The 72089-nt window shown below is 43.6% G+C and overlaps 2 protein-coding genes and 1 pseudogene across 4 annotated transcripts; 2 read left to right on the forward strand and 1 right to left on the reverse strand.

The window, feature by feature from the left end:
* The first annotated feature begins 13996 nt into the window (after window positions 1-13996).
* On the forward strand, window positions 13997-17612 carry LOC136490119 (receptor kinase-like protein Xa21). The gene is made up of 2 exons (XM_066486601.1): window positions 13997-16776; window positions 16966-17612. The coding sequence occupies exons 1-2, from the start codon at window positions 14013-14015 to the stop codon at window positions 17358-17360; spliced, it is 3159 nt and encodes a 1052-aa protein (XP_066342698.1). The 5' UTR covers window positions 13997-14012; the 3' UTR covers window positions 17361-17612.
* On the forward strand, window positions 17376-24846 carry LOC136488511 (receptor kinase-like protein Xa21; annotated as a pseudogene).
* Window positions 24847-26015: 1169 nt separating this feature from the next.
* LOC136490120 (uncharacterized) lies at window positions 26016-32876 on the reverse strand. Of its 3 annotated transcripts, none has more exons than XM_066486602.1 (3): window positions 32813-32876; window positions 26562-29752; window positions 26016-26436 (listed from the first exon to the last, which is right to left on the reverse strand). In XM_066486602.1, exons 1-3 carry the CDS (start codon window positions 32822-32824, stop codon window positions 26433-26435), a joined length of 3207 nt encoding a protein of 1068 aa, XP_066342699.1. In that variant the 5' UTR covers window positions 32825-32876; the 3' UTR covers window positions 26016-26432. The 3 variants fall into 3 exon arrangements, 2 of the variants coding, with proteins under 2 accessions (XP_066342699.1, XP_066342700.1); XM_066486603.1 differs by lacking the exon at window positions 32813-32876 and adding an exon at window positions 30195-30586; XR_010767525.1 differs by lacking the exons at window positions 26016-26436; window positions 32813-32876 and adding an exon at window positions 30214-30586 and having other exon boundaries at window positions 29614-29752.
* Between the last annotated feature and the right edge of the window lie 39213 nt (window positions 32877-72089).

Consider the following 72089-nt stretch of genomic DNA (forward strand, 5'->3'; position numbering starts at 1 on the left):
TTTTTGCGGAAAAGCATAAGTAATAAAGATCAACTCTTGACCTGAACTAGCAGTGACTTTTATCCATTAACCTGTCATCTATATTAGCACCTGTACTAAGCAATCATTTGATTAAGATGCAAACATTAATAACCATATCAGGTATAAATCTTGGCAATATTATCATCATCATCCATTTAACCATATCGTTAAATTAATTGAATCTACGTTGCCGCTGCTCAGTCAAGTTCTCACTATCCAGGAGAGACGGCGATTCGAATCGATTCCTATCTAGCTGGAGGGGTATTCCTAACACAAACCTTGCTTCCTCCGTCAGGGTCGCAAACAAGTCACCTTTGGTACAACTCAGGAGAAAAATAAAAGAGAAGACGCGGGTCCGGGCCGCCCCGCATTCTCAGAGAACCACTATGCCAGGAAGTGCAGGATTTTAAGCACCTGACTCCCCTTGGGCTTACGCCAATGACTCTCCACACATCCTTACTACCTCCAGAATGCATCCAACCCCCACGGTTTCCGGCCTGAGTTGAGCTACTCGGCTTCGCGGTTGGAACGACTTATCCGGCCAGCTAAGTGTTAGGCTACGTTCAACATGACATGAGGACGTACAACGTATCGGTCCTTAAACGACACAGATGAAGTCACTTTATCCAAACCTACACAAGACTCCGCCCGGTCTTAATTCATTATTAACATGGTTCTTTTCCACGATAGCAAATATAGCCAACCATGATCCACCTCATCCTAAAGCTCGCAGGTGATAGGAAATCACCTGACTTCTACCGCACTAAGCATGGCTAAGCATTTAACCCGTTCCTGAACTTAAATAGGATTTAAGTACGATATCTGGACAAGGATGAATATATAATGCAACAATTTATTCCAACCAATTCCTATACTTAATGCATCATCAACAATAAGAGATACTCAAGATGTTTGTAAAAACATGGGAGACTTAATATGCTCTGGAGCTTGCCTTTTAGGAAAGAGGAAGGACGGTGGTCAGGGCACTCGGGCAACTCCTCCTCGGCGGCTGCTTCGTCGATTTCCTGCACCTCGGGCTCCTCCTCCTGGTTGGCTCCCTCGAACTCCAGCAGCGTCACTCCCTCCGGCACACCTATTGCATGAATGCGCAAGATAAATATCATGGATGCACATGAACGAAGCTAAGGATGCTCGGGGAATGCACATGCTTACTGCAGTCCGCATTTTCCGACTTAGGCTCTATTCAAATCACTTTACTTACCAAGTTTATACAATCTAATGTACAATTGCTCGTCTTCAGTTAAGGACCTAGCACCTGCACCTAAGCATGTTCTCAAGTTAGGCTAACACCTAAACAATCAACAAGGACATTGCAACAAGGCATGCACACAAACATTTGTATTTCAGCAAAATAGAAACTATATAGCGGTACAGTAAACTGGCCATAACTGGAGATTTAGAAATCCAAATGACATGCAACAAGACAATTTGGAAAGCTTATGAAATTGTCTACAATTCATTTTCAGACCTCAAGGCATGATTCTAACCTTTACCAGGTCAAATTCTTTAATCAACAGAAATCTGTCTTCACAAGATAGAGAGCAGGAAAAACTGTGATCCAACTTTAAACGACTGTAACTCCTAAACTACTAGGCCAAATGCCACCAAATTTTAACAGGAGCTAGATACATAAGTTCTCTACAACTTTTGTATTCACTAATTTCCCAGAAAACTAAATTATCATAGGAAACTTTGCAAAGTCCCCAGAACTATCTAGAAGGACGTAATGCAAGCAAAATAATTATTAACTTATGTTGCAAACACATAAATGGACAAAACTAGCTTTACTTACTCATCACACATGTCACAAGAACACCAGAAAGTAAGGTGTTCACCATCAACTCATTTCTTTTAATGCCTTTCTTAATTTATTTGATTAATTAAGAGAAATAACAAACATATATGAGAACTACACCATTTAATCTATAAAAATTACAGTAAGTACTACATGCTCCAAGTAGACTACTATAAAAATTTCACAAAATTTGAGCAATCATAACATTCTACACAAAAATGATAAGACATAATGGCTTAAAACGACATAATTAGGAAACCCTAGTGAAAAATGTCAAGCAACAGATTTTATATTTTTCCTAGCATCCTTATGGTACTAGGATAGACCCCACAAAATTTCATGGTCATTGGATTCCTAGATAATTTACAAAAATTCACACAAGGATCATTCAATGATAAAAGGAAAATCTATAATTCAAAAACCATACATGCAATGACTCTCAAATTTTTACCAGAGCTTCTACTAAGCAAGAATAGCTTACCAACAAAATTTCATAATTTTTGAAGCACATGAACTCAAGATATAATTTAAACAAGTTTGCATGCATTTAAAAACACATTTCAAGTTCCTATTTAATTCATCCAAAAATTCCACTACAAGTGTTCATGTCATATTTTTCCTAAATACTAGACTTCACTATGATCCTAAAAAAATTAGAACCACCCAATTTGGATCTATAAATCTGGAGATACAAATTTCACAAAACAGCATTCAAAACTGAAATTATTTGAACTAGCTTTTGAATACACAGTCACTGTCAGCAGGGACCCGCATGTCAGCCGGGCCCGCTTGTCATCGACACCAGAATAGGGGAGACGCTTGCGATGGCGTGGCAGCAGCGTAGCTCACCGATGGTGAGGACTCCGGTGAGATGGTCGGCACCTACATGATCTACGTGACGAGCTGCGTCGAGTGATGCTACCAGAAGGACCTAGAGTTAACCAGAGATAGCTCGTCGCTGGCCAAGGCGGCACGGCGGAGCTCTGGTGGCGGTGTGCTAGCGACGGCGAGCCCCCATTGCCTCTTTCGAGCTCGGTACGAGCTTCATGAGGTCACCATGGAGCTAGCTAGGTAGGAAAAGGAGGATGAGAGGGACCCTAGCTATCCCGACCACGGCGGCCTCAAACTCCGGTGAGGTCACGCTCATGGCGGTGGCAGCGGAAGTGGCAAATGTGCCCTCACCTCGACTTAATAGGCTCAGCTAAGAGGTGGAGGAGGTAGAGAAGGACACAGCAGAGCTTTGGGCTAGCTGGAGGCAGCGTTTTCACAGAGGCGAGGGAGCTAGGCGACGACGCGTGCTTGGCGGCAATGGCGACGGTGCTGCGCTGCTGCTTCGGCGCTGCGGTGAGCGAGTGGAGGCGAAGGAGAGTGAATGCGAGCGCTGGGAACCACGGGCGGATGCTGGGGCCTGTGTTGGCACGCGGCAGCCTGACGTGGCCAGCGTAGTCAGACGGTCGGCGACGCACGGCGTACACGTGGCGTTTGAACTCTGTTGCCGGTCGGTACTGTAGCTTCGTTTCAGTGAAACCGATCGAGCCTGACAGCGTGACTTGGTTAGCTTCCAACTCCCAAATGGTGGCTAGTTAGCAAAATCGGCTTGAAGAAAAAATGTAGAGCTATGATAGGGCTACAACAATGTTTTAGAAACCATCAGCTAATTCTAAAAAAATCATGAGTTACATCAAGCCAAAGTTAGCTCCTTCAAACTGTAATTGCAATCCATACTTAGAAATTTTTCTAAGTGTTGAATCAGCCCTCAACACTGACTTGTGGGACCTTTTTGAGCATGTTCTGCACATTTTCATGAGTTGGTCATAAAATAACTTTTGTTCCTTAGATAATTTGCTACAACTTTGCTTTAGGTTGCTCAGACATGCAAATACTCTAAGTTGTACTTTTTAAACAGTCAAACAAAAGAGTTCAGGGTCAATACAAGTCAAACCATCCCTTGAAAGCATAATTAGGCAATATGGTCAACATAAACAATGTTCCTAATGACATTCTAAGTGTAGCTAAGTTGTTTAAAAGGATAATTAGCCACACCACACATTGATCACCCCAAATCAAGCATCACAAGCATTGAAACAAGGAAGAACAAGTGAAATGTTGCCTTTGTTTCAAAGCCATGTTTCATATGTTTCATGATTTTGTTGCATGGTACTAACTAACCATGTTTCACTAGAGTGAGTTGCACATGTTGCACTTGAGTGTTGCACACTATTCATTTCATAAAATTAACACACATGAAATATAACAGTATGCTGCAATGTTTCGAACACATGTTTCATGCCATATAAGCTCATGAATGGATGAATGATGCTCATGTTCATGAAATGCAAGTGCAAATGTGGAAGCCAAACACCTGGGGTGTTATAGCCCTCCCCCCTTATAAAAATCTTGTCCCGAGATTTGACAAGCGTACCATTGTTGATAGAATTCCTTATAACCGTCCCTCAAATAATCTTCTCTTTCCCACGTTGCATCGCGTTCACTACCCTGATTACTCCACATGACTTTGTAAAACTTGACCACCCGACTCCGAGTCACTCACTCACGAGTGTCAATCACTCGGACCGGCTTTTCTTCAAAGGTCAAATCAGATTTTAACTCAATATCCCCCAGTGGAACTCTCTCTTCAGGGACGCGAAAACATTTCTTCAGTTGGGATACATGAAAGACAACTTCAGGGACGCGAAAACATTTCTTCAGTTGGGATACATGAAAGACATTGAAGATAGCACTCATCTCAGGAGGTAATTGGATCTTGTACACTACCATACCACTTTGTCCAATGATTTCAAATGGACCAACATATCTCGACGCAAGCTTTCGCTTCACACCAAAGCATTGGACACTTTCGGCCATACAAAGCTTCAAACGGTGCCATCTTGATACTCTCTTGATAACTATTATTGTACGAGAATTCAGCTAGGGGCAACCACTTTTCCCATGAACCCTTAGCCGAGATGACACATGCTCTCAACATATCTTCTAAGATTTGATTCACTCATTCAGTTTGCCCATTGGTTTGCGGATGATAGGCAGAGCTTCTTACTAACTTAGTTCCTAATAATCCGTGTAAGTGCTCCCAAAAGCGAGCAGTGAACTGTGGTCCTCTGTCAGAAACAATAGTATGAGGTATCCTATGAAGTCGGACTATCTGATTGAAGTACAACTCAGCATAATCAGTGGGACGGAAATCTATGCGGACATGAATGAAGTGTGCAGACTTGGCCAGACGGTCTACAATCACCCAAATGGAGTTAAAATTCCTCTGAGTAGTAGGGAGTCCAACAATAAAATCCATACTTATCTCCTCCCATTTCCAACCTGGAATAGAGAGTGGCTGGAGCAATCCAGCTTTCATGTGCATGGCTTTAACTCTACAACAAGTGTCACACCTAGCCACATAAGCAGCTATCTCTTTCTTCATCTTTGTCCACCAAAAGTGAGGCTTCAAATCATGATACATTTTGTTACTACTAGGATGAATAGATAATTTTGAGGAATGCGCTTCGGATATGATTTGATTTCTAAGCTCTCTATCCTTTGGAACCACCAACCTATCCTTGAACCATAACACGTCATTCTCATCTACCCAAAAATATTTGGTTTCTTGCTCTTTCATCTTGCACTTGATGTGGAACACACCTGGATCTGCCTTCTGTAGCTTGATAATTCGACTCTGTAGAGTACAACTGACAGTGATGTTGTAAAGGACTATAGGATGTAGGAGTTTTGACAAAGGGAAGTCACTTTCAATCAAAGAGTGGCAATGAGATTTCCTGCTTAAGGCATCCGCGACGATGTTTGCCTTGCCAGGGTGATAGTGCACTTGGAGGTTATAATCCTTGATCAACTCGAGCCATCTTCTCTGATGCATATTCAACTCAGGTTGAGTGAAGATGTACTTAAGACTTTTATGATCAGCATAGATGTTGCACACATTGCCGAGCAAATAATGTCTCCAGGCCTTCAAAGCATGAACAACTGCAGCGAGTTCTAAGTCATGCATTGGATAGTTCACCTCATGCTTCCGAAGTTGGCGAGAGGTATAAGCAATGACTCTACCCTCTTGCATAAGAACACCTCCTAAACCTGTACCTGATGCATCGCAGAACACATCAAAAGGTTTCTCGATATCCGGTTGTGCCAAAACCGGAGCCGAAGTTAGAAGGGTTCGTAGGGTGTGAAAAGCCGCATCACACGCGGAAGTCCAAACAAACTTCATGTCTTTTTGCAGCAACCGAGTCATAGGCTTGGCTATTTTAGAGAAATCCAGGATGAAGCGACGATAATAGCCAGCCAACCCCAGAAAACTCCAAACCTCGTGCACCGAGATTGGAGCCTTCCAGTCCAACACTTCTTGCACCTTGGTGGGATCCACCATAATTCCACCATTGGACAACACATGCCTGAGAAAAGGTACCTCACGAAGCCAGAATTCACATTTGCTGAACTTTGCATAAAGCTTGTGTTCCCGCAGTCTAGTGAGAACCACTCGCAAATGTTCAACGTGATCTTCTTCATTCTCAGAATAGACCAAGATATCATCTATAAATACCACCACAAATTTGTCCAACTCGGGCATAAACACCGAATTCATCAGATACATAAAATGTGTGGGGGCATTGGTCAATCCAAAAGACATAACAAGATACTCATAAAGACCATATCTTGTAGAGACTATAGTTTTTGGAACATCCTCAGGCCAAATTTTGATTTGATGATAACCATATCTCAAATCAATCTTGGAAAAGACTTTTGCTTTAGACAACTGATCGAATAAGATATCTATCCATGGCAGAGGGTACTTATTCTTGATTGTGACTGCATTCAAAGGCCTATAATCTACACACATGCGTAGTGATTGATCCTTCTTCACAAAGATAGCCGGACACCCCCACGGAGATGAACTAGGACGGATAAGGCCTTTCTTTAGAAGTTCATTCAACTGGGTCTTAAGTTCGGCTAGTTCATTGGAAGGCATTCTATAAGGTCTTCTAGATATGGGTGCTGTACCAGGAAGCAACTCTATCTTGAACTCTATGTCCCAATCCGGGGTAATCCGGGCAAATCATCGGGAAAAACATCCAGAAAGTCACACACTACAGGGATATCTGCCATAGCCTTTGCTTGCACCGCATTTGCCGCACAAGAAAGATTGATGTCCCTGGGTAGTTGCACCAGAAAACCTTCCTGATTACAAGGATCTCTGAGCATGACTACTCTAGTAGATGTATCAATAAGCACCCCGTGACTGCTCATCCAATTCATTCCCAATATCACATCAATTCCTAGACCCGGTAAAACTACCAGATCAACTTGATAACTTCGTCCCTCTATCTCAAGCTGTATGTCCCTGACTACGAGCTTAGTTAGGATAGTACCACTGGCAGCCCTAATACAATAACCCTCACCCTCAATAGTGTATGTTTTCTGCATAAACTTGGATGCAAATGCGGGACTAATAAAAGAATGTGAAGCACCCGAATCAAATAGTACAACTGTAGGGTGTTGATCAATCAGAAACTTACCAGTAGTTACTACCTCTCCTGAAGGAACATCAGCAATATTGGTGTAGTTCACCTGCCCCTGACGGCCACCTTGGTTATTCTTCTTAGGGTAAGGACACTTCCTTGCCCAGTGACCTATCTTGTTGCAGTTCCAGCATGGCATGTTGCTTGGAGGAACATTGGAGCTGCCTTGACTGGTAGTCCCCTTTGGAAGAGCAACTGTAAAAGCCTTGCGAAACCCAGTCTTGCCTGGATTCTTCTTCAGCAGTGGGCGGAACTTAGCAGCTGATGCTGGAGGGTGGAATGGAGCCTTATGTGTGACTGGAGCCTTAGACTATGAGGCACTCGCCTCATAGGCTCTCTTGCGGTTCTTTGAAGCAGCATATATAGCATTGTTGTTCTCTTGGGATAGAGCATCACTAACAAACTCATTAAAATGAGCACACTTACCATTTCCCATAGTCTTCATCAATTTGGGGCTAAGTCCCCGCTTGAAACTTATGATCTTTTTGGCATCAGTGTCAACAAACTCAGTAGCATACCTTGCAAGGTTATTGAAAGCCTGCAGGTATTCATTCAAGCTCTTGTTCCCCTGGGTCAGCTTCATAAACTCCGTATGCTTGATTGCCATGAGACCAGGAGGAATATAATTTCCCCTGAAAGTAGACTTGAACTGATCCCAAGTGATTTGGGCATTAGCGGGCATAGTGGACCGATGATGACTCCACCAAATACTAGCTGGCCCATGTAGTTGGTGAGACACATACTCAGTCTTCAGCACCTCAGTCAAGCGAAGCAGATAGAACTTATGCTCAAGAGTGTTCAACCACTCATCAGCTTGTAGGGGCTCCTCAGCCTCCTTGAAGATCAGGGGTTTCGTGTCAAGGAAATCTTTGAAGTCACTGTATTGATTTGGTTCCGGTCCTTGGCGTGCACCACGACCATCACGATTTGCAATCGTGCGGAGAGCCTCAGCCATAGTGCGCTGTCCTTCCACAAGAATTGCCATCAATTCCGCTGGTGTGGGTGGTGGTGGCGGTGGAAGGTCATCATCATCACCAGCCGCACTAGTGGAACGAGTGCGAGGCATCTGCAATTATGCGCAACCAGCAATTATTGGTGATGTTAGTACATTGGAGAGGAACAATGTAATTACGCCAAACTAAATTTACTGGAGAGAATGTAAAATTCATACAATAACAGAGGCAATACTTCATTCTCTAATCACCACATCATCAATTAGATTACTAGCGCCATACGCAGTGCATTCCAACATGATAGGTTTTAAACTTAACCAACAAGATATGCATCCCGAAGGGAGTGGATTAAAGTACATTGCATGCCAAGTTTGAATTAAAAAGGTACATCCAACATCAGTCATCGTACTTAAGTCCATTACATCAATGACTGCAAAAGCTTAAACTAGTGAGACTTGCTAACTAACTACTCATCGAAGTGATCGCTGTCCACATCGGAGACACCTTGGACTTCTTCTGGATCTTCCTCTTCTTCTTCATTTGCCGGTTCAGCTGCATTGTCATCCATCTGCACGTCCTCTTCTTCTTCATTGGCCTCAATCACTTGAGGTCCACCCACATTAGGATACCTTGGTATGGGGTGAGGAATAGGAAACAGACGGTTGTTCAGTTGATGGTGCTCAACCTGAAGCTCTTCAAGCTACTCTTGGAGTTCTTGCTCCCTTTGGAAAGCATTGTGGTTAGCCATGATCTAGCCCTGACGTCTTTCTTCTGCTAACTCTAAGGCTGCATCTCTATGACGGGTCACACGATCCAACTCCTGTGCTGCCTCATCTCTCTCTCTATGGTGAGGTTCATCAGCTGGTTATGAAGCTCGTCTCTCTCGCGTGCTGTTTGACCCCACTATTGCAGGAGATAATTTGCAATACCCCGGATCGCATCTACTTCTTGCTGAGCTCGCCCACATGCATCCGCCCTACGGCGATACTTGCGGGCACGCAACCTGAACTTGTGCTAGGCTGCCATTGCCTTGCCAGCTTCTTCTAGCACACTAGAAAGGGTGTCCTGCCTGACTCGACAAAGCTTCAAGACGGCCATCATAGCACTCATTCCAGCATTGTCGCTCTGAACACGTTCACCACGGCCTCGAACCAAGGCCTGGCCAACCTCTTGAGTCCACTCAGCCTCAGTAGGAGCCACTTGGGGAATGGATGAAGCTAGTCCACCCACTAACTCATCCCCGAAGCTCTGTGCTATATCCATAAGCACATCAAGGGCAGCAACTTGAGCGGCTTCCCATGGGCTTTGCCCATCAGTCTCAATGCTCCACCCATGCCACAACGACCTCGTGGGGTTCTACGGCACTATAAAGGTCACAACGTACTAAGGTACATCTCCCAATGGTACCACCTGCCTCCACGTGTAGCGGGGTGCCTCCGGGTACCCAACTAAACTGAGCACCCTCCAGAGCAAGGTGGGCGTACCAAACTGGCCCAAAAAGGTGCTGCTACCAGTAGGAAATACGGGCGCGGCCATCTGTATCAAAAAGGGATTCAACTCACGTGAGAGGATTATTTTGCTGAGAGATTGAACTTAATACTTGGGATAAGCAATTATAAGGGAGGGAGTAATGCAATATGAATGACATGAGTGAATATGATGCATGCTCGTTCCGTACGTCCTCACAAACCTAAGAAAATTTAAGTTTTAGCGGAATATACGGTGGCATACATACGTTCTCTCAATTAGCGGTAACTAGTCGATCTACACGGTGCATGGTTAGCGTACCTGCAGCAAACTTCATTGCAGCCCAACCCAACAAGATATAATGCTAATAACAAAAGTAGTAACTAAGATACTCTCCATATATACATCCCTAGATATATATACTTTGGTACCCAAACTACCCTTTAGATGTACCCACAATTAAGTACCTTCATATATACATGTATGCAACATGTAAATACTCCAGTAACCACAACTAACTCTCTCCTAGACCGACGGTTGGACGGTCATGCTCTCACAACTCACACTTACCTTAGCGTAGAGGCAATTGATCCATACATTACCATTCAAACGAATGGCACCCATGCAATATCACGCCACATGGACGACGAAATAGAAACAATCAATTTCCCCCAAGTTAGTAATTATATATAAGCCACCTAGAAGTCCTTAAGTGGGCTACAAGGGATGTGATCACCAGTACACTATAAATTTTTTGATTTTTGAACACTTATATATAACTATAAGTTGAAAACCGTTTTCACAACAAAAGCTTTTGTTTTAAATACCCGTTGACATGTTTAGTGTTGAATCTAGCTCTGATACCATTCTGTAACGTCCCGCCTCTACAAGACCGGGCCCGCTTACATCTAGCAGCTTTTCTAGGATATAGACTGCCATCACAGACCCACACAAATCTTTTCTGCGCACTTTGTCCTCACTCATGCGCGCCCGAGAAGGACTTTCCGGTCAGTCACCCATCCTAAAATTGCTCTAGACCAAGCACGCTTAACCTCAGAGTTCTTTAGAGATGGGCTTTCGAAAAAAAAGTTGCAACTTATTGGTATGAGTATCCTATTAATCCTGTTAAGCCCTGGGCCGGGATGTTACATCCTCACCCCCTTAAGAGACCGACGTCCTCGTCGGTCAATCCGAAGACAGGAACGCCCCCTCTTGGCCACATCCGTGTGTCCAGTGCCAGCGCATGTGCCATGCCGTGTGACCACTCTAGGACCACTCCAGCCATGCGCACCATGCCTACGCAACTACGACACACACGCCTGTGAAACCGCGAGAGTCGGCTCTGATACCATTCTGTAACGTCTCGCCTCTACAAGACCGGGCCCGCTTATATCTGGAAGCTTTTCTAGGATATAGACTGCCCTCACAGACCGACATAAGTCTTTTCTACGCACTTTGTCCTCACTCATGCGCACCCGGGAAGGACTTCCCGGTCGGTCACCCATCCTAAAATTGCTCTAGACCAAGCACGCTTAACCTCAGAGTTCTTTAGAGATGGGCTTCCAAAAAAGAAGTTGCAACTTGTTGGTATGAGTATCCTATTAATCCTGTTAAGCCGTGAGCCGGGATGTTACATCCTCACCCCCTTAAGAGACCGACGTCCTCGTCGGTCAATCCCAAGACATGAACGTCCCCTCTTGGCCACATCTCCCAGTCGCTCCCTTGGCTCCGGTGGTGCAGCCCCGTTCTCTCCGGCCTGCCGTCCCTCGCGGCCACCAGCCCAAGCACGCCGTGGCGGTCACGAGATCCAGAAAGCCATCTCGTACCTCCTGCAGTTATGAGCAGCAGATTGGTTGCTTCAGTACTTTCCTTTTTCTTTGAGAAAGCTTCGATTCAATCCTTCCTAATTTTGATCCGTGCTCATGGTCTTCGGCCCCATCCGTCCGATTGTCCGTCCATCTGCAGCTGTGCCATCTCCGTCGATCTGCAGAGTGAGCACAAGCTGTGCTGCAGCCGCGCCGTTAGTGGCGGATCCATATTCATGGCTATGGGTGCGGCTGCCCCCACAAGAAATTAGAAAAACAGGGATCATATTTAATTTTTCATCTAATATGCAGCCATACGATAAAAAACTATGCATCCACAAAGCAAGCGCACCTCTCTTAAATTTACTTAGCTCTACCACTGTGCGTCATCCCTCTCTGGCCGGTGTCAGTGTAGCATGTGCAGCAAGCCGGAGTGGCCGCCTCTCCCTCGAGCTAGCGCGCAGCATGGTGGCCGCCGGCCGCCTCATCCTGGACGAACGGGAGCATGCTGGGAAGAGAGAAGTGAATGACATATGGGCCATGTATGACATGTAGGTCCGCTGACAATAGCTTTTGCAAAAGCCATAGTTGTTCAACCAAATGGTCTTCTGTCTTTTCCACGGCTACTTTTTCAAAGCCCATAGCTCACAGCAGCTTTTCTAAAAGTCACAACTCAACCAAATAGGGCTTAATGTTTTGGTAAAGGCTCAAAGTATGTTGTATGCGGACTCAAAACCTACTTGTAATAGGAGTGCATGACTTAAGAAAGACGTGCTATTAGGACTTTTATTTCTTTTAGGGTTTAAGTGTACAATCCTACTAAGAGCAGAACTCTACTTGCATGCATGAGGGCTTTGAAGAAGACTACGACCTAGATGGATCCACTAGCTGCTAATAGTTCGTAACTAATATTAGCTAGTTTGGCCTAGCTCTATGGATCCAAACAAGATCTATATATATAAACAAAAGGTAGAGACCATATGTATCAACCAAGTGAACACAAAGAGTCTCATCTAAAACTTGCAAGTACCTGTTTGAGGAACAACCAAAGCTGATGGCTCGTCAAATGCTAATGGCACTCCCTTGAGAGCCTATCGCTATGTCGTTGTGTCATCTAGTGCCTGTTTGGATGGACTAGGACTAACAACTAGTCATATTAGCTCCTATAAGTGGACTAGTGAACTAACAACTAGTTCATGACTAGTGGACTAACAATTAGTCCGTCTATTTAGATGCTTAGGGACTAAAAATTAGTCAACTAGTTGTTAGTTCTATGGATCCAAACAGACCCTTACAAGTGCAGTCATCTCTACTTAACCCTCAACTGCTAATTATTACAACATATGTCTAATATAATTCCTTTAGTATAAATTAAGTATTCAATGCATACACAATAATGCCTACCTTGGTGAATATTTCGCCACATTGAAGAATGTTATCCGCAGAACTCTGGACTTGAGTTCTCGTCTTTGCCTTCATAAAGACCAGCCCAATGAGTTTGACTTGGCCTCAATCAGATCACCTTGAGAGACCTCTGTCCTCGCAACTCCAATCCATCCCAGTGGCTCCAACTTGAATAATATGCATCATTGCAACTTGTACATATGCAATGCCATCTCTCTACTATCTAGAAGAGATTAGTGTCATTGTCTGACTCACTGATGCTGCAATATTAGCACTTGCCTTCTTCCTCCTTAGATATGCATAATGGAACATGCCCACTCAAGGTTCACTTTATCGATAGAAAAATATACAGGAGGCCACTGATAAATGGATTTCAGAAAAATTATTGGTCAAAACAAACACAAAGGGCTAAATTTCTCAAGAAGTCAAAGCATTTTACACCAAGAACGAACTAGCCCAATTACATGTTTTATCGGAATTTTATTGCCAACAAACTTTTCCCTGGCCCCGACTGCAATAGATACGTGAAATACCACTACGGTTTTCTGAAGAAACTTGGGTAATTTGACTTACACAGAGGCCCCTTTTGAATTTTACTTTTCAGCTTGGACGACGACCTGATCTGTTCAGCCAATTTGGACTGTGTGAAACGGAACAAGGAATCCTTGCAAGGAAAACAGTAATGCTGGATGGTGATTGGTCCAGTTCGATTAGAACGATAGTGTGGTTCTTGGATGCATCCATAGCAAAAGAACATTGACCAAAGACTAGAAGCTAGGCGGCCAATGAATTGGGAAACACAGTTTTATGCGTACTCTCACCATGTTTTTTACTCTTTCCAGCTTCCGGGCTGGGCTTGATGAGAGCTGACCTGTTTTGGTCTCTTGGTCTTGGGATGTGACTGTGAGTGTGACATAACATCCTCCTCTATTTATACCATCCAGTCTATTGTCTTGGTGGCCAACGCAAACTAAACTTTGCATGCTGGTAGCCACTTCTCCTCCTCATGGCCCGAGCAATAAACCTGATCTCCTTGTTGCTGTGCTTCTGTTCCCATGCGCTGCCGTCCCTGGGGAGCAAGAACAACAGCTCCACCTCCACAGACGAGCTTGCTCTCCTCTCCTTCAAGTCCATGGCGTCTTCAGGCCAGTCCAGCTTGCTGGCTTCTTGGAACACGTCCAGCCACTACTGCAACTGGCCAGGAGTGGCCTGCGGCAGCCGGCACCCCAGCAGGGTGGTCGCCCTGCGACTGGCCTCCTCCAACCTCACCGGACAAATCAGCCCCTTGTTGGGCAACCTGTCCTTCCTCCGGGAGCTGGTCCTCGACGGCAACAAGCTCACCGGGCCGATACCGCCGGAGCTCGGCCATCTTGGCAGGCTTCAGGTGCTGAACATGAGCAAGAATCTTCTGGAAGCAAGCGTTCCCAGGACCCTGGGAGGATGCAGAGAGCTCAAGAGGCTTGATCTACATGACAACCATCTCCAAGGTGAGATCCCACACGAGATCGGCGCCTTGCAAAACGTGGTCTCCTTGAGTCTGAGCAAGAACGGCTTGGCAGGAGAGATACCTCCATCTCTAGCAGGATTGACATCCATCAGAAAGTTATCTCTGTACGCAAACAGATTATCGGGCGACGTACCACCTTTTCTGGGCAATCTAACCAGCCTCCAGATTCTTGAGCTCCATGAAAACATGCTGTCAGGTACCATCCCTTCGTCCCTGGGCATGCTGCCCAGTTTGTCTGGGCTCAGCTTAGGCTTCAACAATTTGAGTGGCCTCATCCCAGATTCCATCTGGAACATTTCCTCGCTTGTTCGGCTCTCTGTCAGTCATAACATGCTGAGTGGAGCAATTCCTCGAGATGCATTCAATAATGTTCCCCGTCTGCAGGAGTTATTCATGGATTTCAACCAGTTCGATGGCCCGATCCCGGCCTCGATATCTAACGCTTCTGACATGGTGATGCTTCAGCTCATCAACAATTCTTTCGGTGGAGTTCTTCCGACAGCGCTGGGAAGACTAGGAAACCTCAGTTTCCTGCAGCTCAGTGTGAATTTTTTTGAAGCCAAAAAACCAAGAGACTGGGAATTCATAACTGCTCTAACGAATTGCTCTCAGTTGCAGGTTATGGAAATGTTCCTGAACAGTTTTGAGGGGTTGCTTCCTGCTTCAATTTCCAATCTTTCTTCTTCGATACAAATTCTTAACTTAGCAGCCAATGACATCTCGGGAAACATTCCTGATGACATCGGCAACCTCGTTGACCTGCAAACTCTGGCTCTCGCTGAGAACGACCTCACAGGATCTCTTCCCTCTTCCTTGTGCAGTCTTAGAAACTTGGTCAGGCTTTACCTAGTCGGGAACGGCATATCCGGGACAATCCCACTGGCCATAGGAAATCTTTCAGAACTGTCTTTGCTTGACCTCAGTTTTAATGACATTAGCAGTACAATACCAAGCACGCTTGGAAACCTCACAAAGCTGTCACAGCTGGGTCTTTCACGGAACTACTTGACTGGCCCAATTCCTAGAGAAATATTCAGCATCTCCACGCTTTCCATTGGTTTGGATCTGTCTAACAACAACTTGGAGGGATCACTGCCACAGGAAATTGGGAATCTAAAAAATCTCGTACAGTTCTATGCAGAATCGAACAGCTTATCAGGGGAAATCCCTAGCACCATAGGTGAATGCCAACTTCTCCAGTATATCTTTCTTCAGAACAACACCTTGAATGGCAGTATTCCATCCTCCATGAGCCAAATGAGCGCTCTAGAATTTCTTGACCTCTCCAGGAACAGTTTGTCAGGCCAGATACCCAAGTCCTTAGGGAACCTTACCACGCTCCAACACCTCAACCTTTCATTCAACAACCTAGCTGGACAAGTGCCAGATTTTGGCGTTTTCGCAAACATCACTGCAATCTCAATCCAAGGCAACCACAAACTTTGTGGTGGCATTCAAGGTCTGCATTTGAAACCATGTCCTGTTCCTGTACAATTATTGCCAAAGAAAAAACATAAATTCCTAGTGATTCCTATCGTTATTTCTGTATTAGTGACAGCACTAGTCATACTAGCCTTGCTCTGTATGTTACTTATTTGGCGCAAGAGAACAAAAAAAGCTATTCCATCAGCAGAGTCCAAGCAAGGCCACCCGTTGATCTCTTATTCACAGCTACTAAGAGCAACAAATGATTTCTCAGAAGCAAACTTATTGGGCTCAGGATCATTTGGATCAGTCTACAAAGGAGAATTGAATTTGCAAGACTGTGGAAGTACAAATCTTGTTGCTGTGAAAGTACTGAAACTTCAAACTCCGAAGGCGCTCAAGACTTTCACTGCTGAATGTGAAGCACTACGAAATATGCGACACCGGAATCTTGTCAAGATAATTACAGTTTGCTCTAGCATTGATGCCATGGGGAATGATTTCAAAGCAATTGTGTATGACTTCATGCCCAATGGCAGTTTAGAAAGTTGGCTACATCCAGACAGAAATGGTCTGGAAGAGCAAAGATACTTGAACCTCTTGGAAAGAGTGACTATACTCCTTGATGTGGCTTATGCGTTGGATCACCTTCATTGCCATGGACCCACACCTATTGTACATTGTGATCTCAAGTCAAGTAATGTGCTCTTGGATGCTGATATGGTAGCCCGTGTTGGAGACTTTGGGCTTGCTAAGGTTCTTGTTCAGGGAAGCTCGTTGTTGCAACAGTCGTCAAGCTCGGTCGGATTTAGAGGCACAATTGGATATGCTGCTCCAGGTTAGCCTAATAAATATGTTTTCATTCTTTTTTGTTATATTCCATCATTGCTGCCTAGATGTTTGTAGATTGCAGTGGAAAAAATAATGGTGGTTTTCCAGGGAAAAATTACTAGCCACTTTATTATAAATTTAGAATTTTTTGTGTTGCAAAGTCTAATATTTTTAAAATACCCAATTAATGCAACAGAGTATGGTGCTGGAAACATGGTGTCGACACATGGAGACATTTACAGTTACGGAATTTTGGTCCTGGAAACAATAACTGGAAATAGGCCTACTGAAAGTAGATACAGACAAGGATTGATGAGCCTCCGTGAACACGTTGATCTAGCCCTCCGTGATAGAACAATGGATGCCGTCGACACACGCCTGTCTGCGGACCTTGAAAATGAGCTCCACACCATGGGTGATGATTGTTCATACAAGAGGAAGATGGATGGTGTTGCTGCACTTCTGAGTCTTGGAGTGTCCTGCACTCAGGAACTGCCATCAGGCAGAATGCCAACGGAAAGTATCATCAAAGAGCTACTTGCAATCAAAGATTCGCTCCTGAGAGAACACCGAACATCACTAGGTGGATGATACGGCAATGCGCCAATGCCTGACAGTTTCATGTGCAAAAGGAATATTTTCCTTTTCAAGTGTCTGAAGAAGCTTATTCCAGCAGCAGCATTTTCTACAAGGTACTAATAATTAAGGTAGAGCGTGGATGGTTTTTTTTTTGGATCTTTTCCAAAGTTATTATAACACAGTACAGCTGAGTTAGTTTGTAAGACTGGAGTGATTATATAACTTAATGTTACATGGTCGCCTAGAGATGCTACTAATATAATATGCCAGTACGTTGCCTGCACCTTTTGTGTGATAATGTAATCACATCTGTTTTCAATATTCGTCGAAATTTTGTCTCTTATGAATGTCTTCAATATTTGTCTTGATGTCATGTGAGAAATTCTGATTACGGCCGGCCCTGGCCTGTTTCCAAAATCTGATCACCGGCACCGCTCACTTTGTTGTTCACCTTGGCAATTGACCCCCTCCATAAAGTGGTGGAATTCACAGCACAATTTTCGTTAGAAAAAAAGAATTCACAGCACAATGGTGCATTTTTAAGAACGGTACTGCTTAAAGACATGAAACTCACCTCTTCCAACTCGTAAGGAAAAACAAAACGGTGCACCAAGGAACTCGCAGAAGACGCCTGGATTACGCCCTTGAGGGGAAAGATCACCACAGCTACACAAGTTGAAGAATTCATCTCCCTCTGGATCTGTGTGCATGACATTCAGCTACAGCTAGAGGTTGTGGAACAAATCAATAGGAAATGACCACCGATAGACGGTATAGCACCAAATTGGCTTCAGGGCCGAATTCGTAGGCTCCCACCGCAGGTTCAAAACGAACACCATTTGGCAAGCACCATTCACAACTGGCCACACCAAGACTCCTGTGTGCTTTGTAATGGCCTAATGGAAACCAGCTACCATCTTTGCCTCACATGTCCCTTTGCGCAAGAGGTTTGGAAGCATATCTTGTCTTGGGAACACATGGCAAACGTCAACATGGCTCAACAGGCGAGCTTCACAATGGTAGGAGATTGGTGGGAACACACATTGACCTTAATCCCCAAAGAACAAAAGAGAATGTTCAACAGGCTAGCTATCTACACGACTACACCTGGTGGAGCCTCAGAAAAGAGCAGAACCGTAGGATTTTCGATAATATCCACTCCACACCTCTTCAAGTAGTTGGACAAATCAAAGAGAGCGTACCTATTCGAGGGAGGGGGGGTGGAACACTCACGTTTCACTTAACTATTTCTGGCGCGGGTCATTTTGGACCCAGGCAAGCTTCTCTTGGGGTGGTTTGTGGTTTTGTTAGCACCCTACTTTGTATATAAAGCTTTTCTACCTTAATTGTTAGGCAAAGCTCCTGCCTTTTTTTCAAAAAAAACATGAAACTATGCGACGTTCTTTATGCATATGATATGATGAGGCCATTTTTGTGATCCACTAAGCCCATGCTCCGTAAATAAGGTTATTTGGAGGCTCACCATGTCCAAGACAAGCTCAAGATCATTCCTCAACAATCATCCTAAAAAAGAAACCCTAACCGAAGGCGCTATAAAAAGTAGAATAATCGATGATTCTGGCTAAGATTCCGCACTATTTTGCAACCTAGTGATGCACTAGGTTGAGGAAGCTGAGAACAGATCGCCATGGTTTCCAAAAAGAATCTTTCTTGTGATCTGGAGACCACTGCTGGAAAATGGTCTTTACATGATGGAAGGATTTACAGCAATATCATAAAGTAGCCCCAATGATTAGTGACGGCAAGGAATGAAAGGTGACAAGGACAATCTTATTTCTTCTGCGTTAAGTGAAGGAAGTTAATCACCTACTCTCTGTCCTTTTTTAGTTATCGGTACGGTATTCGTGCCGGTCAAATTTTCTTATGTTTAGCTAGATTTGTAAAAAAAAATATTAACAATACTCGTACCACACAATAAGTTTATCATGGAAATAGATTCAACGATCTATCTAATGATACTAATTATTTACCATAAATATTAACATTTTCTTATGTATTTGATCAAAGTTGAGTATATTTAATTTTTCGAGAAGCGAGAACAACAGTTAAAAGGGGACCGAGAGAGTAACTTTCGAACCTATTTTTTAATTAAATATAATCAGTTAGATCTTTCCTTCCTCTTTTTTTGAATAAAGAAATACAACTATCCATGTATCCATTCGGTATCCCGTATCCATTCGTTCGTTAGTGCTGTCAGGCATTCTTTTAGGGCTGCCTTTGTCCTGTTGTCCCCCACTTGCCAATTTGCCATGTAGACGCTATATGCAACATGCGAGACTGACTGTCCAATGACAATGAGCCACTGAATATCAGTTGCTGCCAAAGACTGCCTATCGTTTGCCTTTGGACCACTGGATGACCCGGAAACCAACAACTACTCCGGTATCTAGTCATGGTTTGTTTGAAGAAGCATCATTATGAGTTACATAATCTAACAAGATATTGTACGATCATATAAATTACACTAACTATTCATATGTTTAAAATTTTAGATTATATTTTTATGATTACAAACTTATAATCATTGAACAGGACATTAGATTACAAATCTAACTGTATCAAGTTTGTATTCAATAGTCAAATTTATTGGCTAAATTAGTGGTCAAAGATTTGTTTGAATCTTGATATACGTGAATGCCTTATAAACCAGACTAGAGGGACTAACCCGGACGAAGAGGTACTCGGTTCCATGCCAAAATTTTTGCTTCTTGTTTCCGTGAAGAGCTGGTTTCTTACTAGAAACCTAGCTGAAGAGGTACTCAGTTCCTGCCAAAAGCCCAAAATCGCTAAGAAATGACTGCCCATTAAGGACAACTCCCAACCATGACCCTGTGCGCTAGGTTTGAATTCGGTTGTGACGCCGGATTTAGACCCGACAATCACTACTGGAAACCGATACTTTGCCGAGTACCGGAGGCTTTGCCGAGTGTATTTTATCAGGCACTCGGCAAAGACGGTCTTTGCCGAGTGCCAAATAAAATACACTCGGAAAAAAAAACACTCGGCAAAATGCATCTTTGCCGAGTGCTTTTTTTCTGGCACTCGGCAAATATGTATTTTGCCGAGTGCTATTTTTCGGCACACGGCAAAATGCGTCTTTACCGAGTGCCTTTTTCTGGTACTCGGCAAAGATGTATTTTGCCGAGTGCCTTTGTTTTGGCACTCGGCAAAGAGACATTTTACCGTGTGCATTTTTTTTTGGCCCTCGGCAAATCAGTTTTTCAAAGCAATTTTTGAGGCCCTAAATGAATTCAAATGAAAAACTTTTCAACTACAAAGTTGTATAACTTCTCAAGATCTACAAAGTTTATTTTGGTCATTTCTTTATTTGACAAAGCGACAATAACGTTGTTTATAAAATCTACATCTCTCATATCTCTCATATTAGTTTTATGAAAGTAGAAGAGAAATATATAAGATTTGTGAACAATGTTCCTACCACTATGTCGGATGAACAAATGACCAAAATAAACTTTGTAGATCTTGAGAAGTTATGAAATTTTGTAGTTGGCAACATTTTGATTTGAAATCATCTTGTCATGCAAAAACGACGTTTGAATTTAAAAAATTTAAAATTTGAATTTTTCAAAAGACCTCGGATGGAAAAACTTCCTAAATGAAAATTGTAGATCTCCAAAAGTTATGAAACTATGTAGTTGACAACTTTTTGATTTGAAATCATCTTATCATGCAAAACTACGTTTGAATCTCTCAAATTTGAAATTCGAATTTTTCAAACGACCTCGGATGGAAAAACTTCCTAAATGAAAATTGTAGATCTCGAAAAGTTATGAAACTTTGTAGTTGACCACTTTTTGATTTGAATTCGTTTAGGGCCTCAAACAAGCAATTTACTCTCGATTTAGTATAATATATGAGGATAGATAACGGAATATAGACACAAGTGATAGTGTAGTGTAGTAGTAGAACAACAGACACATGAGGGAGAGGTCGTGAGTTCGAATCCCACCGGCCACGTTAGCCGCAAATTTAGCGCAAAAAATGCACCGACTTCGATGAAGACGGGCGCTGGCTGGTGGCGGCCTCCCCCGAAAAAAAAATTGAAAAATTTTGCTATTATTTTTGGGTTTTTTTTCGCATTTTCAATTTGCCGAGTGTAAATCTTTGCCGAGTGCTTTTCCGGCACTCGGCAAAGGCTTTGCCGAGTGCCCGACAAAAAGCACTCGGCAAATAGCTGTTTGCCGACAAAAAAGATGCCGTATGTTGTATGCCAAGTGTTACACTCGGTAAAACAATTGCCGAGTGTTTTTTGGCCATTGCCGAGTGCCCCTGGCACTCGGCGAAATGACTGTATCCCGTAGTGAATGATTCATGGACCTGGAGTAGCGAGCCCATGAGGATTAAGCAATAGTACATTAACAATTCCATTCTAATCTCCTACAGTCGAAGGACTCTCTAGTACACAGACTAAAGACTGGTATGGCAAAGCTCCCCACTTGACTTGACGTTGACGACGACTCTCAGCAGGCTCCGGAGCCTGAACCTGAGCGAAAACGCCCTCCAAGGAAGCATTCCAGCGGCCATCCCTCGAGGCTGCACCAACCTGACGTTGCTGGACCTCAGCCACAACCACCTCCAAGGTGCTATCCCTCTCCAGTTCGGCGCTGGTATGTCAAATCTGACTTACCTGTCCCTCTGGAAGAACAATCTGTCAGGAGAGATCCCTCGATCTCTGGCAGAGCTGACATCACTCCAACGCCTATATCTGGATTTGAACATGCTGTCTGGTGAGATCCCACCTGCTTTAGGCAATCTGACAAGTATCATCCAACTATACCTACAGAAAAACAGGCTATCAGGGCAGATCCCATCGTCTCTGGGACAGCTGCGTAGTGTGTTCGATCTTCAAGTAGGGTTCAACAACCTGACTGGAGCAATTCCAACTTCTATTTGGAATATCTCGTCTATGAAAAGGTTTTCTGTCCAGTACAACATGCTTACTGGCACGATACCAACAAATGCATTCAGTGCCCTTCCACGTCTCCGCCAGCTATTCATGAACAACAACTTGTTCCATGGTTACTTCCCGGTCTCAGTAGCCAATGCTTGCAATATGACACTGCTTCAGATCGATGGTAATTTTTTCAGAGGCGTTATTTCCCCGGAGATTGGAAGGTTAAAGAAGCTCGTGGTCCTTCTTCTCGATAACAACTTATTTGAAGCTAAAGAACCAAAGGATTGGGAGTTCATTACCCAACTGACGAATTGTTCCCAGTTACAGGAGCTGGGATTGTCTTCTAATAGGTTTGGTGGAGTTCTTCCTGATTCAATTTACAATCTTTCCACTTCCCTACAAATTCTTGCCCTGGGAAACAACAAAATCTCAGGAAGTATTCCTGAAGATGTTAGTCGTCTTATCAGTTTGCGTAGTCTTGACTTCATATAACTTATTCACGGGAAACCTTCCCTCTTCCTTTGGAATGCTTACAAACTTGGCTGGTCTCACTGTAGCTCAAAACAACTTAAGCGGGCCAATCCCATTAACCTTAGGAAATCTTACTAAACTAAATTTTGTGTGGCTCGGCATGAATGCGTTCAGTGGTAGAATTCCAGAAACTCTTGGAAACCTCACAGAGTTGTCATCATTAAGTCTTACAACTAATAACTTGAATGGTCCAATACCGAGCACATTATTCAACATCCAAACATTATCAATGCTCTTTGACATATCACATAATAACTTGGAGGGTTCAATACTTCTAGAAGTAGGGAAGCTCAAAAATCTTATTGAGTTCCATGCAGAATCGAACAAATTATCAGGTGAAATTCCTTAGCACCCTTGGTGAATGCCAAGTTCTACAGCATCTTTATCTGCAAAATAATTTCTTCGATGGTAGCATCACATCAGCTCTAAGCCATTTGACAAGTCTTGAAACTCTGGATCTCTCGAGAAATAATTTGTCAGGGCAGATACCCATGTTCTTAGGAGATATGACTATGCTCTATTTACTGAACCTTTCCTTCAACAACTTTGTTGGAGAAGTGCCCACTGTAGGTGTTTTTTCAAATGCTTCTGGAATCTCAATAAATGGAAATGGCAAACTTTGTGGTGGCATACCTAATCTACATCTGACCCCTTGTTCTTTTTAACAACCAAAGAAAAAACATAAATTTCCATTAGCACGTGTGCTTATTCCTCTCATCGCAACACTTCTCATTCTTGCATTGCTCTACAAGCTTATTACTTGGTACAAGAAAAGCAAAGAACAAATCCCCTCAACAATGCCAATGCAAGGCCATCCTTTGGTCTCTTATTCACAGTTGGTGAAAGCAACAGATGGTTTCTCAACAACCAATTTATTGGGCTCTGGATCGTTTGGGTCTGTGTATAAAGGAGAGTTAGAAGAGAATCCTGGTGAGACTACAAATCTTGTAGCTGTGAAGGTACTAAAACTTCAGACTCCTGGGGCACTCAAGAGTTTCACCACTGAATGTGAAGCACTACGAAACCTAAGGCATCGAAATCTTGTGAAGATAATCACAGCCTGCTCAAGCATTGATAACAGAGGGAATGACTTCAAAGCAATCGTGTTTGACTTCATGCCCAGTGGAAGTTTAGAAGGCTGGTTGCATGACGAGACAAATGACGACCAAACAGAGCAGCAGAAGTGCTTAAATCTCCTTCAGAGAGTTACCATACTGATCGATGTGGCTAATGCTCTTGATTATCTACATTGGCATGGCCCTGTACCTGTTGTCCATTGCGATCTGAAACCAAGCAATGTGCTTTTAGATTCTGAGATGGTGGCCCGTGTTGGAGACTTCAGACTTGCTAAGATTATTGTTGACACATCCCCGTTTTCTGACCAGTCAATGAGCTCAATGGGATTTAGAGGGACGGTTGGTTATGCTCCCCCAGGTTAGTTGTATATGTTTTCTGTTTTTCCACTTGTTTACATTTGTTGTTGCCTAGTTCTGTCAAAAATAATGCATGTAGCTCTTGTTTTTATGTAAAAAAATGGTGTTATTAGAATCTTTTTTCGAAAGATCTTGTGTTATTTGAATCTGCCTTATATTTTTCCACTTGAATATTACTGACTTCCTGCCCTGATTGTCTTGAATCTGTGATGCAACAGAGTATGGTGCAGGGAACATGGTATCAACGCAGGGAGATATTTATAGTTACGGAATTCTTGTGCTTGAAACAGTCACTGGGAGGAAGCCGACTGAGAGCAACTTCACTAGAGGACTGAGCCTCCGTGTGTTTGTTGAGCTGGGGCTGAATGGTGGTGAGCTGGACGTTGTTGACACCCAGCTCTCTTTAGGCCTCGAGAATGAGCTTCCGAATGCCAACAAGTTTTCAGGCAAAACAAAGATGGATTGTCTCATTCCACTGCTCAGACATGGAGTGTCGTGCTCTCACAAAATGCCGTCAAATAGAATGTCAACAGGAAACATCATCAAGGAACTACGTTGCATTAGGGAATCTCTCATGAGGGAGTACAAAACATGTTGAAGCGAGCTGCTCAGCTTATGGAAACTTAAGCTTGTAATAGTTCAACCGAAATTTGAAATTTCGGGTAACAGAGTTCATAGGCCTTCAGTGTCATATTAGCAATATTTGATAGCAATGTTTGAATTTGCATCTCATATGTTCTTGCTTGTGTTCTCGATCTATATGCAAGGATAAGCCTGGCGAGGTCAATCGTACCACACACGGTTGATAACCAACGGAGCTATATGGTGTAATGCTTGTGAGGGGTTCGAATCGTTCTGGATTAGGTCCGTCAATGTCTAGATTTCCATGTTGACTGTCATCCAATAGGTAATGGTAATATTAAGACGTCTCCTAATATTTTAGCCTTTGTAGAAGCATGTATTGATAGGCTAGTATAGACAAATAGATAACGTCATCACAATGGATAACAATTACAGTGAATCTATAGCGACGGGTAGGAGGCTTGGGTGGCTAGCTGCTCTAGCGTTGGAGTAAGGGATCCAAGTTTTAATCCTAACGGGTGCACTCTGACTAGAGGGGCCCTTGCTTCCTAGTGTCCTACAACCTCCGTCCTAAAACACAATACATTATGACTTCCAAATTTGTACTGAAAATAATGTAATACATTCTATGTTGTGCTCATGCTTGGATTTGACAAAGTTCGTTAAAAAGGAAACCATAATTCGGGGAGAAACTCTTTAATTGAGTTTAATCTATGGGAAATGCGTCATTTGAGTATTCCAATCTCATAATTTATATTAAAAATTTTAGAATGCATTGCGTTACAGGATATAGGGAGTATGACGCAGAGGGCTAATCTAGCCTCTGGTACCTAATTATAGTGTATCTATATGGGCACCACATTACAAAAAGAACAAGAAAGAGTGCAAAGACAAGTAGGAGTAGGTACTAAGCACAAACTTTTTAATACTTACTCCCTCCATCCCTAAATGTCTGTCGTTTTCGCTTCCCGATAAACAACTTTGACTAAACATATATTAAAAAATATTAATATTTATGATACATAATTAGTACCATTGGATAGATATATGAATCTAGTTTTTTAATAAATTTATTTAGTAATAGAAATGTTGCACGTATTTTCTATAAATCGAGTCAAAGTTATCGACACGCAAATCATGGCGACAAACATTAAGGAACGGAGGGAGTATGTCTCAGAACATGGGTTTATGAGTATATAATTATTTAGCAATCAGGGTACTGAATACACAGATACATCGCATAAAACACACATAATTATATAGCAATCAGGGTACCGAATAGATAAATACATCACATAAAATACATATTAATCTTCCTCAGCGAAGAAACAGCATGAGAAGGTGTAGACAACAAACCAGTGGTGATGATGTTGATGCAGAGGACGCAGAACAACAACGCAGTTTTAGCAGAGGAAACCAGCCACATGACGAAGAGGACGATGACAATGAGAAGCTTGTTACTAGGAGTACATCTTATTTGATCGGCTGTCGTCAGCATTGGATGCCGATGCCGATGCGATGCAACCTGCAACATATATAGGGAGTGGAGGGTTCCGTCCATCTCCATGTGATTGTTGTCTACCAACGGTGGCTGATGATTGCTTACCTGCAACATATATAATAAATTGGTCAACAGAGTTATGAGTAACATATATGCCTACGCTACAGCATGGAATGAATGAGTGAATGCGTGAGCATGCAATTATTATGTTGCTTGATCGATCACCTAACCTGAGGACGGTGCCTCTGAGCAGCTTGGCCTTCCTGTAGTGGCGTGAGTGCCTGGGGTGGAAGAGGGAAGGGTGGTGCTTCGCCTCCAGCCCAACCCACTCGAGGCCGTCCCACCAGTCCTTCTCGCACACCACCGTGGGTGGCTGCGCGAGGCGGCCCCCGACGGCCGGCACACGCCTGAGGGCCGGGCAGCCCGTGACAATGAGAGTCTCGAGCATCGGTGCAGACATCATGCGGCCGCAGATGCTGTGTAGCATCGGGAGGTTGTGGAGGTGGATGCGCCGCAGCCTGGGGAAATTCTTGACGATTTCTTGCTCCTCGGGCCTGGTGTTCAATGGGAAAATCTCCCTAAGATCACCGCAGCATACGATCTCAAGGGTCTCAAGCCGAGGCAATAACATATACTTGTACAAGGGGAGCACGAGGATGACTCTAGGGCAGTAGTCGAGGTGCAAGAACTGCAGGGACCTAAACGACGAGTCGTAGCCATCGGGCTGACCTTCTAAACTCCAGTTCCAGACGTACTTTGCCATCGGGAGCCTTGATGCCCAGAATGTTGTCATATATGGAAATATCTTGGACCCAGTCATACTGGGCCTCCACCTAATAAACTCCTTTTCTCGGAAGGTAGTGAAGACAGATCGCAGCCTCGGGCACATCTCAACTCGGCACCACTGAAGACGGTCCCATGATACATCTGGTGACAGCGGGATGCCGGTGGTGATGGACCAGCTATCATGTACGTGCAGAACGTTAGCACTTTGGCATATAAACTCAGGGGGCATAGTCCGTGTTCCATCTGTGCTGCCTTGTGATTCATTCTCTCCCTCCTGCTCGTCATCCTCTTCATCATCTTGTACGTGGATGTACCAGCCATGACCATGCATCGTCCCGGTCGTCGGGCAATCCCAGATCCAGCGGATTGCGCCTTCACCATCACTATCATCATCTCCAGCAGCAGCAGCCTCATACTGAATAAGTTGGTTACGAGTGATGGCATCTCCCGCATATGCCGTTGCTACATCATGTACAGGCTGCTGCAAGATACTGGTTCCTTGAGCAGCAACAGAAGCACCAGATGCCGGTGGTGAAGATATCTCGACACGTGCGGGCCTGCTAATGGGATAGCTATTCCATTGGCTGGTGTAAAAGGCTCGAAGTGACCGAAGGAGTCTCGCATCCCTTACACAAATGTACCAGTCGCTGTCAAAGGATGCAGAAATAGACGATGATCCTATGATAGATGCAGAGTTGGCCTCCTTGCTATTTTCTTCCCATCTACATAGATGCGGTGATTGCTGGTCCAATGCTGCGGACTGGGTGGTGGTGCTCATACGGAACACGTCCAGGGTTGCAGCAATAGACGATGAACCTCGTGGCCACAGTATTGCTCGAAGCTTCTGGCAGCCTAGTAGGATGAGCTGCTTCAGTCCCCGGGCTTCTACCTCCCGCAAGTCGAGGGTTTCCAATGCTGTGCAAGAGAGGTCCAGCTCGTGGAGGCACCCAAGCAATCCTCTCAGCATTATACTCCTCAACTGAGCACAGCCACGGAAGGAGATGTTGCATAGCCTGTTGACCGTAGCACCTTCACTTTCAACATCATAAGTAGCATTGTTGACGAGGACGGCTTGTTCCAGCGTAGCAGAGTTTTCAAATATTAATCTTTGTGTGTCAACACAGCTTGCGCCAACGGATCTGGGCAGATCGGCAACATTGTCATCTGTTACTCGGAGCTTGACAAGGCTGCCACCACCAGGTAAATCACTTGTGCTCCAATTCTTGATTCCCCTTACATTCAACTCTCGGAGGTTGGCCATTATGTTCATCATCCTTTCTGACAGCAACCAGCACCAGTCTGTGTAGCTCAAATCCAATACTTGCAGCTTCCAGAAACAAGCCCTCCATGCTCCACTCTGGTCAAGCTCATTGTCCTCTGGTGTGATACTTGTGCCGTCGTCCTCGCAACGGTGGAGGAGGAGGAACCTTAGGTTGCTGCAACAGAGGAAGGGTGGAGATGCAAATCTAAAGGTGCATTGAGAGAGATGCAGCACATGCAGACTACTGGCTGAATGTTCGAACACAGAAGCTGGTAATGGTATTGCTGTGTCAGCAGTAGCAACTCCTCTAGAGGGAGATTCTTCATTTTCATAATTTGACAGAAAAAAGGAAGTCTCTTCTGCAGGCACACTGGTAATCTTGGAGGAGGATGAAGGGCAGCAAATCACCGGCAGCCGTGCCAAATGATGATGCTGGAGAGCAGTTGAGGAAGAAACGGCTTGGCGCATATACCTCCAATTCCAATTCAAGTGTATGTTTCTCTGCAGTGCGTCACCAATCTTCCAAGCCGATGCTTCAGTGCTACCACCTTGTATAATGCCGTCACAAACCCAGTAGTTTGAAGCATGGGTAGCCCAATCTAAGCCACCCATGCCCTGCAACTTCCACATGTACAGGATGCATGCCTCCACTACCATGTGGTCGATGGCACCGGTGTACTGAGCAACCTCCTTGGCTTCCTCATGCACAAAGCCCCACAGTAAACTGCCATTTCTATCAATATCAAGGCCGTCGTCAATGTAATCGTCGTCATATCTGTATGGAGGATAGGTATATGACAGTCTACCATAAAGGTGCACCCCACCAGGATTCAGTTCATTTATGCTGTGAATATCTGGTGTGACAGAGGGTCTAAACCTCCCTTGCACTGTCCACAACAGCATGTTGCCTTCAAAGTTTGAATTCAGTGGGATACCAAACTCGTTCAGGTCAATGTAGCTGCCACTTCCGTTATGGAAGACCACAGCTAACCTATTGATGTCGGCAAGCCTTCTGTAGATGTGCCTATAGATTTCCCGTACCTCCTTTCTATTGCTTTCTTCCACGCCGTTGAAATCATCCTCCTTGTCGTGCCGGCTCAAGATGGACATCACTGATTGGGGGAGCTCTAGCTCATCGGCAATGGCCTTCTGTAGGGCCCTCCTGCTTTTCCACACTGAGCAATCCAAATGGATAACCTTGTCAAACTTGGATCCTGGGGATTTTAGACGCTGCACTGCCACTTTGAGAGTAGCTGATGCCCCCCATCCTTGCCAGCCAACGAAGTAGAACACATTAGAATTGCGATTGTTCTCCACTTGACGGAGTATTTCTGTAGCCGCAGCATCAACGTTCTCTGCCACGAGCCTCCTTGGCTACAATGTGAAAAAAAATGCCAAATGAGATTATTAGATACTACGTATTACTTTCACAATACAATTGTTCGTGTGTGACAGAGAGCGAGAAATTTTCCTTTTCTATGCGTCAGGCCAGCAGCGGATCGAAAAACAGAGCAGGGGGCTAAGTATCGCTTATATATGTTTAACATTGTGCTATCAGGTGATAGACTGCTACAGTTAAAACATGGCCTTCTCACCACGAGGTGTTAAGATGTGCAGAGTTAAACCTTTGCACAGGTTGAATTAAACAATTGGCTCTGTAATTAAGGCATTGAAGGCTTGGACCCTTCCCTCGAGCAAAAATAACTACTGCTTATTCGAATCGAACAAACAATAGAAATCACTAGAGAAAAATGTGCTCATCCAAGCAAAAAACAATTAATGATAGTGTATTGTTCTAGTAGTGAATAGAAAGTACCGAACACATTCAAGATTACCAAGAACACGTCTCCCGGAAGTCTAAAGACAATCCGAATCCAGGATAACAGACAACTGACATCATGATGCGGATTTGGGCCTCACTCAGATGTAGTCGCTCAAGATCACGAATCCACAACTTGGTGAAGGACACTAAGTAGTATACTATGAACCCGGATTCACCAGAAAACAAAAAGGCCAGTCGTTGACTCCTTGCAGATATTGGATCTGCCCTCAGCGATTGAGTCCCTGACCTCGACCGCTGGTGCCTGGCATGCTGCAGCCGGAACTGGAAGGGCGTAACTGCTGGGGCGCTGGGCGCCTCGTCTAGCCAGCGAGCCATGTCCCGGTGAATGGCCAGGGTGGGGCAGTGGAGTAGGATGGGCAGATCCGCGGATGGTGATGGGGATTGGATTGGGAGTAGAGAGGGCGCCACCGGCTGCAACGCGAGAAAGACGAAGCGCCTATGCACTGCCCAATCAGGGCAGTGATGAGGAGGATGGGCCTGATTGGGCCTTCTTGCATGGGCTAACAGTGGACTGATATTACGTTGGATATTCACTCTTTATTTGGGCTGAACCCGGGCTTGAGCCCCCGAGTTTGGGCCCTGGATCCAACCCTGCTTCAGGCTATTCCCTCACTGTTGTACCATCGTGCACTCAAACGTCAATACTACCCGCCAATGAGATAGCATTTAAATTTTAAATATAATGAAGAATGCATAGAATAAGAGAATATTACCTCCGTTTCTTTTTATGCAAACTTGATACCGTTAGATTTGTAAGTATTTATACTATCTGCTATCATAAGTTATTATATGATATAAACATAAAGTAAATAAATAGACAGTATAATTTAGGAGACCGTGTCATTCTAGCGCGTCTTAGGGACATTGTATAAATAAAGAGAGATGATAAAAGTTTTATGGAATGAAATGAGTTTTATGGGAATAAAACTTATTTAAACTGTTTCCAACACCTAATACTTTCACTAAGACTGGCCTAATAAAACAGAACGGAGTGAGTAATGGTTAATGCTATAAGGGCCTGACCTTGGGCACTTAGGGCATCTCCCAACAGTACGAGCTAGTTACTAGCTCCAAGACAATCTCTTCAATAGTGTTAACTTTTAGAAGTAGCTCATAATATATGATTAGGTCCACATGACAATCTCACATTATCTTGAAATGTGTATATAAGAGTCTAGCTTTTGATCAAGAACCAGTTTTTCTCTCTCTTCTATTAAAATTTTGAAAGGATCAAAATGCCTAGAGGGGGGGGGGGGTGTTTGAATAGGCGTTTTCTGAAATTCACAAACTTTTGCAGCGGATTAAATCACGGGTATCAAAATTTCCGGTCCCAAGCGGAATTAGTGGACTTGTCCAAAATTCCGGTGAGGACCGAATTTTCGAATCCCAGAGAGTAGTGAGCTAACTAATTATGAATTGAAATGCTCAAATTCTAAATTGAGTTCACCACACAAGTATAGAGTTCCTTTTTTCCCCAGACTTTATCCAAGGGTTTGTAAAATAACGTATTTCTAGGGTATCACTCTTGTAAATACATTTTTAGATGAGGGCCTCCATAGAAACCATCCGTATAAATGCATTTCCAGAAAAACAACACAAAAAAATGCTTTTTTGTTTTGCTCCCAAGCGTCTTATAATCTCAAACTCTATTAGTGTTCTGGACATGCAAGCCGTACACCTCAACAGTTCACTATTAGATGCAATTATAATCCACTGACATTTGCGATTATGATATATGTGTTAGCAAGACACATCATCTACTAACATGCATTTATGAGCATGCTACGCCATCCACTAACAATAATTTGTAATAGTTTATTCCTTCATATAAGTAATTATATGTAATCTAGTTTAATTTCAAATCATTTGCAATACCCGCATCAATGCGCCGGGTATGCTTCCAGTTCTAGAGAATTCAAACCCATGATTTCAAACCTCTCATGAGTATGCCATACCATCCCACTATACTGCACACGTGTTTGCTATAATTGCAATAGGAAAATCTTATAGTATTTTAGGTGGGAAATATTTCTATAGGGGCAAGCCTCTTGAACTAACAACTTACCTCTAATCTACAAACAAAAGAACGACAATTACTTTGAAAATAGATCTGAATCTTGTAACGGGGCCCATAAATGATGTCCATTGAAAATATTGTTAACTATAAATTTTATATATAATTGAGCTCTACAATTTTAATATTGAGTTTATCTTCATCTGACTTTATATGCAAATGTTATACATTTAATCGTGCAGCCTCTATTTCTAGAGGCCAGCTTGACCGTCTTTAAAAATTGATTTAGTAACAGGACATTTCGTAAGGAGGTCCATCTCTACAAATAGATAATTTCTAGAGATAGTTCAGCTTATGAACCACCTCCGATACTCGGAGACTGTTGGATACTAGCCCCTCTGGTCCATTTCTAGAAATGGTTGTCTTTGTTTCTCAGCCATGTGTGAAAAAGAACAGAGGCACACCTAGAAATCATTTTTTTATAGTCTTTCTCCAACAAAATGAAGCGAGAACATATATATAGTATAAGTATAGGAACAAATCTGCAGAATAAATAAATATAATAAAATGCATCTACCTCACTCCCCATGTCTACGTGCAGAGCTTCAGAGCTGGCGAAGTTCTACCCCACATGGATCGATCGATCGATCACCACAGAAAGCTCCGGACTTGGTTCGTTCCTAAGGGCATACGACGCAAAGTATACATAGTGCTGTGTCAGTGAGTGTATTTAGTAGTACATGTAATTAGACTCACTCGGGCCGACCGTCATATGCATATAAACTTGGAGAAGCAACCAGCAAATGAGATCGATGCATGTTTTGTGTAGTTACCTTGAGTGAGGCCTCAGGTCGAAGACGACGTACAAGCTAAGCCAAATAAACATATAGTGGTGAATTGCATATAAAGTTAGCTATCTGATATACTCCTAGCCATATGGGGGAGGAAACGTCCATAAAGAATGTGTATACCTTGCGTTACTTTGCTTCTTTCTTTACTTTTTATAAAGAAAAAGGATGATTCTTTCATTCCTGGACACGTAAGATCCTTTGCTTCCTGAGTTTAAACGAAATACTAAAGCTAAAGTTTATAGACCTCAAAATGAAAAAGGTAAATAAAGATAAAACATTTAGGGCCTTTAGTTTTAATTTGTTGCCTGCGGTCCCATGCATGAGCCGACAAGCCTTTCCTTTACTTATCATCTGATCTGACACATATTAACGGAAAAAGAATGCGTTGGCCGGCCTGTGCCCTGTGGTGACAGCTTTGGCACAACGAATCGAATCATACTTTGGAGACAAGAGAGACAGGATGCGATGCGAACACATAGAACTCTATAATCTCAACATTCTGTACTGCAAAATATGTGTTTGCAGTTTGGTATTAACCAACAAACTGTTTTGCAAAAGTTGTTGATGTAGCCGGTTCGAAGTTACAAGAGGAGTGGTGGTCGTTCAATCCGATTGTGAAAATCTTTTTCGCCACTTTAAGGAATAATTAATTTATTGTCATCATGAGAGGGTGGTGACTAGTGGCAAATGAATTACCACTTTGTGAGAGTAGTGGATATGAGAGGGCTTCTGCCTCATAATGGCAAAAGGTTAAATGTCCCGTTTGAGCAGCCACTATGCCACTTCCTAACATACCGGTAATATATATTTTCCACTGCTAGTTGAAGCCATGAACTGGCAGTGAAAATGGTATGGTACAAAACCCCACGCCACCCCTCTTCTTCCTTACCCCTTCTACTTTCTTGCCACCGACTCCCACCATTGTTAGGACCATTTTTCACTAATTTGCTCATGGATGCTCTTAATTCTTGAAGGATTCACATCAATTTCTTGTTTTAAGGTCGGTAGCTTGCAACCTTTTAAATTCCTAGCTTGTTTCATTGGCTAAATATTTCATTTTGGGATGAATGTCATGAAAAGCATCTTTCTTCCTTTTAGAAGACTTCTTGCACCTAATGGAGGCTCCCAAATTTTGAAGGTTTCACATCACACTAGCTTACTCAAAGATTAGTATATGTAGTCTCTAATTTAATTGTTAGCTTATTTGCTTGGTTAGGTTGTTTCCGATATATTGAGACTGAATATGATGGAGAGCCTTTTTAATTTAATTTCTTCAGTTTGGAGGACATTTTTATTTAGTTGTTCGAGTAAGCTCCCAAATTATGAAAGTTGTACATCACCAATATTATTACTCTAAGATTGGTATCTAGCCACTCATTCAATTTCTTTATTTTAGAAGACATTTTTTTATTAAATTGAATAGTTGTTTGGATGGCACACATTTTTAATAGACATTTTTCATTAAATTGAGCATCATAGATTTTTAGCGGGCATTTTCATTAAGTTGAGTGGCATATTTTTAGTATTGCTTATGTCATACCCATTGTTTATTCAACGATGGATCGTAGATGAATGTATTGTTTGGAGCCTATGTCTACCAAGTTCGTGGAAGGCACTGATTCTTTTGTAATGGATCATGGACCAACATATACTGCCCACATATTGGTTGCAAAAATAAAAAAATGGTTTCAAGACATCGAGCAAATATGTTGTTATCTGTTGCATAGGGGTTTCATGACAAACTATAAGGTTTGGACTAAGCATGGGGAAGATGATGACAACTTTCTTGAGGAAGATGGTGAAAGCTTAAATATGTAACATAAAGAGCAAGTCACAGGAGGGAAACTCCTAGAGACGAAGATTTATCACGCGTTATTGATTGCCGAAACAAAACTCCTAGTTCAAGTTGAAGCTCCACACTGGATATGCATCCTATCACTGGGTCTTACCCTAGTCACTGTGTTGGGTCGGAAGGAAAAGAATAGGAAGATTGGAAGTTGATACTTGCATTGATGATAATTGCTCCAAGTTTAAAGCTTTGGAGCTACATTCTTGTAATTTGCTTGTGTTCTTCCTAGTTCACATCAAATTATTCTAACCTCCCTAAAATTTAATGAAATATAACTGAAGGCATGGTCGCGTGGGCAACCTCACTAACTTACAGTATCTGAACATTAATGAAAAATCCTTGGGGGCCTCCGCTCTCCTCCCTTCAATAGGCTTAAATTTTGGCTATTCTCCATATTTTTAAAAAATGAAACAAGCGGATCAATTGCACAAAATATAGGAAATTCAAATTAACTGAACTATTCGAATCTTCTTTACTTTCTTAGTTGAATCAATATTAATATAACATATGTTATGAAAATATGATTTTTTTTAACAAGAACACTTTTATAAAACTTGTATAAATATAATTTTTGTTTGCAAGTCTTGCTAAAACCCTTTAAAAGACCCAAATCAAAATTTTCAAATTGAAATACTTCACAAAAATAATTGTGATTTTTATTGATTCTAGATTAAGATTTTTAAATTCTGATTAAATACAAATACAAATTTGTTTTCGAAGCTAATTTCAAACTCTGCGAACGGGATGCCGGGGCCCCGCTGGGACTAGTCCGTTAACAGCTCACCGAGCACCATGATTCATCCATAGAGGAAAATCATGGCACGACTTAGCACCTCCGTTTTTATCAGAAAAAAACACTTGAGGGAAGACGATTGCAAAGACCGAACGCGTATAGCTACAAATCTCACATATAGCGTATTAGTATTAAGAATAAAACCAGATACACACCATATGTGAGCCCAGAAAGTCAAATCTCACATATAGCTACAAATAAGGGTAATATCAAAAGACAATGCTTAAATACATAGCGTATTAGTATTAAGAATACAACCTCAGAGTATAGACAGCGTAAAGACAACTCCGATCTTCAAGCGAAGACTCCAAATCCACAGGGACAACTGACTGGTTGATCACAAGCCTAATTCCTCCAAACTCTAGCAATCTGGTACCCATCTGAGATTTTCATCCAAAGATTTAAAAAGTAAAGCAAGCGTAAGTACATGTCGTACTCAACAAATATAACATGGGGTTCATGAGGCTCAAAATGCTGATACTGGTTTAACTGCGATTAGCTTTTAATGAGTCATGATTTTAGCATGGGAGTAGCAACAAGTTTATCTCAAGCCCATAAACACATGATCAGGTAAGCATGAATACTGAATAGCATAAACAGTAATAATTAATGAGCATCTTCATCATCAGTATTCATCATCATTAACCATTAGTGATCATCTATTCCGTAAATGTTCTAAGGCCGCTCGTGACCGTGAGCACGATTGATATACCAGTTTTACACTCTGCAGGGGTTGTACACATTCACTGTGAGTCGTGATTTACCCTTTCGCCCGAGGTGATCAGCCTCTTGACCCACTACCAAGGAAGGTCGGCAGGGTTCACTATGAAGCCTTTCAAAGGTTCGTCTAACAAGTTAGGGCTATTAGATTCACTCGGCAAACAGATGTAGAGCCCCCTTTCCCGATGGCACATTGACACGCAGCCTATAGACATGGGGACAGAGGCCGCGCTATGCCCGATTCGGCAAGCCATTCTTACGCCAATAAAGGTAACCACTAACAAGCTAGAAAAGGTCCTCATACTGAGCTAAAGTCAGAGCCATATAGCCCTCACAGCTGTACTGTAAGTCCCGGATGATCACTTACAGATAAGTCCTTAGGGAGAGGAATCTAAAGCACCATAAAACAGCCTAATGCTCTAGCCTCCTTGTTCCATGTTGCTAAAAAGCATCTTTTAGTGTTTATTGCATATACCATTAGTCAAGTTACAAGATCATGGTTGTAGTTGAGCACTAGCAATGCTACCCAATGCAATACTCCAAAGGTATCAAGGTACAAGTACAAAAGACTAGGATATCCTTAGTGGTAGTCAAGGTAGACACATGCAGCATGAATTAAATTATTAAAGGTGTATAGGACAACAAGGAAGATCCCATGTTATACTTGCCTTAAACACCGATCCTTCGGTAAGCTTTAATCTTCAACGCTCTTCTTCTTCTTCTTGATCACCACGTATATCTCACTGACTGGACATAATCATAAAGCACCACACAAGCATCCGTACAATCATACACGATGCAAACAATAGATCTAAATTAGAACAGTACACCAATCATAGAAAAATAAGTAAAAGAGTTTGAAATACGATTCTACGCATCACCACGAACACACAGTCGCGAGAAGCACACTAATCGGAGCTACGGTTGGAAAGAAACGACTACAGACTTTTATATTATAAAAGAAAAGAGAAGACTATAATCTTGATTTATGTTAATTAGGAAAAACTATGTGAGTAGCACTAATTTAGATTAAACAAATCATATTTATACTTAAAGGCTGAGTTGAAGCTAATCATATTTTATTTATAAATATTTTGATCTCATTTATACCGATTCAGCTTTAACTTGCAAATATGAACTGACATGTGAGAACATGTAATCAAATTTGATATGTGTGTTTAGACTAAACATATTATAATTTAGAAACATATTTATGTTAGCAACTAATCATGTTAAAAATTATTTGCAACAGAGCATTGTATATAATTATGTTGCTTTTATTTATAAAAACTAGTTGCATGCATATTAACCAAATTAATATTTAAACATATATATAAAAGTCACAAAGCTTGGACGTTGGACCTTAAAAATCCATGCCATTTCAAGCCGGTCATTTCTAGCTCTTCCTACTATCACTTTTGTCCCGTTTTGCCCGCGTCTCTGATTTTGGTCGATTTTTAAGATGAAGGTTAATTAGCCTGACGCGACGAATCACTCAGAACCGAGCAGCAAGGGAATATCTTGGGTGGACGCTAGTACTAGTATATATATATCATGGTACATACTGAAGAAACCAGCAATTAACTGGCTTTCAGTTTCAGGCGAAGCAGCAGATTTCCAGCATGATCCAGTCGTCAGCACTCAGCACAATCCATGGAGCCTGGAGTTATTAATACTTATACTAATTTGGCGCGCATTGACCACGACATGAAAAACGACGACACTAGCATGTAGATCACATCGATACGAATCTAACGCAACTGTAACGACTCGAAACGGACTTAAAACGAATATACGACGACGATATTACGAACCAGTGGTAATTTCGTAATTACCTCGTCTTCATCCTTTGGCCTCCCGTACAGCCACCACACGGCCATGACAACAGCAGCTGCGCAGGGGTGAGCTCGACTTGTTGCACGAAGAAGAGGATGACCGGGCCGGGCAGCGTGGTAGCGACAGCGACGGCGACGGCGAGGGAAGGAGGGAAAAATATCATTTACTACACAAGGGATTTCCCAAACTAGGGGCTCCCTATACGGTAGTTTTGGTGTGCTTTGCCCAAGGGGTTGGTTGATATATATAGGAAGAAAAACTCCCCACATCCACGTCAACTAGCGATATGGTACTAATTGATGTTGCATCCTCCACATTTACTAATGGGCCTAATCAATCATTAAAGCCCATTAGTAAATAAATGCATGGTCCTTTAGGATTTATTAGAATTATTACACATGGGCTTTGAGTGTTGATGGGAAAACATGATATTTTATTATTTTCGGAATTGATTAATTTCGTGGATAAAATAATTCTAGAAAAGTCCAGAATTGATATTTAAGCCACGAAAAATACTCCGAGACCTCCAAAAATTTGGGGAAAATTTTCAGAGACACTTTGGAACATGATGAACCCAAATAAAGTATTTGGAGCTCATAAAAAGATTGTTGGGAACTTGAAACATAAAGATTAAGGTGAAGGAGGTAGGAATTAAATTCCAGAAAGAAGCTGGAAAGTTCCTAGAGATAGATATTCGTCTACTAAACCTAAAAAACACACACATTTTGCACATAGAAACACGAGATGCGACCAGCATGAATGCAACAAACACGTTTCTACCTTATGATAAATTTTAAATTAATAAAAATTTTTATTTTCCTATGTTTTCATGTGCACAAAAATTCACAAATAAATCATTTTAACTCTATTTTCAAAAGTGGCAAATTTTAGGGTGTTATAATTCTACCCCCTTAAGATGAATCTCGTCCTCGAGATTCGAAAGACGTCGACTAAGATATAAGGATACTCCGTCTTTGGATTCTTCTTTACTTAATCGTGTAGTTGCATCGTCTTGATAAAAGATCCCACTTTACTTTGCATACCCATGAATCTTACTCCAAGTCACTTACCAAACCAATTCCAAGATTCTGATAGGTGCTCCAAATAATACTCAGGTAACTCCAATCACTAGGCCGCTTTTCCTATTATACCTATTCTCTTTCTTAAAATATCCACCTTCCAACGAAGCCTGACGAATCTCTTAGTCAGAAGGAAATTCTACCACCAATCTTCAAAATATTAATGTCTCCAGTCAAGTTGCTCAAACTTGAAATACAATTCTTAATTCTTGGTGTCACCCGAACCTTCTTAACACAATTCTTCATTGCTAAGGTCATTGGCCATGACTTTTGCTTCTCCAAGTGATAGCACTTTTTCCAAGTCATAATCAATTTCATTCCAACGAGGATAACACAAGCTCAAAACCAAATTAGTGAAGATGTCCTGTAGATTCTTGTGATCCACCAAGATGTCACTCTTACTTCTAAAAAGATAGTACTTCCATGCTTCATAATAGATAACTTCCAGATCATGTTAGGTAGTTCAACTCATGCTTTCTTAATTGACTTAATGAACAAGCCACTACTTTTCTTCTAGTTTAAGGACACATCCCACACCTTGACAAGGTGCATCCTTGTAGATATGAAGCTCTCGTCCGGATCTGGCAAATCTAATATTTATGTTTTACTTCAACCTCTTCTTGGACTCCTTCAACACTTAGCTGAAATTTCTTTATCCAAACTAACTTGAAAACTTCTCCGGTAGCTCTACCATAATCTTGATGATCTTGGTTAAACCTCCCTTGAACCTTTAATCAAACCTCATTGAGACTCTAAACTTCTTTCACATCTTTGGGTACCACCACGCTTTCGCTGCGCAAACTAGAACGTAGGATACTTCATCTTGTAAATTCTTCAACTTGGCTACCCCCTTAAGAAAAGATCAATAGGGTAGCTTGAACCTTCTTCTAGATGGATTAACTAGCATAAGGACATCCTGACATCCCAAAGAAACTCTCGTGTAGGGGCAAGAACAAGAAATCTGAAGTTCTTCGCGAGTAGAAAAACAACAGCACAGTAAAACAGCTGTAACTCTTACTCCATTAATCCAATGAAGTTGTAGCTTATACCGTTGGAATGCTTATAAAATTTACCACGAGTTCCTTATAGAACACTTTTCCAAATTCTACAGCTAACTTGGTCGAAAATAGTGCACAACAGAAACTGTTCTTGGTTCCAAACAGCACAGATGCATCACCTTGTGATTTTCGTATCTCCATAATCAAAGTAGCTACCAGGATGATTCTTGCTCTCAGAGAAAGATATTGAAGTCTACTATTGTCCAGAATTTTCTCATAATTTTTGGTTGTCCAAGAATAAAGATATAAACCAAAGAGTGCAGACTGCTCCGAAAAGATAGGATAGGGAAAACAGAAGAAAATCATGCCCCAACTATTTATGGCACTAATCCTTATACCTTAGGCCTATAAACTAAATGAAATTATGGGAACACCCAACAAGATCATTGCAATCATTACAAAGATGCAAAACAATCATAAGCATAATGATAATTAAACAAGCAATAAAGATTCACAATTCAATCATTGACTCAACTTACGATACTATCGTCCTCATTATGTAAGGGGTAACAATCCTAAGACTTATCTTTAGATTACACAAGAAGGGGTTGAGGAACAATTCTAAAAGCATATCAAATCAAGGAGTGAACAAAGACTTTAAAATAAGCACCAAGGTAGAGATGAATAGCAAGCGTAAAGATATAGTAGAGAAGAAAATATCAAGATTTATAGAACAAGGATTTTATAGCAATTTCAAAACCTTAAGACGGCCAATTTCTAACAAGGCTTGCGTCATACAGTTAGCATTGCTCTGATACCACTTGTAACACCCGGTTTTAAGAATAAAACCAGATACACACCATATGTGAGCCCAGGAAGTCAAATCTCACATATAGCTACAAATAAGGGTAATATCAAAAGACAATGCTTAAATACATAGCGTATTAGTATTAAGAATACAACCTCAGAGTATAGACAACGTAAAGACAACTCCGATCTTCAAGCGAAGACTCCAAATCCACAGGGACAACTGACTGGTTGATCACAAGCCTAATTTCTCCAAACTCTAGCAATCTGGTACCCATCCGGGATTTTCATCCAAAGATTTAAAAAGTAAAGCAAGCGTAAGTACATGTCGTACTCAACAAATATAACATGGGGTTCATGAGGCTCAAAAGGCTGACACTGGTTTAACTGCGATTAGCTTTTAATGAGTCATGATTTTAGCATGGGAGTAGCAATAAGTTTATCTCAAGCCCATAAACACATGATCAGGTAAGCATGAATAATGAATAGCATAAATAGTAATAATTAATGAGCATCTTCATCATCAGTATTCATCATCATTAACCATTAGTGATCATCTATTCCGTAAATGTTCCAAGGCCGCTCGTGACCGTGAGCACGGCTGATATACCAGTTTTACACTCTGCAGGGGTTGTACACTTTCACTGTGAGTCGTGATTTACCCTTTCGCCCGAGGTGATCAGCCTCTTGACCCGCAACCAAGGAAGGTCGGCAGGGTTCACTATGAAGCCTTTCAAAGGTTCGTCTAACAAGTTAGAGCCATTAGATTCACTCGGCAAACAGATGTAGAGCCCCCCTTCTCGATGGCACATTGACACGCAGCCTATACACATGGGGACAGAGGCCGCGCTATACCCGATTCGGCAAGCCATTCTTACGCCAATAAAGGTAACCACTAACAAGCTAGAAAAGGTCCTCATACTGAGCTAAAGCCAGAGCCATATAGCCCTCACAGCTGTACTGTAAGTCCCGAATGATCACTTACAGATAAGTCCTTAGGGAGAGGAATCTAAAGCAACATAAAACAGCCTAATGCTCTAGCCTCCTTGTCCCATGTTGCTAAAAAGCATCTTTTAGTGTTTATTGCATATACCATTAGTCAAGTTACAAGATCATGGTTGTAGTTGAGCACTAGCAAAGCTACCCAATGCAATACTCCAAAGGTATCAAGGTACAAGTACAAAAGACTAGGATATCCTTAGTGGTAGTCAAGGTAGACACATGCAGCATGAATTAAATTATTAAAGGTGTATAGGACAACAAGGAAGATCCCATGCTATACTTGCCTTAAACACCGATCCTTCGGTAAGCTTTAATCTTCAACGCTCTTCTTCTTCTTCTTGATCACCACGTATATCTCACTGACTGGACATAATCATAAAGCACCACACAAGCATCTGTACAATCATACACGATGTAAACAATAGATCTAAATTAGAACAGTACACCAATCATAGAAAAATAAGTAAAAGAGTTTGAAATACGATTCTACGCATCACCACGAACCCACAGTCGCGAGAAGCACACTAATCGGAGTTACGGTTGGAAAGAAACGACTACAGACTTTTATATTATAAAAGAAAAGAGAAGACTATAATCTTGATTTATGTTAATTAGGAAAAACTATGTGAGTAGCACTAATTTAGATTAAACAAATCATATTTATACTTAAAGGCTGAGTTGAAGCTAATCATATTTTATTTATAAATATTTTGATCTCATTTATACCGATTCAGCTTTAACTTGCAAATATGAACTGACATGTGAGAACATGTAATCAAATTTGATATGTGTGTTTAGACTAAACATATTATAATTTAGAAACATATTTATGTTAGCAACTAATCATGTTAAAAATTATTTGCAAAAGAGCATTGTATATAATTATGTTGCTTTTATTTATAAAAACTAGTTGCATGCATATAAACCAAATTAATATTTAAACATATATATAAAAGTCACAAAGCTTGGACGTTGGACCTTAAAAATCCATGCCATTTCAAGCCGGTCATTTCTAGCTCTTCCTACTATCACTTTTGTCCCGTTTTGCCCGCGTCTCTGATTTTGGTCGATTTTTAAGATGAAGGTTAATTAGCCTGACACAACGAATCACTCAGAACCGAGCAGCATGGGAATATCTTGGGTGGACGCTAGTACTAGTATATATATATCATGGTACATACTGAAGAAACCAGCAATTAACTGGCTTTCAGTTTCAGGCGAAGCAGCAGATTTCCAGCATGATCCAGTCGTCAGCACTCAGCACAATCCATGGAGCCTGGAGTTATTAATACATTTGGCGCGCATTGACCACGACATGAAAAACGACGACACTAGCATGTAGATCACATCGATACGAATCTAACGCAACTGTAACGAATCGAAACGGACTTAAAACGAATATACGACGACGATATTACGAACCGGTGGTAATTTCGTAATTACCTCGTCTTCATCCTTTGGCCTCCCGTACAGCCACCACACGGCCATGACAACAGCAGCTGCGCAGGGGTGAGCTCGACTTGTTGCACGAAGAAGAGGATGACCGGGCCGGGCCGCGTGGCAGCGACAGCGACGGCGACGGCGAGGGAAGGAGGGAAAAATATCATTTACTACACAAGGGATTTCCCAAACTAGGGGCTCCCCATACGGTAGTTTTTGTGTGCTTTACCCAACGGGTTGGTTGATATATATAGGAAGAAAAACTCCCCACATCCACGTCAACTAACGATATGGTACTAATTGATGTTGCACCCTCCACATTTACTAATGGGCCTAATTAATCATTAAAGCCCATTAGTAAATAAATGCATGGTCCTTTAGGATTTATTAGGATTATTACACATGGGCTTTGAGCGTTGATGGGAAAACATGATATTTTATTATTTTCGGAATTGATTAATTTCGTGGATAAAATAATTCTAGAAAAGTCCAGAATTGATATTTAAGCCACGAAAAATACTCCGAGACCTTCAAAAATTTGGGGAAAATTCTCAGAGACACTTTGGAACATGATGAACCCAAATAAAGTATTTGGAGCTCATAAAAAGATTGTTGGGAACTTGGAACATAAAGATTAAGGTGAAGGAGGTAGGAATTAAATTCCAGAAAGAAGCTGGAAAATTCCTAGAGATAGATATTCGTCTACTAAACCTAAAAAAATACACATTTTGCACATAGAAACACGAGATGCGACCGGCATGAATGCAACAAACACGTTTCTACCTTATGATAAATTTTAAATTAATGAAAATTTTTATTTTCCTATGTTTTCATGTGCACAAAAATTCACAAATAAATTATTTTAACTCTATTTTCAAAAGTGGTAAATTTTAGGGTGTTACACCTGCGCGTGCAAGCTAACTATAGGTCTATTGTAGCATGCGAAATCAACTGCTGCTCATATGAAAGGTAAGCTGACGTAGAGGCAAGTTAGAGGTCTAGTCATCCTATAAATCCTGTGTTTTTTCTCAACCCTTCTTTTTACTTTGGAAGCAACAGCAACCATGTAATTTCTCCTTTCCTTTTCTTGAGTGTTTATTATCGCTTTTTACTACAGGATAAGAAGACAAACTTGATAGTTGTAAGAATGAGTCAGAAAAGTTTGCTTCCATTTCAGAAGAACTTGCGAATGCAATGGAGAACAGGCTCATTGAACTGAAATCGCTAATTTCAGAAATTATGTACCTAACAATGCTGCTCTACAGGAACCTAATAATGATATCCTTATTCCATTAAATTTTATTGGTTTATAGTTCCTACCGACACCACAGCCTCACTGCTGGTCATTCCATAATCACGTATAACATGTATATAAAGACACAAGGATACTATATTAGTTGAGCTTATTAGTAATTAATAAACTATAAGGTCATTCCATACTTACCATTCTGTTCGCCATTTATTCATGGTCATGCTTAGTAAGTTAATTCATGTGACATGACCACTACAAATTGGTCGGGGTTAGATTTATTTTAGATAAGACAATTTTTCCTTGTATGTTGCTTTGTTTATTTCATCTCACCTATTTTACCAAGAGGCTGATACATATGGTAATATGTTGATGCTTTCATTGAGCTGGATGATAGAATGAGCTAAACTTGATGTTTTTATCTTAGCAGGAAGATACAATTTGATCAAAGCACACAGACTCAGGGCATCAAGAAATTCTACATGCCAAACAAGCAGGACCAATGAACAAGCGATATTACTTTTCTTGTTATTATTAGTTGAAAACTTTATAGAATTTCGGAGCGACACTTAATTATGTTTGTCTGAATATTCTATTTCAACCAGTTGTCTATTTAATGAATGATTGATTTGAATTAGTGTGGGTGTGGATTTGATTCTAATATGTTCTAATTCTTTTGTAAGCCATGTATCAAATGCTATATGCGTTGTTACAAAAATTCCTATTGCAATAAAACCTTAATGCAACGATTGTGTGAAGTTGTTATTTTATCAATTGCCACCATAATCCATTGATGCTAAAAATTGTATTTACAACTTAAAATATTTTGTTGTGATAACAATAGATTGCAACGGAACAATATTGGTGGGGAGAAAACCTATTGCAAGGAAATATTTTTCATGGCAACACTATCTCTGGCAACGAATAAAATGGCGTGGCAACATTATCTCTGGTAACGAATAAAATCGCATGACAAATGGTGTAATTGCTACAACATGACGGTCGTGGCAATGACACCTTAGGAAACAAAATTCTAGCATGGCAATACAGACTATTGCAACGATATTGTTCATGGCAAATGTCTCTATTGCTATGCCATCGATTGTTGCATGTACCACCTCTTGCTACGAAGACGGGCAGTGGCAAGTGCTTATATTGCCATGACTGTGAATGTTGTGACAACGTCCTATTGCCATGCTTGGCAACGGACAACAATGGTTGCAAGAAACCCCAACAGCTTCAACGCCAAACTAGCAATGATTGCAATACCTTATTGCAACGTGACTTTTTGCAACCATTGGCAATGAACGCGATTTGGTTGCAACATCTACCTTTTGCAACCAAATTGGGCCTATTGCAACGTGTCGGTACGAAAAGTGACCAACAAGTAAATATTTATAGTTTTGTCGTGCGTTATGATCGGATGTGGCCTAGCACTCAATGACACAAGATTTATACTGGTTCAGGCAACGTGCCCTACGTCCAGTTTTAGTCGGTCGATGACTTTATTCCTAAGCCCAGGTGCGCTCAAAGTTTGCTGTGGGGTTACGAACGAATAGGAATGAGAAGGGGGGTGTTAGAGGCCCGGTCGAACTCTGAACCGAGTGGCCAAGAGTAACTAGGGCTCTAACGTATGCTAAGTATTGGAGAGTATGCTCTATGTGTCTCTAGAGCTTATTGAGCTATTGCGTTCTCGAGTCGTCGAGAGAGTCTTCCAGAGAGAAGAAGCCAGCTTCCTTTTTCAGGAGAGAGCGCATCCCCTTTTATAGTTGAAAGAGATGGCCTTCCAAGTCAGAGAGAAAGAGAGAAAATGTACACATGTGCTGCCTAGTCTTGTTGCTCATGCCATCGAGTACGGGATGGCTGCCAGCGCCCACAATACTGTTTATGCCCAGACACGTCCTGCAGGCTCTACCATGTTCGCCTAGTACAACAAACGTCGGCGCCCACAATACTATTTGTGGTCTGACGCGTCTGGAAGGTTGTATAGTGTCCATCTATCATGACCTAGAGGCACCGTCTTCAAGGTGCGCAGGGTATGTGAAAGGTCCCTATGTGGTTTTGGTAATTGAGTGACAACCTAGGTGGACTAATTGTGTTTATGTGAGATACACAGGTGATTAGTCCACAAGTACATATGTGTGAGCAACATATGCCATAAAGGTAGAAATGGCTCAGAAATGTTGCAAAGCTCACACATGTGATGATGAAGGAGCTCATTGCACATGAGACATGACATTGAGTCATGTGATCAAGGTGGAGAAGATCAAGACAAGACTTGGCTTGATGGACCGGTTGCAAGAGTGAAGGGTAAGTCAGAGGCTTTGGTGAGATGGACCGCGTGGCGGTGAAGCTTAAGCAAGACTTGGCGCCGATGGACGAAGGCAACGGTGAAAAGCAAGTGAAGTCAAGATCGATGAACCAATACGGTAACGTGATGATATGAAGTGGATCATATCATTTGGTGATTGGTTGGTGCTTGTGTTGTATCAACAATGAAGGAGATGGAATGAAATGCACAAGGCAAAGGTATAACCTAGGGCATTTCATTTCACCGGTCATAGGTGTGTAGAGAAGTTGATGACCGGGTTTAGGATAGATGGCCGTACTATCAAGAGAGGCAAACTTGTTTGCATATTGGTCATCTAGTGCCACTCGAGTGATCTAACTTTGCATCATTGCTAGGATCGAGTGGCGCGGCAAGTTGAGTGGTTAACTCCTTGAAAAATGTTTGTGAAAAGCTAACACACATGCACAAAGTGTTGTACACTTGGTGGTGTTGGCACATTTGCAAAGGAGAAAGAAGTTAGAGTTGATGTGGATCAACTCGGTGTAGAAAAGGAGGCGAAATAGGTCACAGGAAGTGACCGGACTCTACACAGCGCAGCAACCGGATGCTGGCTGACGAGTCCGGTCATCTGTTCCTAAGAAAGCGTGGTCTCAATCAAGTGATCGGACGTTGGCCTCGACAGGACCGGCACGTCCAGTCAGTGATAATAGAGAGCGCGCAGGCGTCGGTCTTCGACCGGACGCTGCACGGTAAGAGTGACCGAACGCGCAGGGTCTGCGTTCGGTCGCGTGTGACGTATGATGACATAGGCAGCACTGTAGTTGGCACGCGGGCGCAATGCTGATCAGACGCTGGCCTACGTCCGGTCATGGTGGACTGGACATGTCTGGTCGCAAAATAGAGGATCGGGGTGCTCTCTAGAAATGATCGGAGAGTAGCAGCGTCCGGTCATCCTAGCAGTGCGTTCGGTCGTAACTTAACCGTTGAGATCGGGCGCTCAGCATTTGAAGCCAGAGATGATGTGGTAGCCATCGTTGACCGGTCGTTGGCAGGGTGCGTCCGGTCGATCTGATCGCCGCGTCCGGTCAGCCCAAAAAACGCCCAGTGAAGGGGTAACGGCTATTTTAGCCCATGGGGCTATAAATAGAAGTGTTGGTCGGCCTTTAGCCTATAGCTTGGTAGAGCTGAGCACACTAGAGCCTTGATGGTTTATGTGGTAGTGCTTGGGAGCCCCCTAACTCACTCTAGCTTGATAGTGTTCATCCGATTGAGTGAGTGAGCGATTCTAGTGCTATTGCATCATGAGGTTGCATCAAGTGTGTCACACCCAATTTTAATGATAAAATTGAATGCAGCCTAGGGATCAATCACACACACAAGCTGACAAATTACATAAAGTATCATCACGGTGTCACTTACATCAGATTCATAATATAACTTAGTCTTATACATCACAGCGGAAAATAAAAGGTAACTCTCTCATGTGGAACACCATCATAGGGAAGGTCAACTGGTTGACCACAAGCCTAAAAATCCTCAGGAAATTCCTCATACCCGTTGTCATCTGTTACCCATCCGGGATTTTTATCTAAATAAAGAAAATAAACAAGCGTAAGTACATCCTATACTTAACAAGTTAACATGGGGTTATGAAGCTCAAAAAGGTTGATACTGGTTTACTGCAGTTAGCATTTTTAGTAAGACAAGCTTTTATTATCAAGTATTATCAAATTATGCTTAAGCTCCCATTTAATCCCAAAAGAACATATATCAGGGTCAAGTGTTTCATATATCATCATAGAACATCTTAAATGATCATCAACAAGTAACCAGTTATTCTGTGAGTTTTCTGGGCCGCTCGTGACCGTGAGCACGGCTATTATAACAGTTTGTTACCCTCTGCAGAGGTGGTGCACATTCACCGTGAGTCGTGATTCTCATATGCCCGGGTTAATTACTCCCATGTCACTACCAAGGTGAGCGGGCAGGGTACACTATGAAGCCATTTCATAGGTTTCTCTAACAAGTTAGGGCCTCTAGGTTTCCTTGGCAGGCAGATGTAGGAACTCCCCTTTCCTATGGCACATATCCATCGTGGCTATACACATAGGAACAGAGGCAACCCTATACCCAACGTGGCAAGCCCCTTTTGCACCATAAAGGTAACCACTAACTAGCTAAAAAAGGTCCTATTACTGAGCTAAAGTCAGAGACATATGACTCTCCCGGTTGCACTGTCAGTCCCAGCTTTTGCCGACAGATAAGTCCTTATGGAGGGCCGGGAAAAACATGATCAAAAGTCATTTGCACCTTCGCCCTATGGAACAGTTGTTATATATCATGTTATACTTTTAGTTCCATAGAATCATTCACCATCGTATAGATCATGTTCAGTTAGAGCACTAGCAATCTACCCATATGCAAATAACCCATAGGAGACAAGGAACGGGATAATCAATCACTAGGATGTCCTTACGGGTATCAAAATTAAACACATGCAAATGAGTAATTAATAATGGTGAATAGGCATCAAGGTAAATCCCATGCTATACTTGCCTTGGTTCACAAATTCTTGCTGGTTCTACTGGTCGTCGAAGAATTCTTGGTCTCCAACGTTCTCCTCACCGTCTGAACGCGACCAACACGGCACATACAACATTCCAAAGGCATTCATGCAAAGCAAACATTCCTATAATTAGAACAGTACACCAACAGTATAGAAAATAGGATAAAATGTTTGTGAAAATAATCTACGTCTCGCTACGATCACATCAACACGAAGTTCACGAAAAACGGAGCTAAAATGCGAAAGTTATGATTTAAACGGGATTTCCTATAGCAATATATTTAATTAAATATAACCATGAAATTTAAAAGTTACAAACTTGATTAACAGTGGTACTAACGCGTAGATTATGAAATTATGAAGCTAACGCAATTGGAACGGGTTAATTCAGAGCTAAAACGACGATTTTATAAGTAAAACAGTACAAATGACATTTCTGTAAATACTGAAAACGTATTTAAGACTAAAGCAGTGAACTTTACGCTTTCAAAATGAGAAAGCGTACACGGGGAAATACGCTAAGGACGGCGGGTTTTATTTGGCTGAACTCGAGGGGCTCTTTAGCATAATCACCCGCGAAGGGGTATCTTCTAACGTGAACCGTAGGATCAAGATCGGACGGCTTGAATTAGATCAGGGGAGAGAGAAGAAGGGGTGGCCGGCCAAAACAGTGTTCCCGGCGGCAAGGCGCCATTGCCGACGGTGTAGAGGTTGCCAGAGCATGCGGTACAGGGGCTAGGGACCACGGTTTGGAGAACCGAGGGCACCGGGAGAGAGAGCGGGAGCAGGGGAACTTGCCAAGGCCAAATAGGTGGCTAGAGGGTGCGGCCGTGGCAGTGGTGACCATGGCCGGCGGCTGGAGGTTGACGGCGCTCGCGGCTATGGCACTAGAGCCACAAAACTCAAATTAAATGGCATGGGGAGGTAGAGGGGAGCACGGTGAGGCTCACAGCGGGGAAAATCAGGGTCGGAGACGACTCGGGGAAGACGGGCAACACGGACGGTGGATGGCGGTCTTTGGTGCTTCTTCGTGCGACGGTTGCGGCCTCTGATGCGTGAGCGAGGGCAAAAAAGAAGCGGGGAGACGACAGAGGGACGCGCGGGGGGTCGGCTTCGCTTAAAAAGAGGCCGGGGCACGGGGGGCGCTCCCACGACGCGCGATGTGGGCGCGGGCGGTGGTTGCGGCTGACGCACGCTGCGGTTGTAGGAGGAAGGGGAGGAGCTGACAGGCGGGGCCAGGTGTCAGTGGCTAGGCGCGACGGTTGCTGAGGCGAGCAGCACGGCTGTGGTTGGGCTGGCGCGGAGCTGGGCCGGTGCGGTGCTGGGCTAGCACGGTGCTTGTGGCAGAACCGCCTAATCTAATGCCTCACAGGAGTGTTTGTCTTCCATTAGACACTAAGCACTCAGGGGAGAACACTAGATTACTCGGTTCCGTCGGACACACCCCAGGGGAGAACCCAAAAATACACATTTTTGCCATCAGGATCACAAATGAGAGAATAAAGCTTACATCATTCGTAACCATTTCTTATATCACTTTTAATACAACATCAGAGTATAATATTTATTAATATAACAGCGGAATGAAATCATGTTATCAGAGTTATAAACAATTTAATTGAATAGCGGAATAGAAACATGTGAACAGAGTTACAGCAGAAATAAACATCTATTAATGATATGATGAAGTATTGATATATACACTACGACAACAGATTATGAAACTTTCGTTTATCAAAGCATTTGGTGAGAGTTATAAATAAAAACTACGATCGCAGCGTAAAGGAATCCTCGCTGAGCCCACCAGGAGGAATCCACACACAAAGGTCAGCTCTAGCGTCCACCTAGCACCTACAACAGGGGGAATAAAACCCTGAGTACTCAATTGTACTCAGCAAGACTTACCCGGCAGGAGAAAAGAAAAGACTCCAAGGATATGCAAGGCCATCTGGCTTGTGGGTTTATTGCATTTGCAGGAAGCATTACTAAGTGTGCGTCCTTATGTTCGATTTTTATTAATAGCCGCATTGGTTCATTAACTAACCATTCTATGTAAGCACCTGTGCTACTTTCAAGCAGGTGGTAAGCAATCAGATTTCCTTTGTCCATCTTCCATCTTTCATCTTCCAGTTCTTACTACGATGCTAAACCGTAGACAAGCCGTACCGGATAGCCCAATGATTCGTGAATCAATGCCCCAGCTAGGTACCCCGAAAACACACGCCCCGCTTGTACCCTAGGCACAAGCAGGACCAACCCATCACTCTCCTATCCCGGGTGTCTAGGTCCCCGTCCAAACTGGGACTCCAAGCCCCCGGCCCTGAGTCCCGGACTCAGTGCGGTGCAAGGACCTCCTCCACCAAAATAAAACCCTGACAGTCGGTCCGGAAAGAGCCAGATCCGCGACAAGAGAGCAACAAGCTTTCCAAGCGCCCATACACAAGTATGTGCTCGGGATAATAAGTCTATGACCTGCCTAGAGTCCTATGCAATGATCAGTCCTTAACCGACCAGACAGGGAAAAACGGTGTAACCAAGCTATGTCCCGCCTCTACGGCGACACAACTTCTTACACCCACCAATACCCAAACTATATCCCTATCCGGTCACCATTTTCCTTTCCACCATTTTATATATTCCAAGTGATAATCATGTAGTAACATATTTCCTATATCTCGCGAGTGACAGGCGATCACTCGACTTCTACCAGAGTCCTGTAGCATAGCATTCTACACGATCCTGTCCTACTAGTAAGACTCATAGGATAAAGATATATATGCAAGTGGGTTTCATTCACTCCTTAAAACTTAATGCACAAATATAATTTAAACTGTAGAAAAGTAGGGGTTATGCACCGGGGCTTGCCTGGGAAAAATATAATCAGAAGTTAGCTTTCCATCATGGCGACATGATATTCAAAAGCACCATTCCTCCAGCAACTTCCGACGACTCCGTGATCCACCGACGTCCCTATTATGATATGCAATGTAATGCCATGCAAAGATATACTTAATTGACTGAAATCGTGACTTTTATAAATACGCTTTACGCAGCTCACGTTAACGAGCTAGATCTAACGACGACCGTACTTAGGCTATATTTCCGTGTTGTCGAACAAGGCATTATTTCTCAACAATTCTTTTAGTTATATAAACCAATGGTGTTTCTTTATTAGCAATAGGACATTATTATTTATCTCGCAACTAATTATTCCGGAGCTACAAAATTTATGGTGAGTAGCTAATATTGCTAGGAACCTACTGTAAAGATTTCAGATCCACTACTATTACCAATTTACCACGAAAGTTCCTACAAGTTTATATTTTGCAATATTAAGTATCTTAGATTAATTATATGGCTCCCAAAAATATCAGCGAACCATGTGAACAAAATATACTAATAGGTAGATCCTAATTTTAAGAGACTAACAAAACTGGTTTCATCATTTTTGGACACCAACAAAATTTATTTAGATTTTATAAGTTTACTTTATAAGCTAAATTATAATTTGCTCTACAATTCAAAAAGACTGGAGACGACTACCTCGGCCCAACGGCCCAGCACGGGTGGACACATGGCGGCCCAGGCCGGCCCAGCGCAGGCGCGATCGGCCCATGCAGCAACGGCAGGCCGATCCACGCGTGGATGGGGTGCGAGCGGCCCAGTCAGCGGCGCGGTCCAGCGGCGCGGACGCGACCCAACAAACCGGCCCAGGCGCGGGTGAGCAGCCAGCCCACGCGCGGAAGCATGCTGACCTAGGAGGGAGCCACAGTGGTCGCGGCAATCTTCCAAAAGAGCCCTCATACTTTACTGAAATCAATCTGCAGGACATTTGCACTATTGACTCATGTCACGTATTTACGTAAAGAACCCTGTATAAATTAATTTCTTGGATTTATACCCATGCTTCCACCTCAAAAACAGAGGCCGACGGGAAGTACTGGCTGGCGGCTGGAACGACGTGACGGCGCTGGGGAGAGGCACGGCAACGGAGCGGCTGGACCGATGGCGTCGTGGTGCTACAGCAGCGGGGCGGCAGTCCCGAGCGGCCGAGGGGCGCTTGCACGCGCTCGCGCACGGTGGCCTGGCAGCGGAGCTGCAGTGGCCACGGCGAGACAGTGGTGCGGGGCCACGCGGTCAGCAGCAGGAGCAGGAAGGCGGCGAGCCGGACCTAGCCGGGGAAGATGTCCGGCCATGGCAGGGCGCCCGCGCGAGGCAGCAGTAGCGAGAGGATTGGCGAGGCGGCCAGGTGACGCGGGTGGCTGGATGCGGCACGATAGCTGTGGGACCGAGGGGCGCGGGCCAGCGCGAGGCCGCGGCAGAGCTGAGACGGTGGACGACGCGACCACGGTGGTCATGCGGTGGTGCGGCTTGCCGGAGCAAGGGAGCGGACGCCAGGGTCCTCGCGCGGGGAAGGACCGGGACAACGGCGACCACGGCCAGGGCTGCACCGGCGGGAGGGCATTGCGGGGCTCTGGCCATGGCAGACCCGACGAGGAAGGCGCACAAAGGCGAGTGGAAAACGACGGCAGGTGGAAACAGCAAGTGCTCGGGAGGCAGCGATGCGAGATCGCAGCAGAGTGCTCGCGAGGAGAGGAAGGGCGTGACTATGGCGCGGGAGGGCAGCGCGGCGACCATGGTCCAGCGCAGAATGGGCGGCCGGCGCATGCTACGGGTAGTAGACCAGCGCAGGCCGGGGCTCGCTCGGGGTCGCGCGGGGAGGAAGGCGCATGAGCTGGGAAGGAAGAGCAGGAACACGGGGCTGCGTCCAACGTGGTGGCAAGCGAGGGAAAGGAGTCTGCGGCTGCCTGGACACCTAATGATGCAGCAGGGTACTTGTTCGTCTACGCTCGCCCAAAATTTTTGGACGCGATGCAAGAGAGAGAGACAAGAGCGGAGCCGGCAAGGAAACAAGCGCATGTGGGTGGCCTGCCTAGGCGTACGCATGGCAGTGCCAGTGAGGGCAGGGACAATGGAGGCCAGAGAGGATTTGACCTCGCAACAGGAAAGCAAGGACCTACGTCGTATTCGAACCATGCTTGGAGTTTTTGCTTCGCCGGCCACGGAGACAGCAGGAGCAGCAGACGTGGTTGCATGGGTGCATGCACTTGCGTGCTTGCAGAGTGCACACGCGTCCTGTGCGGATACTGCTACCGGATAAGCGTTGTGACACCTGTTGTTTGCTCGGCAGAGAAATGGAGAGCGGATGGAGGAAAGGAAAAGTAGTGCACGGCAGATGCAGTATGTGTGTGTGCATATATATATATATATATATACACACACATATGTGTGTGAGTGCGCGCGCGCCAAAAAGTGATGGCCGCTAAGACAATGCTAGAACGTGCAGTCGAGTGGTAGCGCTTAGTGGGGCGTGGGCACGACAGCGCAGCGTGGCCGGCAGAGCAACACGGCATGACGCGAACGCATTGGACAGTTTTTAAATTATAACTTTGATTTTTGGGCTATATATATATATATATATATATATATATATATATATATATATATATATATATATATATATATATATCGTTCTATTTATTAATGACTTTTATTCTACTTATAAAAATTGCTCGTCATGCCGAATCTTAAAGAACAAATCGTTCGATAGCATCGTTATCGGACAGTCCTGAATATCCCTACGTACGGCGTAAATTAACTTGAGCGTGTATTTGAGTCCACAAAACAAAGTCGCCCAGGATTCGCTTATCGCGTCGAATACGTTTTAAATTAAAAATTCCGAGAAACTCGTTACGAAATTTAACTGAGGCCTAAATCGTGGCGCTAAATAAGATCGTAACACCGGGGTGTTACAACCAACCCCCATAAAAAGAATCTCGTCCCGAGATTCGAAGCTAGAACCAGAAAAAGGGGAAATGCAATTACATTCGTAGATCAGGGGTTACACGAGAGATTACATGACTTCGAATACTACACCACACGGGGACCTTGGGATACATGATTAAGAGCAACTTGGTACAACCAAGACTTAATCCAGAAGTCGAGATAGACGAGGACAATGGAGAAACAACAAGATAATGATTATCCAAAATATGGCGTAGCACCAACAAATCCAGAAACAGTTGACTGAGAAGTAAAACATCGTGAACCCTAAGGCCAACTAACCAAGGGAACTTGAACTTCTTCGACGAACTGGATCCCTTCTTATTCTCAGATCACACCATCACCTCAGACAGGCGAACCTAGCTTCACAACGTCGACTGGATCTCATAGCTATGCTCCGAATATGGGGAATGGGGATGAAGAAGAAGAGCAAGGACCAAGGGTATTTATAGAGGCGAACGGAGAGGGGAAGCCACACACCGAAAGCAGATGCGGCGGGGATGGGATACACAGATGGTGAGTGCTGTGGAGATAAGATTGGACATGTTGCGCTCCCTGCGTGAGCGACGGAGGGGGAAATAAAGGAGAAGAGAGGAGGTCCGCTCGACGAGGCAGGCGTGCAGGCGGTCGTGTCCACAAAAAGAAGAACGAAAGGAAGGGGAAATGGGGGGGGGTCCGGTATGGGGAACAATGGTGCGGGGTAGAGAGCCGACCGGACGCCAGGAAAAGGAAAAGCGCACAGTGCACAAGGACACCGAGTGCGGCACAATGCTGCGGCCACGCGAGAATGGGAAGCTAAAGGGCCCAACACCGACGGCGTTCGCAGGGCACGCAGCGAAATGATCCAACATGCGTAGATGTCAACTAAGCACAAGGCTTTGGACAAGACGTCCACTCAGACTTTTGCAACTACTCCCGACTATCCACTGCTGACCTTCCTCGACCACATCCGTCTTTTCTGTAAACCCAGATCATGTCATACTTCCTTTCTCCAAACCATCTCCTGTTTACCTTGAAAGACACTTTTGCATCCCTATTATGGATTTCCTGTTTGAACACCTGAACATTTTCAAGGAGAAAACTTTTAAACAAAACGGTACGGCGGTGTAACTTGGTAAAGGTACTTGGTTAACAACCTCGATACCAGCGCGTGCCGAGCAGCGTCACATGTGGCAGCTGTTCCATATGGAGCCCTCGGTTTCGCCGTGGCACCATAAGCTTTTAACCAGGCAACTATCACCAACTTACACGCCATGAAGGCAGTGGGGTCATAGACCACAGAGTAAGGGGTATCGCAAGGGAAAAATCCAACAACAAAGGTTTCCCTCCACAACAAGGGACAAGGAATTCAAACCCAACGATGGATTTGTTTTAAAAAGATTCAAGTGTTCTGTTGGGACATCCAAAGTTAGTCGATACAGTGTCCAATAACATCCAATCACGGCTGATCTGCTTGGCATCTAAATGGCAACTTCTCTTGTAACCCGCTTAATATCGCCCTAGAAAACTTAAGCACATCTAACAAACTTAAGGTAGATAAATGCAATAAACACAGCAACATAACAAAATGCATGTTCCAACGATCTGACATGGGTACATCATACATGCATTCAGGCTCACATTCACGGCATAGCATTCACCTACGGTCGGACGATCTCAACAACTACGGATGACAACAACGGCAAGAGTACAATACAGGGAGACAGCAATGAAAAACACTACTACTACGGGCACAACGTCCCAAGGCAACTAGTCTACATCCTCACGGGGCAACGGCTGAGCGAGAGGAATCAAGGGTTCTTCTTGTGACACCTCCGAGGGTGGAGGTGCTGGCGGTGTAGCAACACCGGTTCTTCTTCTCTCGGGCAGGTGGATAGGGATCCCTTCCAAGATCGGGGCATCCTGCCTTCCAGCAGCCAACGTCCTCCATTCGGCCCTGGTGACAAGATAGGCCACCCACAGCTGATGAACATGCCGGTCTTCGGCTCCCTTTAGAGCTTCCTCCATGGCAGCCTCCCGGCTCTCAGCAGCTGCAGCGCTGGCATGCGCTTCGGCGAGCTGCACCTGGAGCATCCGGTTGAAGATCTCAGCTTCCTTGGCGCGCCGAAGGCACGCCCTCAGCTCCAAGGCTTGATGGTCGTACTGCTCATCCAGAGCGAGTAGGTACGTGGTCAAGTGCACCATGGTGGGACTGTCCTCTTGCACATCTCGTCCTTGCAAAGCCTCCATGCGAGCCCTCCATGCCCGCCAATTCTTGTCCAAAGGAGGAAAGAACCGCATGGGGGTACGAGCAATGGGTTCCTCATAGATCTGGCAGAGGTACCGCAAGGCTTTGCGGGCCACAACTTGGTAGGTGTCGACGAAGCGAAACCCGGTTGCGGTCACACTCCAGGCTTCAGTGAGGTCGGGGAACTCCTCACTCTTCTCGATGTAGACGGTAACCTCACACCGCTTGGTGCCATGCTCCTCATACTCACGGCCCTCATACTCAGGGCGATCATTGACTCCGAGCTTTTGCAGGGTGGCATGCAGGATTCTGGGAAAACCCTCAACATTCATGCAGTAGGTACTAACCCAGGCTCCTGCCATCTTTGGCGGTGGTTGCAAGGAAGGCTGAGCGAAAAGCTAGCTCAAAGGAAAAGCTAAGCGAGCTAAAGTGCGCCGAGTGGTGGTACCAATGGCTAAGCCAGGCTCTACTTATAAAGGCAGAGCGTTTAGTGGTCCTGGCGTGGTTCACTAGGATTCCCGCGCGGGGTCACTACAATGAATCGACCAATTTCTGCACATTCGAGGCGGGCGACGTGCGATGCCATTACTGACTAGTACGACTGCAGGGCAAGGGTCCGACAAGAGCGCAGAAAAGAGGTATGGGGAGACATGGGTCACGACCGGCGTGAACCATGACGAACGCGAAACTCGAAGCCACAGTTTAGACCTAACTCTATAATTGGACGAGACAGTCGTGCACAATACGATACGCGTGACACCTATGGATGGCGTATCTACAAGTAATACGAGTACTACAATGCACAGGCAGGATATGCATGAATGCACGTCCTATACGTCCTTTCACTGTTGCCACATATAGGGCAACCGTTCTAAGATTTTTGGCACAGCGTTCTCTCTCTGTAACTAGCCGATACTATCGAACTATGCTCGAGTCAGTGTACCTACAAAAACTTGATCAATCCTATCTAAGTCAGCAGAGTGCCATCTATCCTGGATACATAATCATAGTAATAGGGCTACTTATATAACTTCGCATATAAACGTCCTAACTTTTTGCAACAATGGGTTGTCAAATTTTAGTTTAGAAAAGGTTTTCGAAGCTTTATTTCCTCATTTATGCTCTGATACCACCTGTGGCAGAACCGCCTAATCTAATGCCTCACAGGAGTGCTTGTCTTCCATTAGACACTAAGCACTCAGGGGAGAACACTAGATTACTCGGTTCCATCGGACACACCCTAGGGGAGAACCCGAAAATCCACATTTTTGCCATCAGGATCACAAATGAGAGAATAAAGCTTACATCATTCGTAACCATTTCTTATATCACTTTTAATACAACATCAGAGTATAATATTTATTAATATAATAGCGGAATGAAATCATGTTATCAGAGTTATAAACAATTTAATTGAATAGCGGAATAGAAACATGTGAACAGACTTACAGCAGAAATAAACATCTATTAATGACACGATGAAGTATTGATATATACACTACGACAACAGATTATGAAACTTTCATTTATCAAAGCATTTGGTGAGAGTTATAAATAAAAACTACGATCGCAGCGTAAAGGAATCCTCGCTGAGCCCACCAGGAGGAATCCACACACAAAGGTCAGCTCTAGCGTCCACCTGGCACCTGCAACAGGGGGAATAAAACCCTGAGTACTCAATTGTACTCAGCAAGACTTACCCAGCAGGAGAAAAGAAAAGACTCCAAGGATATGCAAGGCCATCTGGCTTGTGGGTTTATTGCATTTGTAGGAAGCATTACTAAGTGTGCGTCCTTATGTTCGATTTTTATTAATAGCCGCATTGGTTCATTAACTAACCATTCTATGTAAGCACCTATGCTACTTTCAAGCAGGTGGTAAGCAATCAGATTTCCTTTGTCCATCTTCCATCTTTCATCTTCCAGTTCTTACTACGAGGCTAAACCATAGACAAGCCGTACCGGATAGCCCAGCGATTCGTGAATCAATGCCCCCAGCTGGGTACCCCAAAAACACACGCCCCACTTGTACCCCAGGCACAAGCAGGACCAACCCATCACTCTCCTGTCCCGGGTGTCCAGGTCCCCGTCCAAACTGGGACTCCAAGCCCCCGGCCCTGAGTCCCGGACTCAGTGCGGTGCAAGGACCTCCTCCACCAAAATAAAACCCTGACAGTCGGTCCGGAAAGAGCCAGATCCGCGACAAGAGAGCAACAAGCTTTCCAAGCGCCCATACACAAGTATGTGCTCGGGATAATAAGTCTGTGACCTGCCTAGAGTCCTATGCAACGATCGGTCCTTAACCTACCAGACAGGGAAAAACGGTGTAACCAAGCTATGACCCGCCTCCGCGGCGACACAACTTCTTACACCCACCAATACCCAAACCATATCTCTGTCCGGTCACCATTTTCCTTTCCACCATTTTATATATTCCAAGTGATAATCATATAGTAACATATTTCCTATATCTCGCGAGTGACAGGCGATCACTCGACTTCTACCGGAGTCCTGTAGCATAGCATTCTACACGATCCTGTCCTACTAGTAAGACTCATAGGATAAAGATATATATGCAAGTGGGTTTCATTCACTCCTTAAAACTTAATGCACAAATATAATTTAAACTGCAGAAAAGTAGGGGTTATGCACCGGGGCTTGCCTGGGAAAAATATAATCAGAAGTTAGCTTTCCATCATGGCGACATGATATTCAAAAGCACCATTCCTCCAGCAACTTCCGACGACTCCGTGATCCACCGACGTCCCTATTATGATATGCAATGTAATGACATGCAAAGATATACTTAATTGACTGAAATCGTGACTTTTATAAATACGCTTTACGCAGCTCACGTTAACGAGCTAGATCTAACGACGACCGTACTTAGGCTATATTTCCGTGTTGTCGAACAAGGCATTATTTCTCAACAATTCTTTTAGTTATATAAACCAATGGTGTTTCTTTATTAGCAATAGGACATTATTATTTATCTCGCAACTAATTATTCCGGAGCTACAAAATTTATGGTGAGTAGCTAATATTGCTAGGAACCTACTGTAAAGATTTCAGATCCACTACTATTACCAATTTACCATGAAAGTTCCTACAAGTTTATATTTTGCAATATTAAGTATCTTAGATTAATTATATGGCTCCCAAAAATATCAGCGAACCATGTGAACAAAATATACTAATAGGTAGATCCTAATTTTAAGAGACTAACAAAACTGGTTTCATCATTTTTGGACACCTACAAAATTTTATTTAGATTTTATAAGTTTACTTTATAAGCTAAATTATAATTTGCTCTACAATTCAAAAAGACTGGAGACGACTACCTCGGCCCAACGGCCCAGCACGGGTGGACACACGGCGGCCAAGGCCGGCCCAGCGCAGGCGCGATTGGCCCATGCAGCAACGGCAGGCCGATCCACGCGTGGATGGGGTGCGAGCGGCCCAGTCAGCCGCGCGGTCCAGCGACGCGGACGCGACCCAACAAACCGGCCCAGGCGCGGGTGAGCAGCCAGCCCACGCGCGGAAGCATGCCGACCCAGGAGGGAGCCGCAGTGGTTGCAGCAATCTTCCAAAAGAGCCCTCATACTTTACTGAAATCAATCCGCAGGACATTTGCACTATTGACTCGTGTCACGTATTTACGTAAAGAACCCTATATAAATTAATTGCTTGGATTTATACCCATGCTTCCACCTCAAAAACAGAGGCCGACGGGAAGTACTGGCCGGCGGCTAGAACGACGTGACTGCGCCGGGGAGAGGCACGGCAATGGAGCGGCTGGACCGATGGCGTCGTGGTGCTGCGGTAGCGGGGCGGCAGTCCCGAGCGGCCGAGGGGCGCTTGCACGCGCTCGCGCACGGTGGCCTGGCAGCGGAGCTGCAGCGGCCATGGCGAGACAGTGGTGCAGGGCCACGCGGTCAGCAGCAAGAGCAGGAAGGCGGCGAGCCGGACCTAGCCGGGGAAGATGTCCGGCCATGGCAGGGCGCCCGCGCGAGGCAGCAGCAGCGAGAGGATTGGCGAGGCGGCCAGGTGACGCGGGTGGCTGGATGCGGCACGACAGCTGTGGGACCGAGGGGCGCGGGCCAGCGCGAGGCCGCGGCAGAGCTGAGACGGTGGACGACGCGACCACGGTGGTCATGCGGTGGTGCGGCTTGCCGGAGCAAGGGAGCGGACGCCAGGGTCCTCGTGCGGGGAAGGACCGGGACAACGGCGACCACGGCCAGGGCTACACCGGCGGGAGGGCATTGCGGGGCTCTGGCCATGGCAGACCTGACGAGGAAGGCGCACAAAGGCGAGTGGAAAACGACGGCAGGTGGAAACAGCAAGTGCTCGGGAGGCAGCGATGCGAGACCGCAGCAGAGTGCTCGTGAGGAGAGGAAGGGCGTGACTATGGCGTGGGAGGGCAGCGCGGCGGCTACGGTCCAGTGCAGAATGGGCGGCCGGCGCATGCTACGGGCAGTAGACCAGCGCAGGCCGGGGCTCGCTCGGGGTCGCGCGGGGAGGAAGGCGCATGAGCTGGGAAGGAAGAGCAGGAACACGGGGCTGCGTCCAACGTGGTGGCAAGTGAGGGAAAGGAGTCTGCGGCTGCCTGGACACCTAATGATGCAGCAGGGTACTTGTTCGCCTGCGCTCGCCCAAAATTTTCGGACGCGATGCAAGAGAGAGAGACAAGAGCGGGGCCGGCAAGGAAACAAGCGCATGTGGGTGGCCTGCCTAGGCGTACGCATGGCAGTGCCAGTGAGGGCAGGGACAATGGAGGCCAGAGAGGATTTGACCTCGCAACAGGAAAGCAAGGACCTACGTCGTATTCGAACCATGCTTGGAGTTTTTGCTTCGCCGGCCACGGAGACAGCAGGAGCAGCAGACGTGGTTGCATGGGTGCATGCACTTGCGTGCTTGCAGAGTGCACACGCGTCCTGTGCGGATACTGCTACCGGATAAGCGTTGTGACACCTGTTGTTTGCTCGGCAGAGAAATGGAGAGCGGATGGAGGAAAGGAAAAGTAGTGCACGGCAGATGCAGTATGTGTGTGTGCATATATATATATATATATATATATATATATATATATATATATATATATATATATATATATATATATACACACACATATGTGTGTGAGTGCGCGCGCGCCAAAAAGTGATGGCCGCTAAGACAATGCTAGAACGTGCAGTCGAGTGGTAGCGCTTAGTGGGGCGTGGGCACGACAGCGCAGCGTGGCCGGCAGAGCAACACGGCATGACGCGAACGCATTGGACAGTTTTTAAATTATAACTTTCATTTTTGGGCTATATATATATATATATATCATTCTATTTATTAATGACTTTTATTCTACTTATAAAAATTGCTCGTCATGCCGAATCTTAAAGAACAAATCGTTCGATAGCATCGTTATCGGACAGTCCTGAATATCCCTACGTACGGCGTAAATTAACTTGAGCGTGTATTTGAGTCCACAAAACAAAGTCGCCCAGGATTCGCTAATCGCGTCGAATACGTTTTAAATTAAAAATTCCGAGAAACTCGTTACGAAATTTAACTGAGGCCTAAATCGTGGCGCTAAATAAGATCGTAACACCGGGGTGTTACAGTGCTGGGCTCGGCGGGGAGGCAAGGAGGGCCACGCTGGAGGGAGGAAGGCCATGGGCCGAAAAGAAAAAGAAAAGGGGAGAGAAATGAAGAAACCTTTTTCATTTTATTTTTAGAGTTTTTCAAAAGTATTTTCAAATGGATTTGAATTCTTTTGAGTTTAAATCAAAAACCACTCAACATATGAAATACAATGCTCCAGCATGAGTGCATCAACATGTTACTAACCTTATATTTGATTTTATTTTCACAAAAAAATTATTTCTTTCCTATATTTCAATGTTCACATAATAACATAATTAAATCAAATTCACTTATTTTAAAAAGGCTAAAATTTTGGGTGTTACAATTCTACCCCCCTTAAGATGAATCTCGTCCTCGAGATTCAGGTGATTGCTTACTCAAACAGTTGGGGATAAGTTTTTCTTAGGTCCTCTTCTCTTTCCCAAGTAGCTTCATCCTCTGTATACCGATTCCACTGCACCTTGCACATCTTTATAGTTCGACTTCTTGTATCTCTTTTGGCAGTTTCCAAGATCTTTATCGGATACTCTTCATAAGTAAGATCTTTCTTGACAGCAAGTTCTTCCAAAGGAATTTGCTCTTCTGGTACCCTCAAACACTTTTTTAATTGGGAAACATGGAACATGTCATGCACACCTGACAAACTCTCAGGTAGTTCCAACTGATAAGCTACTTCTCCACGTCTCTCTAGGATCTTAAAAGGTCCTATATACCTTGGTGCTAACTTTTCCTTCATATTGAATCTTTTCACACTTCTTATTGGTGACACCTTCAAGTACACATAATCACCAACTTTGAAAGTCAGCTCTCTTCTACGAGTATCAGCGTAACTCTTCTGTCGGGACTGAGCCACTCTCAATTTGTCTCTAATCATTCTCACTTGTTCTTCCGTGTCCCTAAGGACATCGGGTCCAAACACTTGAGTTTCACTAGTTTGATTCCAGAACAAAGGCGTTCTACATTTTCGTCCATACAACGCCTCGAAAGGTGCCATCTTGTGACTCTTCTGATAACTGTTGTTGTACAAGAACTCTATGTATGGCAGACTCTTATCCCAACTATCACCATACTGTAGTGCACAAGCTCTCAACATATCTTCCAAAATCTGGTTGATCCTTTCAGTCTGTCCATCAGCTTGTGGGTGGTAAGCAGAACTGAAATTCAACTTTGTCCCCAAAGATCTATGTACTTTATGCCAGAATTGCGATGTAAACTGAGTGCCTCTATCTGACACAATTTTCTTGGGAACACCATATAAGCACACTATTATTTCCATGTACAACTCTGCTAGTCTTGCACCTGTATAGGTAGTCTTGACTGGTAAAAAGTGGACAACCTTGGTGAGTCGATCCACTATTACCCATATTGAATCATAGCCTCTTTGAGTGCGGGGCAATCCTACGATAAAATCCATACCAACTTCTTCCCATTTCCATTTAGGAATCTTCATCGGTTGTAGCAACCCTGCAGGTCTTTGATGCTCAGCTTTCACTCTTTGACAAGTGTCACACAAAGCCACATACTCTGCCACATCTCTCTTCAAACCATACCATCAATACTTCTCCTTGAGATCCAAATACATCTTGGTACTTCTAGGATGTATAGAATAAGCAGACTCATGGGCCTCTTACAGAATTGCATCATGGATAGCCTTCACTTCAGGTACACATATCCTTTTTCTAAACCAAAGAGTGCCATTCTCATCCATTCTGAATCCTGGTGCCTTTCCAAGCACTACATTCTCTGCTATCTCCTTAAGTTTTTCATCCTCCAATTGACCCTTGTGTATCTCTTGCTCCAAAGTAGGCTCTATCACCAATTCCATTGTATTAGTGACAAAACTCAAGTTGAGATACTCCATTTCAGCACACAACTCTGCTGACATAGATGTCATCTGAAGTCCATTGGCATAGCTCTTCCTGCTAAGTGCATCAGCTACGACGTTTACTTTTCCCAGGTGATAATGCACTTCCAAGTCATAGTCTTTGATCAATTCCAACCAACGACATTGTCTCAGATTTAGATCTGATTGGGTAAAGATATACTTTAAACTCTTGTGATCTGTATAGATATCACTCTTATGCCCAATTAGATAATGTCTCCAGATCTTCATAGCATGAACCACAGCTGCCAATTCTAAGTCATGAGTAGGGTAATTCAACTCATGCTTCCTTAGTTGTCTAGATGCATATGCCACCACTCTTCCTTCTTGCATAAGCACACATCCAAGGCCCAAACGGGATGCATCACAATATATAGAGAAGTTCTTGCTTAAATCGGGCAGAATTAATACTAGAGCTGTAGTCAATCTCTTCTTTAGCTCATCAAAGTTTGCCTAGCATTTATCCGACCATACATACTTAGCATTCTTTTCCAACAGAGCTGTCATAGGCTTGGCTAGCTTGGAAAAACCTTCAATGAACCTTCTGTAGTATCCAGCCAATCCCAAAAAGCTACGAATCTCACTTACATTGGTTGGTGGTTTCTAATTCAACACATCTTGTACTTTGCCTGGATCCACTGCTATTCCACCATTGGAGACAACATGACCCAGAAAAGAGACTTCCTTCAACCAAAACTCACTCTTGCTCCGCTTAGCGTACAACTTATGTTCTCTAAGCTTTTGCAAGACCATCCTTATATGTCCAGCATGTTCTTCTTCAGTCTTGGAGAATATCAGTATGTCATCTATGAATACCACCACAAATTTATCCAAAAACTCCATGAACACCTTATTCATTAGGTACATGAAGTATGCAGGTGCATTGGTCAAACCAAAAGACATAACGGTATACTCATACAATCCATACCGTGTAGTGAATGCTGTCTTGGGTATGTCCGAGTTTCGAATCTTTAGCTGATGGTACCCTGAGCGGAGATCAATCTTGGAGAACACATGGGCTCCTCTCAACTGATCAAATAAATCATCAATCCTAGGCAAAGGGTATTTATTCTTGATTGTAACCTCATTAAGTGAACGGTAATCCACACACATCCATTGACTACCATCCTTCTTATCCACAAAGATCATAGGTGCCCCCCATGGGGAAGAACTAGGGCGTATGAAACATTTTTCTTGCAACTCTTTTAGTTGTTTCTTAAGCTCTTCTAATTCATTAACCCCCATTCTATATGGACGTTTAGCTATTGGTGCAGTTCCAGGTAATAATTCAATAATGAATTCAATGTCTCAATCAGGTAGCATACCTGGCAAGTCATCGGGGAAGACATCCAGAAACTCCTCCATGACACGATCTTGTTTATTGGCTTCACCATCTAGCTGGTTCACTGTGGCTATAGGCTGAGCTTGCACTACCACTTCTACACAGATTCTATCTCTATTGAGTGATGTTACAACCACAGATTTCTCCTGACACTGAATCATTGCCCGGTGTTGTTTCATCCAATCCATTCCCAGAATAAGATCAATTCCCGTTGTTCTCAACACAATTGGTTTCACTTTGAAGTCTACCCCCCTTAAGGAAATGCTAGTTGAGGGACTCCAATACGAAGCGGGCATACTACATCCCGGTGAATTTACTAGTATGGGGTTTTTCATGGCACACAAAGGTATGCTATGCATTCTAACAAAAGCTTGGGAAATAAAAGAATGCGAAGCACTAGAATCAAAAAGTATTGTAGCAAAGATAGAGTTGATGCTGAACGTACCCAACATGACCTCTGGCATCTCTTGAGTTGCATCAGATGACACATAGTTCACCTTCATAGTGTGAGGTGGTCGGGCGTTGAACTTCTGATTGCCAGTCTGGTTCTGAGGTGCTTGTTGGTTCTACTTCTTAGGACACTGATGAGCATAGTGACCTACTTCTCCACAACGGTAGCAGGCATTGGGGTTATTAGGTGCACCACTCTTCACAGGAGCATTGTTGGATGGTCCCTGGCGTGTTGCTAGATTGCCAGTCTGTTGCGGGGGACGCTGATTACCATACTGTTGCTGGTACTGAGGGCGTTGCTGGAACTGATTCCATTGAGGATACTGACCATGGTATCCCTGGTTAGATGATCCTTGATTCCTTTGTTGAAAACCCTGCTGGGGATAGGCACGCGAGTGGGTGTTACTTCTAGAAGCTTGCCCTTGAAGCCTCCTCTTCTTGGCTTCCATCTCTTTGCGCTTATCGTCAATCACAATAGCGTGGTTCACTAATGACTGAAAGTTGCGGTAAGTGTTGGACATCAGTTGAAGCTGCAGTCCATCATAGAGTCCCTTGAGGAAATGGCGTTGCTTATCCTTATCCTTAGCCACATCATTTGGAGCATAGCGTGACAGTTGAGCAAACTTGTCACGATACTCCGCCACAGTCATGGATCCTTGTTTGGGGGACCTGAATTCCTCCTGCTTCAATTCCACGAGTCCATCAGGGATATGATAAGACCAGAAATTGTCCTTGAATTCCTACCAGGTGATAGCAGGAGCATTGTTGGGACATCCATACTGGAAAGAATCCCACCAATCCTGAGCTGCTCCCTGGAGTTGACCAGAAGCATACAACACCTTCTCAAGATCGTTGCATTGTGCTATGTTAAGTTGCTTCTCTACAGCACGCAGCCAATCATCTGCCTCCATAGGGTCTGAGGCATGAGTGAACACCGATGGACAACCCTTCATAAACTCTCCACACTTATCTCTGACCTGAATAGGCGATGGTCCTCTTGCAGGTTCATTGTCCAAGCGCTGCATCATAGCTTGCATCAACTGCGCTTGCATTCCCAATATTTGTTCCATGGTCACAGGTGGCGGTGGTGGTGGATTTATGAGAGCATCATGTCCACGACCGCAGCCTCTGCCTCTTCCTCCTCTTGCGGCCATCTGTTTTCCAACAAATGCGCAAAATTTAGAGATTTTCCAAATTATAGAGAGCTTAAATAAGATAAGAAACAATGCTGAGAATTTTCTGGACAAGATTCAAATTCAGCAGTTCAGTAAAACTGTTATAACTCAAGTTTCAGAGATCCAACAAAGGTGTACCAAGAATTGTTAGAAAGCTTAGGAGATCAGCTACAACTTTTATGTAGATCACTTCTACAGATTCTGACACACACATGGTCAAAAGTAGAGCTAAACCGAATCTGTTCTGGGTTCCAGACAGCGTAGGAACATCAACTTGTGACAGCTAGATCTCACAAACCTGAACAGCTATTGATGTGATTCTAGAGACATTTGAAAGATACAGAAGTCTAGTTATCTCCACAAAAATTTCAGAATTTTTGACAGCTCAGATTTCAAGATACCAGATAAAGAACACAGGCTGCTCCAGAAATCAGCACAGCAGAGATAAGATAAAGCAAACCATCTGCATTAAGATTTCATCTAATCTTAAGGTTCCAATCTAAGGAAGTTGTGGACATGCCCACAAACTTCCAGCAAACAACCAAACTCCAAATCAACCAAGTTCACAAATTAAAACATCTAATCATCCAAGTTCACAAGACCAAACAAGACTAAATATGAAACATGAACTAACGACGTGGTAATCTAAATCAAGGCACCTAACACCTATGGAGCGGTGTCAATCATGGTGAAGGACCGGCTCTTCTTCTTGTAGATCGATGGCTGCCCAAGTTAAACTCGAAGTTCATCCACTTGCTTCTGGAGGCATCTCTTAGCCCTCTGGGATGCACGCAGTTCTCCTTTGACTTCCTCATCCACCCCCTGCATGGCATGGACATGCTGCACTGTCGCTTCTAGAGTTGGGTCACTCTCTGGTGGAGCCAAGACCTACCAAACACCCTCATGATCATTGCAAGGAAGGAACCTAAAGTGATCCTCCCTCATGGCCTCAAAGCAACGACCATGGTAGTAGATGTAGGTGTCCTGCGCTGCATCTTCCATGGCATCCAAGGCGTGGGCCCTTCTAGTAGTGGCTCAGTGGACAGTCTCCACCTCATGTCCATTCTTGATGTCGTTCTAGGCGGTGACCACCAGCTCTACCTTCTAGAAGGTAGCCTCCAATGGATGCTGGTACTCCGCACAGTGGTAGCTGATGGAGGCATGCAGGTCGAGGTAGTAGTCGTTCTCTCGCGCGGGGCGAATAAAGCTTTTTCAAAAAGAAAAGAATAGACAAATCCAAAATCAAACTAGCTATGGGCATTAGGTATAATAGAAAGGAAGCTTGGAATGTTCAATCAAAGAAATGAAAAAAAAAATACTTAGGCAGAAGCGCCGATTCTAACCTTTCTTTATTAGGAGGCTCGGGAAAACTGGGCTTTCTGATAACTAATCACTGGAAGCACCCGATTCTCTCTACTCTGCACTTGGCTGGGATACCGAACTTAGGTGGGAACTTTTGCTATTGTTCAGTGAAGATTTTCTATTTATTTGATGAGCATGAGTGAGGAGGGTGTGGTAGTAGGCCATCTCTAGGGCTGGCTTGAAGTAGTACTTGCACTTCCAGCCTATCTCCTCATCCACCATAGGGACAGCTGGGGATGGTGCAGGTGTAGGGGAAGTAGCCATCGACTCCTCAGGTGTAGCTACGACATGATAGACCGGTGCGACAGCTGGAGTTGGAGCAGGTGTAGGTGTCGGGGTAGCCATCTCCTCATCATCGGAGATGATCACAATCTCCTTCTCTGCCTGTGGAGCACGTGGGGTGAACAGGGCACGATAGCCAGCAGTGCTGAGGCGGGCAGTCTTTGGGTTATGAGACATCTATAGATTTAAAGTGAGATAGAATTAGAATCAACAATTTTATATAATAGATTAAGGTATGAAAAGCATAAATGTTTTAATAAAATAACAAGAATAAGACAGTAAGCAAGAAACCAGAGGAGCAAAGATGCTAAAATGACCGTTTTCTAACTAGGCTTATGTCCTACAGTCAACACGGCTCCGATACCAATTTATCACACCCAATTTTAAGGATAAAATTGAATGCACAAACTCATGTGTGCCCAGGGATCAATCACACACACAAGCTGACAAATTACATAAAGTATCATCACGGTGTCACTTACATCAGATTCATAATATAACTTAGTCTTATACATCACAGCAGAAAATAAAAGGTAACTCTCTCACGTGGAACACCATCACAGGGAAGGTCAACTAGTTGACCACAAACCTAAAAATCCTCAGGAAATTCCTCATACCCGTTGTCATCTGTTACCCATCCGGGATTTTTATCCAAATAAAGAAAATAAACAAGCATAAGTACATCTCGTACTTAACAAGTTAACATGGAGTTATGAAGCTAAAAAAGGTTGACACTGGTTTATTGCAGTTAGCATTTTTAGTAAGACAAGCTTTTATTATCAAGTATTATCAAATTATGCTTAAGCTCCCCTTTAATCCCATAAGAACATATGTCATGGTCAAGTGTTTCATATATCATCATAGAACATCTTAAATGATCATCAACAAGTAACCAGTTATTCTGTGAGTTGTCCGGGCTGCTCGTGACTGTGAGCACGGTTGTTATAACAGTTTGTTACCCTCTGCAGAGGTGGTGCACATTCACCGCGAGTCGTGATTCCTATATGCCCAGGTTAATTACTCCCATGTCACTGCCAAGGTGAGTGGACAGGGTACACTATGAAGCCATTTCATAGGTTTCTCTAACAAGTTTGGGCCGCTAGGTTTCCTCGGCAGGCAGATGTAGGAACCCCCTTTCCTATGGCACATATCCATCATGGCTATACACATAGGAACAGAGGCAGCCCTATACCCAACGTGGCAAGCCCCTTTTGTGCCATAAAGGTAACCTCTAACTAGCTAGAAAAGGTCCTATTACTGAGCTAAAGTCAGAGCCATATGACTCTCTCAGTTGCACTGTCAGTCCTAGCTTTTGCCGATAGATAAGTCCTTATGGAGGGCTGGGAGCAACATGATCAAAAGTCATTTGCACCTTCACCCTATGGAACAATTGTTATAAATCATGTTATACTTTTGGTTCCATAGAATCATTCACCATCGTATATATCATGTTCAGTTAGAGCACTAGCAATCTACCCATATGCAAATAACCCATAGGAGACAAGGAACAGGATAATCAATCACTAGGATGTCCTTACGGGTATCAAAATTAAACACATGCAAATGAGTAATTAATAATGGCGAATAGGCATCAAGGTAAATCCTATGCTATACTTGCCTTGGTTCACAAATTCTTGCTGGTCCTGCTGGTCATCGAAGAATTCTTGGTCTCCAACGTTCTCCTCACCGTCTGAACACGACCAACACGGCACATACAACATTCCAAAGGCATTCATGCAAAGCAAACATTCCTATAATTAGAACAGTACACCAACAGTATAGAAAATAGGATAAAATGTTTGTGAAAATAATATACGTCTTGCTACGATCACGTCAACGCGAAGTTCATGAAAAACGGAGCTAAAATGCGAAAGTTATGATTTAAATGGGATTTCCTATAGCAATATATTTAATTAAATCTAACCATGAAATTTAAAAGTTACAAACTTGATTAACAGTGCTACTAACGCGTAGATTATGAAATTATGAAGCTAACGCAATTGGAACGGGTTAATTCGGAGCTAAAACGACAATTTTATAAGCAAAACAGTACAAATGGCATTTCTGTAAATACTGAAACGTATTTAAGACTAAAGCAGTGAACTTTACGCTTTCAAAACGAGAAAGCGTACACGGGGAAATACGCTAAGGATGGCGGGTTTTATTTGGCTGAACTC

This window comes from Miscanthus floridulus, chromosome 10 (assembly GCF_019320115.1).
Source record: "Miscanthus floridulus cultivar M001 chromosome 10, ASM1932011v1, whole genome shotgun sequence".
In the NCBI taxonomy this organism is placed as follows: Eukaryota; Viridiplantae; Streptophyta; class Magnoliopsida; order Poales; family Poaceae; genus Miscanthus; species Miscanthus floridulus.

What these genes read in the sequence shown, in the direction of transcription:
- LOC136490119 (XM_066486601.1), top strand. Translation starts at nt 14,013, where the DNA reads ATGGCCCGAGCAATAAACCTGATCTCCTTGTTGCTGTGCTTCTGTTCC. An exon ending in AATTGGATATGCTGCTCCAG is followed by an intron (nt 16,777 to 16,965) that starts GTTAGCCTAATA and finishes TTAATGCAACAG; the next exon opens with AGTATGGTGCTGGAAACATG.